The sequence below is a fragment of the Hyalella azteca genome, unplaced genomic scaffold (assembly GCF_000764305.2).
Source record: "Hyalella azteca isolate HAZT.00-mixed unplaced genomic scaffold, Hazt_2.0.2 contig3334, whole genome shotgun sequence".
NCBI lineage: Eukaryota > Metazoa > Arthropoda > Malacostraca > Amphipoda > Hyalellidae > Hyalella > Hyalella azteca.
Window position 1 is genome coordinate 17,316 of NW_025933586.1, and position 72,089 is coordinate 89,404.

The 72,089-nt window shown below is 39.8% G+C and overlaps 4 protein-coding genes across 4 annotated transcripts; 2 read left to right on the forward strand and 2 right to left on the reverse strand.

The window, feature by feature from the left end:
- Positions 1-16,623: 16,623 nt before the first annotated feature.
- On the forward strand, positions 16,624-35,257 carry LOC108664764 (dentin sialophosphoprotein). The gene is made up of 2 exons (XM_018151437.1): positions 16,624-16,817; positions 27,799-35,257. Exons 1-2 carry the CDS (start codon positions 16,800-16,802, stop codon positions 30,772-30,774), a joined length of 2,994 nt encoding a protein of 997 aa, XP_018006926.1. The 5' UTR covers positions 16,624-16,799; the 3' UTR covers positions 30,775-35,257.
- A 580-nt stretch (positions 35,258-35,837) lies between these two features.
- On the reverse strand, positions 35,838-41,922 carry LOC108664765 (N-fatty-acyl-amino acid synthase/hydrolase PM20D1.2). The gene is made up of 11 exons (XM_018151438.2): positions 41,476-41,922; positions 40,890-41,073; positions 40,471-40,544; positions 39,801-39,980; positions 39,375-39,461; positions 38,653-38,789; positions 38,156-38,351; positions 37,829-37,969; positions 37,320-37,436; positions 36,731-36,851; positions 35,838-36,436 (listed from the first exon to the last, which is right to left on the reverse strand). The coding sequence occupies exons 1-11, from the start codon at positions 41,659-41,661 to the stop codon at positions 36,195-36,197; spliced, it is 1,665 nt and encodes a 554-aa protein (XP_018006927.1). The 5' UTR covers positions 41,662-41,922; the 3' UTR covers positions 35,838-36,194.
- Positions 41,923-51,778: 9,856 nt separating this feature from the next.
- Positions 51,779-56,894, forward strand: LOC108664767 (abasic site processing protein HMCES). Its single transcript, XM_018151443.2, has 9 exons — positions 51,779-52,386; positions 53,030-53,170; positions 53,403-53,496; positions 53,859-53,959; positions 54,142-54,232; positions 54,324-54,455; positions 54,584-54,691; positions 54,967-55,106; positions 55,719-56,894. Exons 1-9 carry the CDS (start codon positions 52,367-52,369, stop codon positions 55,891-55,893), a joined length of 1,002 nt encoding a protein of 333 aa, XP_018006932.1. The 5' UTR covers positions 51,779-52,366; the 3' UTR covers positions 55,894-56,894.
- Positions 56,895-57,556: 662 nt separating this feature from the next.
- LOC108664768 (zinc finger protein 501-like) lies at positions 57,557-66,021 on the reverse strand. The gene is made up of 2 exons (XM_047879558.1): positions 66,007-66,021; positions 57,557-59,146 (listed from the first exon to the last, which is right to left on the reverse strand). The coding sequence occupies exon 2, from the start codon at positions 59,133-59,135 to the stop codon at positions 58,092-58,094; it is 1,044 nt and encodes a 347-aa protein (XP_047735514.1). The 5' UTR covers positions 59,136-59,146; positions 66,007-66,021; the 3' UTR covers positions 57,557-58,091.
- Between the last annotated feature and the right edge of the window lie 6,068 nt (positions 66,022-72,089).

Here is a 72,089-nt window from a genome sequence, read left to right on the forward strand (position 1 = left end):
GTTCAAACGAGGCCTAATATAAAACATTTTTAAGTTTATTCGAAATTCAGGTGGTAAAATCCGGGTAAATCGCAGAAAGGTAATTCAAGAGATAAAACTAAGTTGATGTAGATTGCTGCTTATGAACAATAACCGAATCCCAATAAATTTTAATTTTCGTCGCTGAATTCTCCACGTCATCGTTCAGCTAATGAGTGATGAACTTGAAGATATCATTCAGCAAATATGTGTTTAACTTTCATTTACTCCATAGACAAAAGGTATATAGTAACTCGAAGTTACAATTTAGCTAAAATGTGAGGAACTTGAAGTAACAATTTTGCTAAAATGTGAGTAACTTGAAATAATCATTTAGCTAATACGTCGTTAACTCCCATTAACCATTTAGATAAGTACTTATATCATTAGTCTGCTTATATCATTAGTCTGCTTATATCGCAAGTTCACAAGGAATTTAAAAGCAAAAGTCTTGTTTAGGTTTTATGTCTGTCTTTGAATTTTGACTTTTAAAGTGATTTTATTCATTTTTAGTTTAGTCGAACTGATGATGGAGCTGGACTTCGAAACGTTTTCAATATCGATATGGTGAATTTTCTTGGCGTTTTCTTTGCTTTTAAATTCCATTTAGATAAAATGTGAGTAGCTCGAAGTAACAATTTAGCTAAAACGTGAGTAACTCGAACTTATCATTTAGTTAATATGTGACTAAATCAAGTAACCATATATAGCTAACACATAATTAAATAGCTTGACCTTTTCTATCTCTCCTGCTGAAAATCCATTTCAAATAAACTAAAACTCATGGATACTTTTTCGGACCAAATTGCAATTATGTGACATCTTATTGATCGCACAAAAAGTTTAAATCCACTGTGCAAAAGTTCTGCAGAGATATCCTTGTAAATGGCGGAGAACCGACAATTTTTCTTTCTGAAAGTATTTTCCGTGCTTTCAGTTTTGAAGAATCTTATGGTTTGAAGAAATTTGAGACTATACAGTATATTTTTATGTATTTTATTACCTGGTGAAACTCGTTGCGTTTATAATGTGTCATCATAATGTGGTTTATGAAACATTCACTCATTTACGTGTGCGCCGCAGTCGAGAATTAGCAAACGTGAGCTCAACAAAGTTGCTTTACATGCCTGCACATGCCATGCAGAGGCTGCGTACGTACGGCCGCGTGCTGTTCATTTGGCCAATGTGTAGTGGTTTGGCCTCCAATATCTACACATTTACACGCCTTAATATGACACAACCATCGCTCACAATCGTATCAATTCAGCAATTATTTAATTGTCCGCCAAGGCACACCAATTCTATTCGAAAATCTCTTGATTCACAACTACCAAACACCAACGCACTTCAAACATTTTCTAATTCGCCAACATCACTCGCTAACGCACAACGAAAATTTTCTAATTGGGCACTAACTTGCTACCAAATACATCTTTTGCTTCGCTCCCAACGCCCACCAACGGACTACGAGTATTTATCATTTGAAGAGTCATGCTTCTACATTCTGCGTGTGCTCATGGCGAGCGCGAAAAACTTCGAACGTTCGTGACGCAAACGCGACCGAGCAGCCCGCGGCGCGCGTAGGTGCGCGATGCTCGGCGCACACGCGCGCGCTGCAAGAATAGCGCGGGTGTGTGGGCGTACCAACCTCTGAGTCTTTCCCTCGAAGACGGGGAGGGGCGCTCCCTTTACGCGGGCCCTCAAACTAAAATAGAACTGTATCAATTAATTAAAATGCAGACAACAAAAATTAACAATTGATGACGTGGTTTAGGGCGTATTAATATCTCGCGTCATCTGGACCATCACCGAACCTTTTTGAAGAATAAAAAATTAAAACAATAATTCCATACCCTCTATGAAACGTTCAGTATGGATTGCTTTCAATAAGAATTCGGACATAATTGTTGCTCAGGCTTAGCAATGAGATGACATCCCAAGCTTATTATCTCTGTCCATTCGTGGCGTCCCAGAGTCCCGATGATCTCGATAGCGACTGTCGAATGTTTTGCAGGTCCAACAAAGGCTGTTGACGTGGACCGAGCGATATTGTGCGATGTGAGTCGCAAATTCATGATATGCTTGCCTTGCGATTAGAAGAACGCTTGTGCAGTGCGTATAATTGTTACCGGCAAAGCTTTTATAAGAACCCTTTTGACACAGGGCTTCAGCTTTCCAAGGAATAGGCATAGCAGTTTCGACATCGACTAAGTTAAATTTTGCCTGTAGCTGATTGTAAACATTGCAAAATTTTGACAGCTTGCCCTTGTTTTAAACCTGCAACTTGCTGCTCCAATTTCGCAGTTCTTGAGCACCTGGTAACCGAGTTAATTCTAACAGGGATATTTTGCCCAAAAAGGAGACTCGAGGACCAGAAACGTTTGCCGAGTGGTCAACCAATAACCAAATATCTCAGTTAGCAGTAAATATTGTTTCTTTAACACTTATTTTAAAGTTTTTGAATGACCCCTATAATATATACGTCCGAAAATCCAACTTTTGGTACTCAATTTGGCTCGTCACGAATACGATAGAAAATTCTGACTTGACATTTGCTAAGTATGTAATGAACTAAATTAAAGCCATATATCATGTAGAAATATTACGGTTATGTTATATTATAAAAAAATTCTAGAGTTATGTGCTGCCTGAGTAACACCTTGCCAGGTGGTGTTCTCAGGGCATAGCCACTGCTCAGAACATGGTTGAATTAATGCATTAATTCAACCATGGCTCAGAAGGTGTCGCCTTCGTTCTGTCCGCAGAAATGTCGTGCTATAACAAGTAAGCCATGCAATCTTGGCTATCTCAGTAGGTAACTTAGAACTTTTCGTTTATTTACTTCGCTTGAACTTTTTTTATTCTCTTGTGTGTTGGTAATATTTCATTCCCTAACATATTTTTGTTACTGGCACGCGACGATGTGACGTGCGTGGTGCGTCTGTGGCGGCGCCCCGGGAGGATATTAGGAGTTATGACATTACTAGCGCCCCTCAGAGCACGCCGCAGCCACACGCCACCAGGATTACAAGTTACGGGCGCCGGGCCGCGACGAAACGCGCCGATGTTGGGTGCGCGGCCGGCGAATAGCGGCTGCGGCCGGCGGTGCTGTCATGGAGCTTACTTTAGCAGGGCTCCTGTGGTCATTTTGCATTATCAGTGTTGTGAAGTCATAAAAATTAATTTGCAGAAGGCAGTAAAGGTAGATTTTTGTCCAGGATTGTTTCTTTTTTGAATAATTATTCAGATTTGCTTCCATGCAGTCCTCACGTCAGAACTGTCCGTTTCGAGGTTACAATATTGACGTTTAGATCCGGATGGACGTCTGTACGATTTTTCTATAGTGAGTTACCGAAATATCGAAGAGATCTCGTATCTCTAAATTTAAACCAATTTCTGTCATCAACAGTTAACATAATTGTTTAAATAAATTGCCAATGAAATTGTCAACGACTTGATAATTCCTCATGCCCATCATAACCCATGCAGGTCAGACTACATTTTGTAGTTTATATGAGAAGTAAAAATTATGAAAAATAATCATGTAATCAAGAGGTAACGATCAGACAAGTACACAAATACAAACAAAATCTATATTTGTTTGCACTTGAGAAATTCGCAAAGAAGAGCCTGCACGTAGCGGATATGCATAAATATTTTAATATATTATTTCATGAGCAGCTTGTCGTATGGCTGTCATGATTCACGTGGATTATGAGTCATGATCCAAGTCGTTGACGAAATTCATACCCAAGCAATGAAAGGTTTAAGTGAGACAAAAGTAATATCAAGTGGCATGAAATGGCGCAGGGAGCAAAAGAAGGGGTGTATTTCAGACGGAATGTGAGGGGAAAACTCGTAAATTAAGCGAGGTAAGGAAAGAGGGACGGAAAGGAGGAACGTGAAGTGTGTGAGGGGAGCACGGCACCGGAGAAATGAGAGTAGTCAGGAAAAGAGGGAAATAAAAATTGAGGGAGGAGGGCGACATAGTTAAGGAAACGAAGAGTTCATTCAGAAAAAAATATCCAAATGAAGAGTAAACTCTGGTAAATCATACGCAAATTTGCGAATGAAATTTCTACAGTGCAATTCAGCAGCTCTTGTCATTATTAAGGGAAAAACTGAAGATAAATAGTAAACTTTTCCCTTCGGAATAACACAGGTATAGACAAAATTATGTACTCGTATAGAGTGCAAACAATCACTATTTGCCACCTTGTTTCAAACCTTGCAACTAATCGCAACCATGATTGAAAACTGCTACAAATTTAAACCAAGCAACAAACATGCAAACAAACGCAACTTTGATTCAAAATTCGCGACCAAAAGCAACCATGTTTCAAACTTTGACACACATTCCATCAATAGTTCAATTATGGAATAAATTGTAAACATGGTTCAAACATGCCACGAATTGAAACAATTAAAGCTTCTAAAATGCAATTAACCAAGCGCAACTTCAACATAATTAAGTATGCAACCAATTGAAACCATGCAAGATTGAAACTCTGGAATATTATTGCAGAACATCAACTACCAACGAAGGAACCTTTTGTTCAGCACAGGATCGTTCCTTGCTTGAACGTTCAAAACTTACGCTTTAAAATTACAGCTCACAATTAAACGTTCTGAAAATATTCATGTTCAGAAGTGGAAGATGCTAACCGGGATTTGCCGATCTGAAGTTTCAATAAAAACATTCTATGGTATAAATTCTAAAAGATGGAAAACGAATGTGAAAACTTCCGTTAATTATTGGTGGAATGGAGTTACTTGAAATTAGGAAGGTTATTTAGCAAGAGAAGAAGTTGATGTTGTGAAAGAATAAGCATGAAAAAATGAATGTATTAAATGAATGTATTATTAAAAAAATGAATGTATTAGAAGGAAAGGCCGATAATGAAAGAAACAGCAGAGGGAGGATGAGAACGTAATGAAGGACACAATAAAGACAAAGAATGGAATGGAAGGCCCAGAAATGGCTGAAAACAGAATGAAGGAAATAGCAATGGATGAAAACTTTATGGGACACACAATTAAAAAATGACAAGAAATGAATGAAGGAGCCAGTATAAAAATGAAGACACAATAGAGTACGCGAAATTTGCCGAGAACGGAATGAAAGCAACAGAAGTTGTCGAGAACGGCATACGGAGTACTCAAAAAGGCCTGAGAATGGAATGGACGGCACAGCAAATGCCGAGAATTTAATGTAGGACACAACAAAAGCAAAAAGCGGGATGAAAGAGACAGCACAACGCCAGAAGGAAATAGAACCACACAAGTAAATAGAAACAGAATGGACGATATAGAAATGACTGATAATTGAATGAATTACTCAACCAAAGGAAGAGAGCGGCATGGGAAAACAGCAAATACAGAAATGTGTACAGAGTACAAAGAAATGGTCAAGAACGGAACGTATATAGGAGGCGGCAGAGGCCAATAATATAATGAAAGAGAGAATTTAGACCAAGAACAGAATGGAAGAGGCCTAGAACAGAATAGAAGAGGCCAGGCCTAGAAGAAAATGTAGCAGAAAGCGAAGCAATGGAGGATAACGGGGGAGAAGAAGAGGTGGAAGTAGCGCGCCGCTCAAAGAGACTGGGAATAAAACAGCCACGGCAGAGAGGATGAAGGCCGCTGTCTGCTGCACCTACAGTAACACCCGCGGCTGTCACCCTTCAAAAAAATTACATCTAATTCATCCATAATATTGATTAGGCAATAATAAATGCATTGGCTTGAATACAATGTCAATTCTGCACATTATTGTGGAAGTCATCTGGTTTTCCCTATTTTTAGAACGAAAATGAGAGGTTTAGGCAGACTTTAAAACGAGGGACGAGATTTTAGACGCTCAGAAGCCGATCCTGAGGGGAGAGAGTGAGGGGGGTCGGATCTGATGAGGGGCAAAATTAAAGGAGGGGACCCCACGCCACACAGGGATGAGGGACATCAGAAAAACTGGGCACAATCTTTTGCAAAAGTTTGAGCTCAGATATCAAGTGAATGAGCGCCCTTGCAGTTCATATATGAACTTCCTAGGACTCGCAATCTAAATCCTTTGCTATTTCCCGTCTACATGATGCTTCAACTATTGAAAGTCTTCTTATGATTCTGGGTGTGTTCCTATCATCATCAAGTATCACTATGATAACGTGAATACTTTTCAGTTAAGGGCATTCCTTCATTTCTCCTGTTGATGCTTTACTTTCATCATGCCTCCACAAATCTGCCTTGGATAAGATCGGGTTAAAAGCAACTTGAGAAGCAAACCTTTGTGTTCTAAATGTAACCACAAATAATCAGTTCCACTTGAATTTCAATTATTTATTTTTGACCTTATTTCAGTTCTGTAGTAGCCTACGCATCGCCAATGTCTTATTAGTTTGGATCCTGCTTTTAATCCTCCGCTCTCAGGGCGAAAATCATCTATTATTCCGCCTGAATGTTTTGAATTCTCCAGGTTCCTTACGTGAAAATTTGAAGACTGGGGAACCATACATGCGCCATCTTACCTGTGACAGCTTCAACCAAAGATCATGGCGATACATTAATACCTAGAAAAATGCATTAAGTTTAAACTCCCGGTACACGGGGGTACACGGTGCTCGAAATTTATTTAACTCGCATACTTCTCCAGTTTAGGCTTAATTCCTCGAACAACAAAAAACATACCAGCCTGGCTCGGAAGAAGCCCTCGCGATGTTTCAAACTCGACCCTCGCCAACGCCTAAACCAACGCCGACCTCGCCACCAACGAACACGCATCAACCAACGCCGAAGCCGAAGCCGCGTAGACTTCGATGCCAAATCCGAAAAGAAAAGCCGACGCCAAAACCTACGCTAACGCCAAAACCAACACCGAAGCCTGAACTAAAACAGACGCCGAAACCAGCAACAATGCCGAAGCCATGTCGACGGCGAAACCAAAGCTTAACAAACGTAAATGCTGAAGTTGTGTTAACGTCAAAGCCGATGCGCCGCGGACTGCAGCACCAAACGATCACTTTTGGTAGCCGTGACCCTCGACGACGCCGCCGCCCTCGCCAACGATGCAACCCTCGTCCTCGCGGTAACCCTCACTAACACCAAGACTCCCACTGACGCCGTGACCGCAGCGCTTCCACAGAAAACGAACTCTTTAGGTGGCCGCGACGCGAGCTTCAAAGCCAAAAGCAGTAATGAGCGGCATTGGACCTTGAAACGAGCCTCGAATTTATCCCATTTTTCCCAGAAATACCCGCAAAATTCAAATAGAAATTCTTTGTCAGGTTAGTTGGCCAGCCGTGTACAAGTTAGCCAAATAAGTGCGGAAATTAATGCCACAAACATGGCTTGGCAAAGCATTAGGTTTCGGCAAATACTAACAAAACATTTAAGGTAGAAGAAGCACAATGTACGGTTATCTGAGTGAACTGGTATAGATATATTTTGTACGTGATTTTCGTCGTAGAAGATAGATCGCAAACAGCGTAGCTTGGCGACTTCGTAGTCAAGTTGCCGCTCAGTTTCACACGATATAGATTTTTGAGATACATTTCAATGAGAATCAATTAGGATCAATATATCAAGATCTGTATGTTGCGCTTTAGAGCAAGTGGCAAACACACTCCACTGAAACGCACCTTTCAGAACGCCGCCCATGGGACTGCCACAGCACCCGTTGCGCCGTATTATGCGGAGCAGAACTCCGCCACACATGGGACTGCCACAGCACCCGCTGCGCCGTATTATGCGGAGCAGAACTCCGCCACACATGGGACTGCCACAGTACCCGTTGCGCCGTATTATGCGGCGCACAACTCCGCCACACATAGGGCTGCCACAGCACCCGCTGCGCCGTATTATGCGGCGCTGATGCTTCACGCTCACACGGAAAAAGTGGAGAACCCAAAAATCCCTCCCTGCGTTATTTAAGATTTCGAGGCGACTGAGGGAGGGAATGTATGTCTGTAGGCGGCACAAAAATCCACCACAAGATACAAGTATCAACATAACGTCAGCATAACGTGGTTAGTGTCATTAGAGACATAATGAATTGAGTTAATGCGAGGTATGATGAAACCCATATAGCCGACAGATTATAATAATTTATATTAAATTGTGGCCTTATTGGGCAATGGTTTTTCAGCTCATCCTACTTTAATAACGGAGACATGCTTTAAAACGCATTTGCGCAGAAAAAAAATACATTAAGTTCTCACCAAAATTATGTGAAGGTTATCAGGCACGCACAGCAGGAAATAAATGCACTACATTATGTTTAATCTCAGGATGTTCGCGTGTATTTTGCTTTACGCTTCAAATTAAATATCTATCAAATGCTACTGGACTCCACACCCACTCATCCTGTTTCAAGTTATCCAACAATATTCGATGTAGATAATATATTGGAAGCCATCAAGAAAACGACAGTCATGGTTTTATCAAACTCGAGAACAAAGAAATTCGAGAAAATTATTTCACGTCAATCACTGGGTTGTTGTTGGATTTATACCATCATCAATGGTTTTACTCCGCGAAGCTGTCAATCAAATCCGCGTACTACGAAAATCGGAAGTAGTTGGTGCAATCACCACTCTTCGTTTGTATTTTTGTGAAGCCCAAGTATTAAAGATGAGAGGCAAAACTGAGGTCTCGAAGTCGTGTTAGAAAGTTTAGTGATCTGTTGTGAGGTGCAAGGAAAAGAACTTCTTCGTCGGCAGGTAACCCCCGTAAACTCTTCGGGTGCCCCTCCCTCCTCCTTATACTTTCAGTTTCCGAGTGCAACCTCCGGGACTTTCTACGCGCGTTCTGAACGGACGAGCTCTTGCGTGTGTGAGTGAGGTGGCGGTAGGAACGGCTAAGAAAGATTTCGCTCCGACACGCTTCGCTGCTTCAACCATCTCCATTAACATCTCGCTTACTACAGGCCATCGAAGGGCAGATTGATCAAAGCTAACCTGCACCGCTTACATCTCACCTACTGCAGGGCAGATTGATCAAAGCTAACCTGCACCGCTAACATCTCACCTATTGCAGGGCACATTGATCAAAGCTAACGTGCACCGCTTACATCTCACCTACTGCAGGGCACATTGATCAAAGCTAACGTGCACCGCTTACATCTCACCTACTGCAGGGCAGATTGATCAAAGCTAACCTGCCTCGCTTACATCTCACCTACTGCAGGGCACATTGATCAAAGCTAACGTGCACCGCTATAACATCTTGCCTACTGCAAGCCATTGCTATTGCAGGGGTGATTGATCACAACTAACCTGTGGCATTAGCACCTCATGCACCTAGTGCAGGCCAACGTAGGTCAGATGGGTCCAAGCTAACACAGCACCAGAGCCCACCATTAGACTTACCCATCATACGTAATACGTAGCTCTTGATCCAAAGGAGCAGGTGTCAATGCCTACATCGAAAACAACGTAAAGTAGAGGTGTAGAACGCAGGTTACCGTAGTCACTTTTCACTTAAGAAAAGTGCAATAAAATATATGTGCATATAAAAATCACACAATATCTTCCTGTGTCTTAAAGTATTAGGTATGACCTACTGGCAGAAGTAACTATAGTTGTTTCGTTTGATTACATGTGCCTGTACAAGTGACGATTTATGTATGGGTACTAAAGCCTTGCAATTTCATTCGAAAGCCACTCGTTGCGCAGCCCTTAAATTCATGTGAGCATTGGTTTGTCCAGTGGACTTGAAGGCGGGCATCGAGCTCTCCTTCCCCAGACGATGCCACAAGATTCTGCCCGAACCTCCCGCCGACAGTTGCTGAAAGTTCTTGTGTGGATCATAAAGCGACTCCTGTTATTGGAGGTTGTCTGTATCTTTGTTATTATTTCAAGTGTCCCATAGACAGGGTTTCCTGCTAGCTGTAGACCAAAGGCCTCGGCAGAATAACGACGTTTGTTGCTGTTACTTGCTCCAGTAATTTCGCTTTCTTTTCAGGTGGATAAATTTCTAGACCAGCAGAACCCTGACATTGCTGCCGACGCACTTGCGAGTGAGGTCAAACAATACTGACCTCACTCGCAAGTGACAATGTCTGACCTAGTGTCTGACATTGTCACTTTGCAATGTGACAATGTAGACATTGACAATGTAGACATTATCACTTTGCTAGTGACTATGTCTGGCCTACATGTATTTCACTAGCAAATCAATAAATTAGCCGATGAAAGACTAATGCCCGATAATTGCAGATGTCGATTGATAATCAGATCACATGACTTACAATTTTATAATGTAAAATAAAAGTCATCAAATCAATGGAGCCGAAAAATACCGCGAATCTATGGAGCGCGAAAATGCCAAACTATTGCAGCCAATATATGAAGCTGTCCCTGATAAGACCTAAGCATACACAACATGAATATAGGAAGTCATCTTCCTTACCCTAACATGAGCTGGAATCACTATGTATCATCACACCAAAAAGACAAAAATATGATTCACAAATAAATAAATTGTACTTGTGAGTATTTTGCGACAAAAATACTATAATAACCCGGTTATGGCATTTCATTCGGTATTGAAGCAATAAGAAGTCATCTTCAAACATTATATAATACACTGCATGGCTAGCTATAGGATGTATGTTATAAATTTTGCGACGTAGTTACATGAAACAAAAGTTCACTCAGAATGGTACCTGAAACGTGCACTGAACCGGAGATTGTATTATGAACAATATGCTTTAATGCACCAAATAAACTCAATACATGCACAGACATCATGGATTACAGAAATGTTAGTGATTCATTTCCATTAATTCTAGGTGGCGAACAATTGAACCTTGCGGAAACTGCATACATATCAAAACATAGCGTGCAGCAAACTGAAAATTTTTGCAAAATATACTGATACTTTCAGCTACTTGGTGCCCTCCTTCAAATTTTTTGCGGTTTACCTCCCCGCGAAAATTTGAAAGGAAATCTAAACCTTGCCCTGGTGATGAGTGATGACGTCGATTCCGACGACGAGGCTGTTCCCGAGGTGTTGGCTTTGATTGTAAAATTTTCTAACTAATTTCAATTCTCAGTTATTTATAAGGCCAACACACACAACGTCTGCTGTGTTGTATAGTCTAAGCCTCAGGGAAATCACATGGTCGGGGAGGTTACGCAGTGCGTGTAATGTGTATTGACACGGTTACGTAGTCCGAACATCGACTAGTCTCGAATTCTGTGCATCAACCCAGTCACGTATTCCAAGCATTGGTAAGTTCAGTTGCCCGAATATCGACGAGATCACTTAGTGCGCAAACTAGCACAGTCACAAAATGCTAACATCAGCCTAGTCAAGTAATAATTGTTCGGTCACATTGTATTCACATTTACCCGGTCATGAAATGTGAACACTGGCCTGATCAAGTGGTCCGAACATCGGCACAATTACGTAATCCCAACAGGAAAAGCCTGGGCGCGTAGTTCGAATATTGGCCTGGTCATGGGGCCTTCACATCAACCCAGTCATGATGTACGACACAGAGCCAGTCACGTCGTCCAAAGCATCGGTCTGATCATGTATCACAATATAATACGCTAAGTGTGCAGCGGTTAAGTCGCCTTTTATGAATATCAGTTTGGTCACGGAATGTGCACATCGGTTCGATCGCGAACTGAACGTGCATCAGACTGATTACGAAATGCGTACGTCAGCCCGCTCACGTAGTTCGAACACTCGCCCAGTCACGAAGTCTACATATCAGCTAGACCTACGTAGAACGTACATCGGGTGGGTCACGTAGTGTGAACCTAGGCTTGGTCGCGTAGTACGTCGACCGGCTAAGTTATATAATGCATACAGTACATTGGCCCGAACACGAAGTTTGAATATCGGCCATCCATGTAGTGAAACGCGCATATCGCCCCCAGTTACATTGTTGGGGTATCAGCCCTTTCACGATGAAAGCACATCGGCCTGGGTACAAAGTGCGAACATTTGTCCGGTTACGGATGTGCGAACATCGGCCCGGTCACGTAGTCTGAACACCGGCCCGGTCACGCGGTGCGCACATCGCTGCCGTGCTGAAGGTCGGACTACAGCAACTATCATGGACGATAGCGGAACCGAGATAAGATAGACGAACTCTAGGCTCCCTCGAGCCCACGCCGCTACCTCTTTATCAGAGATCGAATCACCCGAGTTAACGAGTTCGTAGACGCAACCACACAAAACACAACGAAGCTAAAAACTTCGAAAATAACTCTTCTGCTATAACTTCACATTTTTGACCCAAATATGTAAGCTTGAACGATTTTTCTAACTTCTGCAGAAATAAAAGTCAAATGAAATACCAAATCTGACTTCAGGTGATATTAGTTCACTATTAAATGACTCAAGAACGTACACATGTCGCTATACACCGCAGATCATTCGCAGTAAATAGCGCTGAAATTTAATCACTGAAGCCACAAATACTTGATCATAATAAATACGGTTCATGAATATACTTACGAATTCCGAACAGCGGTCTGCATGCGTAGCACCCATCGTAGACCACTGCATCGTAGACGGCTGCACTTTGTGAGGCTGTGAAATTCACCTGGAAATAGAAGTGTAATATAATCGTAGCGTTCGTTTAATCTGTCCGGCTGCATCGTGAGCAAAAGAGAAAAAATTTAATTTGTATTGCGAACATTAAAAAAATGTACAATTTTTTTATTATACTTTATTATGGTTCTTTAGACTAATGTCTACGCGATTATGAAGTTTGAAGAATGTGTCCAATTAAGTACCTTATACAACAATATTAACCTTACCAGCACACTGTAGAAAGTGTAGATCTTGAAATCTCTTCGACAAGATGTCATCTTTTCACGTGTTCGCATGAGGCACAGCACTCTATAAAATAAGTCAATGCACCAGACAGCCCACAAAACTTCACCCAGAATCTAAAACCAACTAAGCCCTCAAAGCTCTGTCCACGCAACAATAAAATTTAAGGCCTCATCAATGCTTGTTTGTCATCGTCTACGTGTAGTAAAAACCGTCACTACAGTGCACTTCAACCTCTTTTTTGACGCGACTAATCCTTGTCAACGCCTCTTAGTCATGACCGAGGCAGGATTCTGTACAGTAATGTAGGCAATTCATGTCATAGCAGGTAAATTTCATGTACAATAGGGCCAAGACGCACTTGGTTCATTAGATCTCATGCTCTTCGCGAGTCTATCAATTACACACAGAATTAAATTCATTCGAGTCTATTCTCTTCGAATTAGTTGCAGTTCAGAAAATCTGCCCCTACTTTTACACGTAATCTACTGTTGTCTAAAGTCTGGTCTGGGAACTGACAATGAGTCCATGACGAAGTCAAGCTTCAAAAGCGTCCAACTCTTTACTACGCGTGAATGCAAACTACTACAATGAAAACTCTTGAGTCTTTTGAAGACAATTACATACTCGGTGGTTGCTGACAATGAAGCGTGGAGGAGCGATAACTACAGTGCCGGATAAGGTCAAGTGGCAGACAACTAATCCATCGAAATTCATTGACGTGTTTAAATTAATAAGAGACGGATTTTTGAATAACGATATTAAGCATCACTCGCGTGGTATGGTGATCGGCTGATCGCCCAAGTCTTCGCAGAAATACTTAGTTTACACGTTAAAATTTTTGTCGAAACGTTGCTGGTTGAAGCACTTAGTTCGCTGTAATAAATGCACTGAAAATATTAGATTGAGGTTTTAATTGTGGATTTGCGTAAGCACAAACTCACATCTATGAAGAGAAATTTATCATCATATATCCTTGTCCACAAGGAACTTCACGGAGGGACGAAATAGCATCCAGCAGCAAAGCTACCCGTATCACGTAATCTGGAAACTCGAAGCTTTGGCGATGGTGCAATTTGAAACTAACCAATATACTTTGACTTTTATCATAAACCTACTGAAGTATTTTTGGACATCAATTCCTGATCCAGAGCTACAAATGAAAACTTCAGGTCAGGAACTTTCTCAGGGGAAAACTGGCATGTTTCCGAAAATTGGAATTCAGTAGCGCTAAGCGACTTTTCACCTCTATGTGGAATTCTTATCAGCACCAGAGCCCTCGATGACGTGTCTCATGATTTGGCAGAAGTTATTTATTTGGGTATTGATGAGTGACTGAGGTTAGAAGAATATCATGCATCTGGATCAGCAGTGGAAGGATAAGGATTATGCAGAGGGAATATCATGCCTCTGAAACAGCAGTACAGGGATGAGGAGTCTGCAGAGTGAATGTCCTGCCTCTGTAACAGCAGTACAGGGATGAAGAGTCTGCAGAGTGAATGTCATGCCTCTGCAACAGCAGTACAGGGATGAAGAGTCTGCAGAGTGAATGTCATGCCTCTGCAACAGCAGTACAGGGATGAAGAGTCTGCAGAGTGAATGTCATAATGTCATGCCTCTGCAACAGCAGTACAGGGATGAAGAGTCTGTAGAGTGAATGTCATAATGACATGCCTCTGCAACAGCAGTACAGGGATGAGGAGTCTGCATCGGGAATGTCATGCCTCTGCAATGGCAGGACGAGAAATGTAGCGCCACGTGATGTAGAGGATCGCCCTCGAGAGGCGAACGAGCATCTTCGGCAGCTATCAATAGCTCTGGCAAACGTTGCCTGCACGGCCCAATGGTTTCCTTCTGCGTAAACGTTCAAATGTGAGCGGCAGCGTGTGCATTTAAAGGGTCCGTCAGCTGATCCCTTCTTTGACACGGAACGACTGCAGCAGGAGTGCTCGCTTCTCTTGCTCCATACACTCAGGGGTCGGACACACCGTCTCGGTGTTCGCTGCTAACAAAACCCATCATGCTATTCCTTCACGCGCTTCTGGAATCTTAGGTCACTTGGTTTTAATATTATTTTGAATGCATATAATATCGTAAAATATATATATCGCATGTTAATGAACAGAATGATGATTAATACAAATAAGTACCAATTTGAAAGAGAACGGTGCAAGAGAAAAAGCTCTACATCATTTTAGACCGAACAAGGTCTTGCTCAGCAGTGAACGGTGTTGCCATACGCAGCGTACTGAACGAAAATAACTCAAAAACTGTCTATTTTTGACAATTTTTCCTCAAATATAAAGTTTTATTTCAGAAAATGTCTCAATTTTATAGGATTAATTAATTGTAGTATATGTTTTATCCAAATAAACCTACAAAAAACAGTGTGAGATGATATTTTCCTCAGGTTATTTAATGAATAAAGTACGAAGAAATATGGAAAGCACGAAATAATCTGCGTCCCTGTACATGATTCAGTTGGCGAACATCAGAACGTCTTGGGACGACGCCATCAGCTATCGACCAGCTTTCATACTTTGTTATTTTATACAAGTTACTAACAAGAAAATAGGGCTCGATTAATTTCTTCCAGTTTACAATAAATTTATAATTCACTTCAACGGAAATTATAAATTTGCCGTATGAAATGAAGCTTGACATCCTCCACAAATTTACAATTAGCAAATAAATAATAAAATTTACGCTAATTAAACCCCGTCGAAATTTGGTTTTCTATTCTCAAAACTATAAAATAATTCTTTTATATCACTAAAAGTGAATTTGATTCAAAACAAAAATATTTACAAATAACTTACGCATCCTTCTACTTTATTTAATAATAATGAAAAATTATATGATTCCATAATTACTGGTACTCATACATACTGAGAGATGAAGTTTTCAAAGTGCTTTAACAAAAGTCTCTCGTATTCATCATGTGGGGCTGTAGCCAAATTTTGAAAAATTTTCGGCGAAAAAATTTACAATTATATTATTTATTTTATGTATCCCTATTTTACCTCCAATTCCACCATCTTTGAAGCGAATGTTCTGTAGTCGGCTCGTTGAGAAGAGCTGGGGACTAGAACTCTTGGCGCAACTTCGTCCGACCTCTACAACGTCACCGTATGTCGTCATTGAGTTCCGTGCCTACGAACACACGTCTTCACACACACACATACACACCCGCACATGCACGTATTTCGCTCCGTCCCAGGCTCCCACATCTACCACATACTATAAAGTGGTTTAGTATCTCTGGTAAAATCACAAAGAGATTTTAAATATTCATAGAGTAGTTAAAAATAATTTATCTATTCGCAATATTTAAAGGTAGCAGCAAAATTATATTTATATAATAATTAAGCGACCCCAAAAGAAATCCCAAATTATCCGAAAATAAGGGTAACTTTTTTGCCTTGAATATTTCATTTTCTGTCGTAAATATTAGATCTAAAACGATTTCTTCCAAACAAATTCATAAATTTATCTTATATTTTATTTTAAGAACTTACAGAAAATGTTTTTTGAAAGATTTGCGTCCAAAAAATCAAAACCAGTGATAGCAAACTTGCCCAATGAATTAAGGAAAATTCCGGCAACATGAGACTTTTGTCTTCGATATTAATAAATTGTACGAGTTAATCATTGACTCTGTATAAGCAGGCACGAAGTGCAAGCAATTTTACGGAAAACTTCATCATTGCGCTTAAGTACACAGGGTATATTTGTAGTTTTGGGGTAAGACGGCTGCCAGCTTGCGCTATTTCATGGGTCTGATAGACTTCGCACAGAATTTGTAAGCAGAGCGCCCGATGCAGGCGTAGAGTGTAGAGGTGTAGTGTGTGCTGGTGTGAGCCACGTGTGTGTCCATTCACTTAAACTTACCTTAACCTGTGAAGTGTTGATCTGGACTGAAGTTTTGCACCACTGTTTTCAAATTGATATAATGACATCGTCAAAGATTACTCTCGACCACCATGTGAGCTGAAATGTCAGAGCTTGGAAAGGTAAGATGGATATCTATTGAGTATTGTAACGTAAACATATCAGGCTATCACTACACTATCCATAGGCCGCATGATCCAGTGTCTTGTTCCTGATACTGATACCTAGTAAACTAAATCATACCACTTGATGTTTCTCGTATACATTGTGTCGCTTCTGGACAGAAAGTTGTAGCGTGTCCACTGTTGAGTTTGCAACTTGTTTAAACTTTTTGTGCACGTTGTGGTCGAAGTTTTAGACCTATCCAGTCCTGAGAACAGTGGCCGTTCTCTGTAGCCCACCATCTGTGTTCAAGGCGTCTAGATTACTTATAGCTATAGGTAATTGAATCATCTAAGATGAATTCATCTATATTTTTTGTGCATGGATATTTATGTAAAACTTGGTCATAAGCTATCTGAATTGGAAAGTGTTCATCTTGGCAGACTTGGCTCAATATTTGACTTTGTTCTCAAAATTCAAGCCCTAATGATATCCAATTAGGCATTTAAAAGGCTATTTGGCCTATGCTGTATTATTCAATTTATTTAATCTTGTTTATTTTCTATTTTGTTTGAAAGTATTCAAGGCTAGCAAAAAGCCTCTCTTTGGTAATTTTTTTATCAAAAAATGATGTGATGTCTGATTTATTGATGGTCATTTATTTATTTGCCGCCACTCAGCGGAGTGTGTGGAGGTCACTTTACCTGGTACTTTTGTAGAATTTTATTATATAGCTATAACTACAAAGCTTATTGAAAATTGCTAGAAAATTGTTATTCTGTTCATGTTTTAAATTGATCAGATTCATATTAAAGGCTGATGACATATATATCTTCATTGATGTAAGTGCTGTGACAACTTGAGTGTCATGGTATTTGGCTGGATTGGTATTGCCCCAGGAAACTAACTTCAGTAACTTGCTCTTTTGAATTTATAAACAGATTATGGTAGATTGCATGTTGTGCTCTTGTTTATACAGGTTTTAAATCAATGGATTCTCTCAATGAAGGTACTCTGTTGTAATGTGTTTTGTCCAATATATGTTATCTGTGGAGGTGGGAGTCTGAGGTAAAATCTTATTACATGCAAGGTGGAATTAGGCTGGTAAGAATTGATCAGATGAAGATGTCATATGGGACAGCATGGCTGAAACTGGACCATTCCTTTTTATAACTTGGCTAATATCCTGTGATGAAGCCAGTAACCTAGCAGAACTAATGTTGAATTTACAACAAACCCTGTTATATATTATTTGTTAGAGCCTGAACCATTTCCTAATGAATGTGATCAATCATGATAACTTCGCCCAATGATATGTGGAGCAGCAGGAATTTTTTGATTGTCAGTTCACAATTTTCACATAGGCTATTCACTATTCATCTAGCCAAGTCTGTGCTTGATCCAAAACTATTTGCTCCTGCTGCCTATGAGGAGAAAACCAACATTTGGGTATTTTGATCCAATCTCCCATGTTTACCTGTTCATGTATAACCTAACCAAAAATGATGTCCTGTTATTGTAGCCAAAAGTTATGTTGGACTCATGTTATATATATCTGTTATATCTTGAATATATATCTGTTATATCTTGATGTCGTGTTGAATGCATGTTATTTGTTCTTGACTGATGTCATGTATGCAGCATATGATCTGTTGTAGCCTGTTGCATGTGATTCACATTTCTGTCATGTTGGATCCATGCTATTTGTTCTAGCCTGATGTAATAATGTTAGAAGTGAGGCATTTGAGCCTGATGCCATATCTGTTCCTTGCACTGTTGTTTCACACAACTAAAATCTATAACAAATGAGTTTCTATTTGTGCTCACTGCGGTACTGCACTTTATGCAGTGAAACATTGAGCCAATATTTGAACTTAATTTCTGTAAAAACACCATAAAGAAATGCACTCTGTTGGGTTTTAATAATATGTATATAATGTGTAATATCTTGAAGTACCGGTAGTAAAGCTTTTTAGATGTTCCTAGATGATAGGTGTTTTATTTTGTGGTGAAGCAAAGATGGCATCTTGTGGCAATTGTCAATGACAATTGCAATTGGATGTTGTTGAATGCATTATTCATCAGAAAAATCTAGTTCATGAACTACTAAGCAAGCAGCATCCTGTCTTCAAATAAAATTGTAACTTTCAGTCACAAATAATTTAAAAGAAATAAGTATTTTTCCCTTGGATAAACATGTCACAAAAAAAGGAACAGTTCCATATACAAATAAGTTTTTAATTTGAACATTTGTTAGGCTGAAGCTCACCTCAGCAAGCTTTTAATTAAATGAAGTGTATGTGATTGATGGGCATTCTGAGATTGGCATTCTTATGACCACTTATTTGATCATGGGTTACTTCTGAGAATTTCTTGATGTTGAGGCTACTAATTCATGCATTATATTATTTGTCCACATTTGCTGGGTCATCTTGTTTCTGATATGCTTTTCTAAATGTATAGAATTTTCTCTTCTCAAAATTTTGCTGCATGGCTCCTGGTACATATTATGTGTTCCCCAGAGCATATAAAACTTTATTTCAAGGTTATAATACCAACAAGCTACCAAATTTTGTGCCACATCAACATCATATATTTTATCAGACGAAGAAAGGATAGGGTCAAAGAGAGATCCTTAATTTATGTTTTTTGTTTTAACTCACAAGTTGTCGAATTTGTCACCATCTGCTAGGATAGTAAGGCAAATGAGCAATCATAGTGAAAGTATTAAAAAGAGTGCAATAATTTGAATATGGACTTTCTGACTTTTTCTCAGTTAATAATCACGCTTTAATGGTATTTATATAGGTGTTAGATAGTAATCTGCAAAGTGTGAATATATATATCTAGGTCATCCTGATAAACTTAATTACTTAACCAGAACCACTATTCTGATAACTACGTAAGATATTCTGCAAACATATCCATGTACATAACTTGCACTGGATCTTAGAAGTTTCCTTTCAGATAACAAGAGAAAACTTTCTATTGTGATTATTACTGCAGTAACTGATGTAAATGCGTGTGGGGGCAACCGAAAACGACACATTTCGGCCCACGTGAGCCTCGGTGCTCCGCCACCGTTTTCTGTTCGTGAAAATGTTGCCGTTCAATGCATTCAAAATTATTAGCTGAATGGTCGGGAACGTTGTCTTTGCTTATTCAATGGTTGCTTCGTTAATTCGATATTTTCGTGTTTAAGATGCAGAGAAATATATGATTTTTCGAATGTATCTCAGCATCAGTTACTCAGCGTACAGTTAAGTTAAAATGTTTCTTATTTAGTAGGTACCTAATTGTCAATTTGTGAGATATTAGAATATAATGGGCGAGGCAAATGATCGTGAATAATAATATTTGATGAAACAATTTTTTCAGAGTGCTCTGTCAGTCCCCTACGTTCAAATTGAATAATTAATCGTGAAGAGAAATATTAATATTAAATCTGTTTAGAAAATTCTAGATCGTGAATGTACTTAATAAGGTTCTATACTCCATGCCCTGTTTTCTAAATCAAGCCCAGCTGGAATTCAGGACAAATTTTGCAGTGAAACGTTTGTACGTTTACCGGAACACGCATGGGAGTTGAGAGCGTTTAGGGCTGTGGTAGAGAGCCTCTGCTCTGACGTGTTTTTGTGCAGTTTCCTTGCCTTATCCTTGCCCGCCTCTACCTCTCCATTGTCCGCCTGGTCGTCTCTACTACCTGCTTCTCAGGGCCTATTCCTCTCTTCTCGCTGCTCTGCTCTCTCAGGGAAAAGACGCTATCAACTTCAGGAAAGAAATACTGTTATGATTTTCTGAATTTTCATTTGCAATTACTCAATAATGAGAAAATTTTTAATTTTTCTTTGTAATTTCTGTTCTATTAGGGTTTCTTAATCTTTTTATATTGTATTGACTACAGCGATATCTTCGGGAGGACATTTTTAAGAGTCTGAGATTAGTCGTATAAACAAATTCGTTTTGCTATGCATGAATGTTCGCATCCTCTAAATACTGGAATGCAGTCCTAGCCGACCTCTGGAGTGATCGCTCTATTGCCTCTGCAGTTCGACATGGTATGCCACGGAAGTGGTCCAATAGATGCCCTAAAAGTATAGGCCTAAACAGCTGTAAAATTCTGCATGTGCCGAAGAAGAAATGTAGAAAACAATCGGAGGAGAGGAGGTTATCGGTTTGTTGGGGATGGTAAGGTTGTCTGTGGGTTGAGGATGAGTTGGTTGTCGGTGGGTTGAAGTGTGTAGGTTGTCGGTGGGTTGAGGGTGAATAGGTTGACGGCGGGTTGAAGATGTGGGGGGTTGACGGCGGGTTGAAGATGTGGGGGGTTGACGGCGGGTTGAAGATGTGGGGGGTTGACGGCGGGTTGAAGATGTGTGGGTTGACGGCGGGTTGAAGATGTGGGGGGTTGACGGCGGGTTGAAGATGTGGGGGGAGGGTTGAAGATGTCGGGGGTTGAAGTGGGGTCAGCGAAGGGAACGTACGAAGCCGAGTGTGGGAGGAACGTCTGAAGTCCTGAGACCTTCAAGCCTTGCATGCTACCTGACCATGATCTGTACATGTGCCTCTCTACCATCCTCACTGACCACTTGTCTGAATGCGGCAATTAGTTCCTAAATATAATTCAGTTGAAACATTGAGTACTAGTCTAGGGCATAAAATTTGTTGGTAAACTAACGTCAGTTTAATTGATTGCAAGATCTTCAATGAAAAGCAGCAATGCTTCTTTGACTGCGTCAGTTTTATCGTATAGTCACAGTGCAATTGTTATGTCTTGAAATATGTGAAGACCGGCGATTCAACCGGTGAGGGACAAAAGGATAACGTATAGCGTTCGTCGTATAAATCTTAATAATATGAATAATGACGATGGTTTCCGCCTTCTTGTTGGTTTATTTAATGTAGGTCCACTTTTCTGTAAACCAAAAAATGTAAGCGTATGAGCGAGCATATATGATTTCTGCTTCAAGTAGGTACCTTACTGTACCAACACTGATGTGTGTAGCTATTGAACAATTTGTTTCGAGTTGATTTGCAATTGCTCCCAATTTACTGATGATTCTCTAAGTGTTGTTAGTGTTTGTTGCTGTTATCGTTCGTGACGCGTTTGTTCCGAGAAGAGAACGTGGAGCGCATGGCATTTCCTGCAGGAGCTTCGACGGTCCGCGTATGCACGGCGGACGAATCCAATGTGTAGCTGCTTACGGCTCAACTTACAACTTATGAAGGATATTTATATTAAACTCTTCTATGTGGACCTAACATTAATTTATCTTTGAGCTCTGAATTCGAAGTTGGGTTGTATAATTTAGATTTATTTGAATTTCTTTGGCGAACGTTAAATTCGTCGTATTGAGGATCTAAATTCGTGTCAGAGTGTAAACGAGTTTCTCAGTGCGTTGTATCTACTACTATATAAGTACTTGCACAGCGTCGGCTATTAAGTGGTCGAATTGCAACTTTATTTGCAATTCAATTTATTTTTTAAGCTTGATATTGCCCGGCAAAAATTGAATCGCTAACATTTTTTGTCGCGAGGAAAGCTCAAGCTGATTGGCTTAGATGGGCCATTTTTTAATTTTCAAATGCATTGTCAAGCTCACAATTTGTTTCCTACTTTCGCCGCCAAAGTGTGGTCTGTCAATAAATTAATGTATGTATGGATATAAAGTAGAATATAAAGGGAGACATTGAGTATAGGCATCAGCTGGTGATGACGTTAGATGAGCAAGACTGCATCGAGGATGCGCGCTGAGACCGCGGCTGCTTGTTGCACAGAATCACGTCAGCCGCACGTGCTGCTCGCCAAGTTGTCGTCTGGTCGTCTGTAACATGTCATAACGCGCTCAACTCTTCCCTGGGCCCGGCGTTTTCATCTCTAGAGCTCCTTAATAGCTCGGACGGCTGCGTTTTAGGATCGTTCCATTGTTGAACGGCTGGTGGCTGTGGCTTACGCGTGTTGTGGAGGGCCGCCGCCGATGGTGTTTGCTGGCCGAAAGTAAGAAACGTTTGTAAGTGGCTGTCATTAGATGAGGAGCATGCAGGCAGGCAAGACACGGGACACAGAGCGCTGCGGCTCCTCGCATAGCTCCGGCTTTTAGAGAAGCTTGTCGGCGTCTTCTGTGTCACGCTGAATGCCAGCGTCACCATAGAATGGGAGTCGGTTGGGCCACAGCTGTGTAGCCTCGCCCGTCCCCTGAGCCGTTCTCGATTATGGCGCCTCTATGGCACCCTGACGAAAGGAGCTTTGAAGCGAACTGCGGCAGGCAAGTCTCAGCCTTATTTCGCCATGCACACGAACTTGAATCTCAATTCTGTGTTTGGGCTCTGGTCTTTTGGTGCCCTCTGATTCACAATTTTGAACCTTCGAGCCATGGCTGTAAGGATTATTCTCACGTAATTCTGCTTTCACCCTTGGCCAGTCACCGTTGTGTTGACTGTCGCCCTCTCCCCTGTTAGCTTCCCCTCTCTAATGATGGCTGGCTGGCGAATGTAGTCCTTACAGCCTCGTACGTTGAGCTGAAAATCAATTCTCTAGCTTTTGCCTTCTAGCCAGCTCTCGTGTAAAAGATGCTCAATTCCCTCTCTTATAGCCGAGCAACGTAAAGACTTTTATTTTGAAAACCGTTCGAAGTTAGCTGCGTTTTTGGAGTTTGTGCTGCAAGAATATCTTAAACACCTAACGCTGACGCGTTTCAAGGATCAAAATCGTTTGCTGAGGCCAACTCTAGGTCCACAGAGGTCGGACAAAGTTCGGCGCGTAGAGCGGTTCGACCGTACTGCCGAGTGCCGTAGAGATGAATGTACGTTGCTGCCGATGTGGAGTCCTGGGCGCTGTCTCTGTACCAAACATTGCTACCAGGTTGAAGAAAAAACTGCCGCCTTCAGCCACATAGGAAATAAAAAGACCTGAAAATAAGACCGCACTCTTAATATATTTCGGAGGGAATTCATTATGAATGGATTTTTTTTAGTCATGAAGCTATATCTTGCTTCTTGGGTCCGTGATCTTCTGATTACGAACTGTTAATGATAAATCGTTTTTTTTTGCGTAAGGGAATTTGACTATTGGGACAGTTGCGGAATGGATGCGCCATGCATGCATTGTGGACGGAATGGCTGCAGCTACTGCACACGCCACTAATGCTCCTCAAACTCCGCCTTTCCCACCTGTTGTTATGTCATCTTGAGGCTTAGGGCTCTTTAATTCTCTCTTTGCCTCATCTCCTTCATTTTTTGTGGCGCGTGCCAGATAAAGCGTTAATTTTGTTGCATTCGGTCATACACTATTGGCATCTACTATAGATCTATGCCTTCATTATTGTTCGTTGCCTTCGCAAATGTGTGGCTGGATTTTCATCTTGCACCGAGTTAGTCAAACGCGTTGCTATGTTGAATCATTTCTCGTTTTTAGATTCTGGTGTTGCGCTGGTCATACGTCTTAATTTATGGTTTGTTTAATCATTTTGAGAAAAGGAATTTTTTTAATTTGTTGGGGCACTCGCATAGAATTTTGTTAAATGACATTTAGGTGTTTGAGACGATTTTTAGCCGCAAGGCTGTGGCTAAGGGGATTAAGGCATGCTCGACTCCGTGACCTGTGGCAAGAGGTCCCATGACTTGCCAGGGCCGCCAACATGTGGCACAGTTCCTCATAAGCTGCCAATGCCTCGCGAGCTGTGGCAACTGCCCTTCTTTGGGAAGCTGTCACGAAATCATTTTTCGACGCACAGGGATGATTCTGGTACCGTTGAATGCGTTGAAAAGTGAGCTTTAAGATGAGCCCAAAAAGTGGAAAACGCCAAGATTGAAAATTTTAGGTTAGCCGGTCCCCTTAATGTTATCCGCAGATTATCGCGCTGGTTGGTTTAATGCTATTAGTGAAGTGTAAAGTTTCGTCAAATGCGTGCTAATACCCGACGATTGCTGACACTTAAGTTTCTAAACTGGTATGTGACATCTGATTGTTTTTAAATGTTCCAATTTAAGGATTTTCGCATCAGTGTGTCTTTCCCAGATAAATGCCAGTTTTTTGTCAAATTTGTGGCCTGAAACGTGTAGTTCAATATCAATATCTTGTTTTAGATTATTCAAAAATAGGAATCATATTTATTGTATTAGATTCGTGTCATCAGTGACCATTACTTGTCTTGTAGTGCTATGCGGCAAATATTATGGGGGTTTTATACGGCCGCTATTATAGTATGGGGAACTTTACGGCAGCTATGAAATTATGGGGAATTATTCGGCAGGTATGATGGTATTGGGAATTTTACGGCAGCTATGATAGTATGGGGAATTATTCGGCAGTTTTAACAGTATGAGGATTAATAAGGGTGCTATAATGCCTAGCATGCGGCAGCTGAGCGCCGGCTTGGCTCCAACGCCGACTATTTTGGTTCGGTGCGGCGTGGCGCGACGCCGTCGCCTCGGCCGTAATTCCAATCCCCGCGCTGACTCAGCGCTATTTCCCCTCAGCTCATTCCTCTCATATGCACCGTGATCCCCGTGCTCTGCTGCTTCCCCGCGCGCTTCCCCGGCGTTCTTTCATTAGCAATAATGTCATAACTGGGTCATTAGCTTAGATATTCACAAAGTACTTGGAATTTTAATTCTAAGTCGTCACTCGTTCATGAACAGTACTCAATTCTAATTAATGGCAAATAGTTCAACGTAATTAAGGTTGATATGCTCTGCATTGAGTGCTTTTATTCTCAACGTAATGCTCGAAATATCGTTGTAATGGACATGGCATGAAGCGTGTAGAATTGTTCAAGAGCATTTTGAATTCTACTCTAGTGCGTGTAATAAAGTAGAAACGGAGAGGCAGAACGATAAGCTGCGTAACTGAATATAGGAGAAATAAAGAGACCACGATAATCAGTGCATTGTCGACTTGGACCATGAGAAGGATTAGCGTCAACCATGACCATGAGAGCTAGAAGATGTCCTTGAGGGAGAGAACGAGAGAGAAATGCATAACTCACGTATAAGAGGCAGAGTACGAGGCGAGAGAGACAGAGGCCACGAAAAAGGGAGAGAGCGGTGTTGGTTGCGCAGGGTCCGCTTGGCCTCCCGCGCTGGAGAAAGCCGCGTGCTGTCTCTTGCGCAGGGCCTGGAGAGGGGGACTGGTGGTTGTGGGGAATTTGTGGCCGTAGCTAGATACTTGTGGCCGTAACTAGCCGAAGACTGGTGGCCGCAACTAGCTTAAGGCTGGTGGCAGCAACCAGCTGAAGGCTGTTGGCCGCAACTAGCTGAAGGCTGTTGGCCGCAACTAGCTGAAGGCTGGTGGCCGCAATTAGCTGAAGGCTGGTGGCCACAACTAGCTGAAGGCTGGTGGCCGCAACTGGCTGAAGACTGGTGGCCACAACTAGCTGGCGACTAAATGTCATAACAAGCTAGTGCGCGCTTGAATATAGGCTCATTTTGTAGTTTTTTGACGGTAGTGGTTGCATATATATTGTGACTATTCCGCAGTTGCCCTCTCTGGTACGAGCTTTTGCGTTCATGAAGATTTCACAAGCGGCTTCGACTAGGTTGTCAGGACCATCTTTTGTTATGCCTTGATTGCTCATTACTGGTGCCCTGTGCACATAGAAAACAAGTTTGTCTCTAATTTGGTTCGTTGCCTATCTAACCTATATGAATGGAAACGAAGAGGGAAGGAAAATCTGGGTCGTACGTTAGATGTTGTGTGGTGGCGTTGATGTTGGAAAGAAGTGGAAGCAACCAGTCCGTTTGGGCTCAGCTAGGTTGTTGGTGTAGGTGGCTTCAAGCCAGCCATCTGCGTTGTGGTGGCGGTGGTGAAGGAGAGGGTTGGGGTAGGCGGCCTGGGGAGTCAGTCAGTCGTTGTTGGGGTAATAATGAGGGTTACGAGGGGTGTGGGAGGGAGGTAACGGCTGTAAATCTTGGCTGGGCGGAGCAGGCGGACACATGGCTGCGAGTGGCTGGCTGGGTCGTGTAACTGGCTGTAAGTTGGCTGGGTGGCTTTCTGCTGATGCAAGATTGTCGCCTAACTACTACGAAAATCTTTACCTTTTAAATAATTCAGTTACGTTGGTTTGTCTCGTTCATTGGTATTCTATCCTCGCGTTGGATTAGAATCGTGTTCGCTGTACTAGGGTATACTCTGATGTTAGTTCAACGCATTCTTGAGCGCTTGTGCAAGGCATTGAATAAATTACTAATCTTTAAAGAAACCCTTATTTCGTGGCGTGTTGTAATTTTCGAGCTTCATTCTAATGACGTGGAATGTCGTCTGTCTTTACTGTGGCTTTTTTTAACGGCCGATGAAAAATGAACTCTGAAGAACTGTTATTGTTACGTTGGTGTATTCTCGGTAAACTTTGACCACGTACTTTTATGTAGCATGGTGGGGTCTGTATCTACCACCCAAGCGTATCGTGGCCTCTCGTAGTCCTTGATATTAGGTCGCTCAATGCTGTTGCTGTCGCTGCTGCTGCTGCTGCGCTCGATGCCTTGCGCTCGGTATTCTTGTTCGCCGTCGTCATGGCGAAGCGAGGAGCTGCACCGAAGCTTGCGCTGCTGCCGTTGCCAGCAGCCTAACCTACTACAGCTATATTGATGCCACCTTTATTATTGTACCACATATTACGATACCACCTTCAGTATTGCAGCTCCATTGAACGCCCCTGCGTTACAGTAGGTAGGAATCGGCTCATTTTCGCAAATTTGTTCGTTTGTTCATTGAGATAGAGAATATTGTATCCGTAATGTAGACTTCGTGATGAGGAGTTCACCAATAATGAATTACTACCAACGTACTGCCGTCTTTCCAGTTTTTTTTTCTGTTTCTGACGTCTTTTCTACTTGATTTTGTTTAATAAGATAGTTCGTCATCTTAAAGATGAGCAGTTAATAGTTATGAAAGTTTAATAAGGAACATATCAATATGAGTGATACGATGTTATCTTGGCATCGTTTAACGATATTTAATTTCGGAAAATAATTCGAGATGCCTAACATCGGTTATTTTTCTTTCAGGCCAACGAGACAAGCATGGGTCTTCCACGATCAGGAGGCAGCAGCTGCACCACCGTCACCTCCCAGAACATCACCTCGACCCCCCCTAACAGCAGTCCCCCTACCACAAACATCAACAACAATAACATCGAGGGTAACGACAAGAACGATAAGTGCAGCAGTGCTTGCCGGCGCAGTAACTCAACGGGGCCCCGTGGGGAGAAGCGCCCTTGGGACGGCATTTCTGCTGAGCAAGGCGCCACAGAAGGCGAGCCTCCCAGCAAACTGGTGTGCACTTCACCGCCTCACGCCCTTTGCGCAGAGGATGTTCCCCAACAACCACATCAGCCTATTGTTGAGCGTCTTGGCAAGAAACAGTATCGCAGCAGCAGCAACAATAGCGGTAACAACAGCAGTAGCAAGAGTAGCCTCATGGTGACGGACGACCTGTTACCTGTCGAAGCCACGTGTGGAGTGTCCGACGAGAGCGACACGGATGCTGAGATCGAAGACGAGAGAGACTTTCTAGACGAAGAGGATAAAGACTCCGGTTTTATTGACAGCCACTCGATAGATAATTCCTCTGACGACGATATGGACGTCAGACTAACGCCTGTTGTTGCCATCTCTAGTACAAACAACAATAATATTGTCGACTCCTGCTCTAGCGACCTAAGTGAAGTTCAAATCTATTGTACCCTTCAAACTTCCACCCGGACTCCTTGCGTGTCGTCAGACACTCAGGAAACTTCGGACTCCACCACTCGATCTAGCATCGAAAATCCGGCCGTTGCGTCGACCGTATCCAATTCTGCAACCATCTTGCCGTCTTGTTCCTCTGCCTTCTACGCCTACTCTTCTCTGTCCAGCAATTTTGTGCCCTCCAGCAGTCCCATTGGCAGTGTTGACCGTTCCTCGCATCACTCTTCGTTCAATCAGTCCTCCTGTAGCAGCTCTCCAGTTGCTGAAGTTCATGATACACCTGCCAACAATCAATGTGCATCAAATGTTGAATCTTCTATCGCACAATCTTCTTCACAAAATAGCATTGTTAGTAGTAGCAATTCAACATCTGTTAGTATTTCTGAAGTATTGTCAACGTCTATTGCTTTGTCTGTTGATGTTATGAGTAGTGCCGCTCTCCCTTCTTTAAATTGTTGTGGCATCGTTGACTCGGCTTCTGATAATCTAGTACAAAGTATATCGGCTGTAAGTGTTACGAATTCTCCGACACTGCCCTCATTGTTGCATCGCGACTACCATCCTTCGTCTGCAGACTTGAGCAACAACATGTCGACCATCGCATCTGCCAATGCGGACACGATCGTGACCAGTGCCTACTCGGGCACCGTGTCTTCTCCACTCTACGATCCGCACGCGTACCAGCTCTACTCTGCGGAGGTCTCCCCGAGAACCTCGTCTGCCGCCATGCAGAATGGATCATGGAGCTGTAACTTCTACGACGGCAATCAACCAACGATGACAAACAAGTACATGGAGATTCAAACGAGTAAGATTGGAGGAGTATGTGCCACTCCGCCACCTTCTCCGAGTCAAGCCATTCAGTGTGATGCAAACGGCAAGTCATACATGGATCTCGGTAGTGCTTCTCCATTCACCCAAACATACTCGGCAGATTGTGGCAATTATACCACGTCTCCTTCGAGCAACTTCTCTGGGGTCATTTATAACAATCAGACTTGTTCTAATTCGAACAACTACAGTCAACAGCAGCAAGCACCTCAGCAAACTCCTAACAATCAATTTTATCGGCCAGGTTACTCACAGTTTGGAGGCTTTCCTTCTGGAGAAGGCTGTTCAAATAACTATGATGGAGACGTTGGCTGTTCCTATGGTTATCCTCCAAACTATCCGCCATCCCGACCACTAAAGATGATGCCTCCTCGATGTGCTTCTCCTTTTTGTGACCCATCAAAACCTTCATCAATGCGCTCACCATGCTACCAGCAGCAACGATTAGCTGTTCTCAACATGTCCATGTGCAAACTAAACCGATTTAGTCGTTGTTCTGATCCGCGTCTGCACAAGTCAGTGCTCATTTGTAACACGCTCAGACTCATTGAAAAGGAGTTCGAATCGGAAGGTACCAGCATGAATGCCATCCTGCTGAGTCAGCAACATATGATGCACGCTGGCCTGCCACCACACTGTCCACCTCCACCACCTACGCCTCCTCCAATGGCCATGTCGGGAGGATCATCAGAAGGGCCTCTTCCTTCAATGCATCCACCTATCATCAGCTCCCCGATGCCGGGGCCATGCACCCCTCCACCCGTCTTGCCCCCTCCTATAATGCCACCTTATAATGGCTCTTCAATTCCCTACCGGGGACCTTTGTATCCTGATGGAGCCTACGAAGACCTGCGGGGATATTCCCCGTTGCTGGAATGTGAACCTTTACCAGCATCTGATAATCCGACCACACTGCATAACTTGAGGCCGAGCTCTTCAGCGGTATTGGAGCAATCTTCATTGTCAGTTTTAAGCAACGTTGGTGGTATATTACCGTGCAATAACAATAATAATAATAATAATAATTCTGGTAACCTTAGTAGTAATAATTTTACCAGTAGCAACGAGACGAGTTGCAGTAGTAGCATTAGTAGCCAAAGCAGCACAGAAGACCGAGCTGAGGGTGCTATCAATTGGTGCTCTGTTTTGAGTTTACCTTCGCAATCTGATCTGGACTCCCTTAACAGCTCTGACTTTTGCGAGTGGGGCAGCGAAAATAGCATGGAGATAGAATACAGTACTAACAGTAGCAGCAGTTGCAACAGCAGTCCTGCCAGGAGCAGTACCAGCGCAAGCTCGACAACCACCAGCGGTCTCACCGAAGTTTCTTCAGCATCTCAGTATAAACTTGATCTACCATCTTTAAGTGCGGACGATGTCTTAAAATCTTTTCCCGATCAGCCTAGGAGAATAGAACCTTCTGATGAATTAGATAACCTAATTGATGTATTGGTTGAATCCTAGCATAGATCAGCCCCCTAGCAATAGTAGTGTAAGCCGTACCAATGGTGAAGGCGAGGCTGTGAACTAGGCAATCATTTGTTCTGTACAATACGTTAAATTCCTCCTTGTCTGTAATCATTTAAAGTACAAACCGAATTATGATCTCTTTTGAATAGGCAATACTGTAGAATGTTTTTTCTACAACTGCTCGTTCTAGAGAACGTAGGAGATTGGCTGTGGAGTAAACTCTGCTCACGGCGCGTTTTTGCTATACTCGGCGGTGTATGAACGTGTTCACGATTGTTCATCCGCTTTCCCATTGAACGTTATTGTTTTAAAATCATGCTGTATACATTGTTACTTCATTGTCGGGCTCAAATCAGATGATAAAATTCTAATTAATGACACTTTTAATGTGCATTACTTCAAAAATCTTCTTCAGTCGTCGGTTTTTGCAATGCTCAATTTTTCGAGACGATGCTCGTTATTGCGTCAGAAAGACACCTGAGTGCGCTCCATGAACGAGCCGAATATTTGCTATTTTATTTATGTGTAACAATAGTGATGTCCTACGTCGAGGTTGGTCGCCATAGCTGCTGGTGCTGTTACTACTGCTACGACAAATGCTGCTACGGTTGTTCTGTTACTTATGTCTTTTCCCATGCATTTTGCCATCAATGCATGGCTGACATAGATGAATTATTGGTAAAATGAAAAATTTCCACAATTCAGTGTGCAACAGTTATTTTATTCGTCGTCAAATGTTTAACGAGACTCTCTTTATTGTACTTAACACAATTTTAGTGAAGAAACTCTTGCTGTTCTCAGTTGTGATCGTTGATGAAATTGTGTTGTGGCGTTACTGGCGCCACATTGGGTTTTTCAAGTTAATATTCAACCTTTCTATTTAACAGATATTTTGCAAGTCCCAACTTATTTAATTTCTTTCATTTACTTAACATGAATTGATCTCTACGCAAACCCAGTCATGGACTGAAATTTCGAAATGAAAACAAAATGAAAATTAAATTATGAGTTAATTTTAAAACAATTGACAATTTTTTAACAAAACGTGACAATCTCATTTGTGAGTAGATTTAATTTATCCAAGGTGACGTTTCTCATTGTTTTATTGCATCATAACGTTGACGATTTGAAGAGTTGTAGCTGCCCATACTTGCTCACGTGGTGCCGTTTCTGATGTGGATGCAGCTGCGGAATATCTTGCTAACGAAACTATCCGGATTATCTGTGTGAATTATGCGTGTCTTGGTTCAGGCCATAATATTGTTAGTAATTGATACAATGTGTACCCAACGCCCTTTGATGGCTCGAAGAACGTGCTGGTTGACGGCACATTTCGAGCCGCCAAAGCGGTGAACGGAAGATGTTACGTGCCTGTAGGTGACGTTATTACTGCGTTGATGAGTGGACGCCAACCCATATGTATTGTCTCCTGAGTGTAGAGGCGCATTATCTTGATAGTCGTTCAGTGATGCTGCCTGCAGTAACATCGTTGTAGTTGGTGTTGTGTTGATCATCTTAGGAAATCCCTCCCTTTTCATGCGGCCGTCATGGCCGCTCTACAGCACTTTGGACCAATTTATACAATAAGCTAAGATTTAAATGTTTTCACGTTTGGAGTTATGAATAATTAACCTAAATGATAATAATCTGCCTTACCGTTACAAGCGATGTCCAAATTTTTCTGTACCTACTAATGCAGTGGTGATCTAAATTTACGTGCTGGAGACAGAAAGATGGTTACGTAGTGAAATGTGATCAAGAAAACTGCCATTTTTGTCCAGTCATTGCTGGGATGATGCCGTATTGGTCACTGCTTTCGAGTGTCTGTTTGTTAATTGAACGCAATGAAGGCTGTGAGTACGAACAACTATTCTGTTCCACAAGTAAATTTAGGTCTATTTCGGCTTAGTAATTGATCCCCAAGAAGGTCTTTTGTAGGTCAAAAAGGGTTTTAACCCTTTCGCGGGCAAGCATAGAAATGTGCAGAAATTTGAAATTCTTAAGAAGCGACTATGAGAAAGTATGGATAATTACAAGATAATTTTACATCTGTGGATTTTTCAAATTATGTATGATATTGGAGTAAATCGCAGCTGCAAATTCTATGAAAAGCGGTCACAACACTAAAAGAATTGGATTTTTTCAATTTATGGATTCAAATGCAAAGGGAAACTATCGAGCTGCAATTTGATTTAATTTTCTCGAGCTACTTTAATTAGATTGATATTTTTTTATATTTTGCGGTTATAGCGTCAATTTTATGGTCAACGTCGAAACTTCCATTTAAATGCTCATATGTCAATTCCTGGGCATGGCATGGGGTGAAGCTACGTATGGATGGATGATTGGAGATTGGCAGAGACGTGATCACGTAGCCTCAAACAAAAACCTGGGAACAAGCTGGGCTCTTTTGGAAGTAGATGTTATGTGATTATATTTGTTAACTTGCCCGCTAAAGGTTAATCGGGTTTCAAAATATTCTGTTGATTACGTGTGCGATTAAAATATTTAACTCGTTTGAGTTAATGTAGAAGGGTTGATGATAACAAACTTGAACCTACATGATTATTCTTGCATGCAGGTAGGAAAAAAATGTTATCGAGAATTAACTGTTGCATCATGTTCCCTCCACGAAAGTTATATCTGTTACACGTCATCTGGTACGCGGAGCTCCGTTTGATAGGCGAACGATGAGGTTGTGAGGAGTACGTACAAGGCGTCGGTGTGATTTTAGCTTTACATTCATAATATATAATGTTGTTCGTGTCTCTGTTGTTTTATGAACTTCGGTGCAGGTTCTCGTTGTGACAATTATTGCCAGAATGTCTTGTGTGTTTGTCTGTTTTGATGTCTACGTCTGATCTCGAAGGTAATGAGTTTAACGTAATTTAAATTAAAGCGAGAGCTGGCCGATTTCTTGGAGGGAACCTATTTGGAACATTCTATTGTGTCGTATTGTTGTATTTCTATAAAATTCTCATAAATGTTTCATTCTTGATTCAAGCCGCCTCTGTCGCTTCCATAACTTGCGAATGCAAGTTACGAATAATTATATTGAAGCCAAAAATTAACTTGGCATGGAACGAAGCTAGAGGCTCAAGTTGAGGTATGGAGCGGCGGGGGTGAGTGGGTGAGGCGGAAGTGTAGGTGATGGGCGTGAGAGCTCAGGGCGGGTCGATTAAAACAGCCGCGCCAGGCATTAGCTGCGGCGCTGCTGATGCTCTGCATTTGTTGCACAATGAACGTTGTTGCAGGGCTACCTGAATGCTGCGCTCTGGAAACGCTGCAAGTTCTCCGCGTGGCCGAATACTGTAACTGCAGCGTCAGTGTCCAGTGCTCTGTGCGCCATTGCACAACTGCCTGGGCTGCTCCGTGCTCAGCCTGCTGGAGTTAGGTGTACTGTGCACTGCCTTGCACAAGCTTCCCTGGCTACCGCTCTCAAGACGTGCCGTGTTCCATGTATTTGTAGTGCCCTTTCTTTTATTCGTCAAAAAATAAGCAGTTTTACGGTTGCCATATTTTATATAGAGAATATTTCGAGTAACATGTCACGGACTCTTAATGATTCAACTTGATATAGTCTTGAAATCGTGTTTAATGTACCGTTGATAAACATGTTTGAGATGTTTAGCGTGACGTCTAGCGGAATGATTTGTTGTCATTTATATACCCTAGCACAAATTTTGCCAGTTGTCTGATAGCCCTAAATTGACTTTAATGTTTGGAGCTCTTCGAGTGCATTTCTTTAGTGCAGCGTTCAACTGCGATGCTCAAAATATGATCGATTTATTGGTTGTTGATGAATTTTACCGTCTATGTTTGTGCTCAAATATTGTTGTAAGTCGTAGCATGGATTTCGGTTTGAATTATTTATACATGAAATATTTGCAGTAGAAGTGGTACAATTGAGTTTTTGTTTTTTGCATTTTCTCTACAACTTTAGCCTGTCGAAGTTACAGCATATGAGGCAATTTAGAGTTCAGTTGGTACTTAAATCTTGGTACTAGTCATGTGTACCATATTCGGTGGCCAGCGGCACCGCAAGTCTTCATTTCAGCATCACAAGAATTAGACACGATATGTGAATCCAGTGTTATTGATCGAATCGGTTTCTTTTTGCTGACGACTAGTTTCTCCTAATGCGCATTAGTTGCCTAATTTTCTTTGAAATTGTAACGCCGATAAATGCATTCCTATTTTTAGAAATGGTTTGTTCAGTTTATCAAAGACTATATTTGCTATGTAAAGCTCATAAGCCGTGCTGCTGACCTGCTGCTCAAATGGTATTGAAGATACGGGCCTGGGAGCCTGTGTAGCGCTTCGAGCCCATAGCGTCTTTAGCTTTGTAACGAGAAAAAGATATATATGGCGTGTACATATATTTCGGAATAAGAGAGAAACTATTTGCGGTATTGTAAATAAAGTGTAAAATATTGTCGACGAGCAGCAATAAAGGAATATTCTATGTATCTTGAAACAATGTATTATTTAAACCTCCCACGAAATTGATACAACTTCCAAAATACCACATCACAGTCAATAAATAATACAGAACAGAACAATTCCCAAATCTGCCGTAAGGTGCATGAGCGTTGCATGGGGAGATGCACAATTTTGTAAGTAATATTAAAAGTAATATTTCAGAATACAAATCCAAAATATGCCACAAATATTCAATTTTTTCGATATTTAATGATGCAGCTACTTCCAAGCTTACATATTCACGAGGTAACCAAGTACCGAGACATTTGTAAAAGAATTGCCGCAAAACATCTCGCAAATAACGTTTTAGTATTCAAACACAATGTACATTACCCACAAATTTCTTATCAGAATTCATTCAGTCTTCGCGAAAACAGTTTAGAAAGAATATAAATAAGCATTTAGCATAAATTAATCGAATTTCGGCAAGCGACGTTATTGCTGACTTACAAGTATTCACAACCATTACTAGTAAGGCACGTACTAATCACAACCAGTATTATGCTTTTATAAGGGTTGTATAGATCTGAGTTAGATAACAAAGAATAAAATTGGGAATTAGAGAAAACTCGAAGTGATGAATTAATCTTATTACAGTTAGGTTAATACAGATGCCGACAAAAAGCATAAATAAAATCAAACCTTGAATTTTCAAATCTTGATGAATGACAGAATAAATTATTCGCTGACATTAGAGGTAAATAAATAAATTATTGTCACTGGTATCGTGGCGACATACATGGCATCGTCAGTTTAACTGGAAGATATAATTATCAGGAACAAGAGTTTCTCACAGTTGAGAACCTCCACAGCGACATAGTCACTTAGCAATCTTCATCCACCCTACAGTGATACTATCTCATTTTACAATACTCCTCTCCCACATTTACAGCAACATCACATCACAGTTTTCCTCCACCGTCTCGGACACATCACAATTCTCGTCCACCGCGACCAGCTTGACTATAGTGGGAGTTAGCGAGCCCCAGGTCGGCGGCCATGATGAGGGTGTGGTAGTACTGAGCAGCTCGCCAGACGTTCGCCGCAGAGATGCGCTCGTTGTTGCCGTGGATGCCGGCGAGATCCTGGGGCGTCAGCAGGTACGGCATCGCGCGGTACACGGAGCGCGAGAACTGCAGGTAGTGACGCGTGTCCGTGTTGGCCACGAGAACTCCTGCAAATAAAACTTTATTAGATGCTCATCATTATTTTATACCTGCACATCATGTACGATTCGATGCAATCTTTAGAGAAAATGTCATTTGAATGATAAATTTGAGCACAAAAAATGTTGACACAAATATTGATCCGAGTCATCAAGTTGCCGCTCGCCATGAAAGCAAACACAGAAAAATAAATCTATCGATATTTAGTGAACCAACGGATTTATATTCAAAATAATTCATTTATATCCAAAAACTGGATGAGTTACACATTATTCAAGTTGGCATTGATGACAGGCACTGACCAGGAGCCGGCACAGCCTCAGGACAAACTCTGAGGGCGACGCTGGCGAGCAGAGAGAAGGCAGGCGACGAGGCGCCGTACGGGGAGATTGGGTGCGGCGCTCGGGAGTCCAACACTGTCACCTAAAATAAGAGGAGTCAGTCACAATGACGCATATCTTAATTTATTTAACTCATGAAGGAAAGTCTACCTAAAACTTATACATCTATTAGTAAAAGAGGAGCAGCAGTAGCAGTGATCAAACAACATAGCTCTAATCATCTCAGATTGTAGCCTGCGTCGCATTAAAAGCACATTTCGAGGGGCAATTTGTAAGTAGCCGATATGATTAGGATGAACTTGATACATCCTTGCACCAGAACAACATACTTCTTTCAAGAATACGATATTTAATAAAGACAAGCAAAGAAACAATGCCAGCAACAAAAATAAGTATAATTGAGATACTATATCAGAATGTGGTAAACAAGTATTATCTGTAAAAAAATGCATTTATTTTAATGAGCAGCTTCACTACCAAAAAAAAAATGAATAACATTTATGGAATAGTAATTGAAATAAATGTGCAGAAATTTAAGCTATATTAATACATTGATGTTGTCATCATTGATGGCGCTGATGTCGTGCCTGACGACCTCCTCAAGAGACTCGGAGGGATGGACGCGGTGGTTGACAAGAGCCCAGGCTGTTCCAGGTACCACGTTGTCCTGTAACACGAATTGGCTTCACAACATGGTCAATGTAATGATCAGTAATCAAGGAAATTCAAATTTCTAAGCTTTGTGTTTAGTATTCGTGTTATATTGATAATTAGCATGGTTATTAATAAAATTGACATCACCATTGTAATTAACAAACACGAATAGTAGATTTACGCCTCAAATTATGGCAATCTGAAACTTTCTGCAGAAGTAAATGCTGTCAAAAAAATGTAACTCAGTACTCAATAGTGAGTGACAGAGAGCGCATTTTCTCATCGACGAAAACGTGAAGTCACAGACAGACAGACGGACGGACGGACGGACGGACATGACGAGTGCAATAGCGCCTTTCTTCCATAAATGAGAAAATGCGCCAGAAATAATGGAACTATTGGCACCTTAACACCCCCACTGATGATGGTGGTGGCGGTGGTTGTGCGCTGCATGGCGTCAGTCTCACGCTTGCGAGAGAACACGGCGCTGATCATGTTTCTGAAGAGCCACGGGTTGCTTAGGGCCAGACGCTGTGGCCACGAGCTCTACATAATAAAGTAAATTAATCAAATCAAAAACTTGCTAAGATCTAATAAAACGTTTCAGAGACACCTCACATGGTAAACTGAGCTATGATCATAAACGCTGCGCTATTCAAACTGCATGCATGATCCATTATTCAGTAAAAACTTGAGTCAAATACTAGGGTATTATTAGCAATATTTAAGAACCTTTGGCGCAACAGCAAGAAGCAGATGCTCCTCAGGCCCGTCATTAAGAAACACAGGATGAGGGGAGGAGTGTAGGTTGTGTATGGCAGTGGCTAGGGCGTGAGTGGCCTGTGACAGGGGAGGTATAGAGGAGTGTCCAGCAACTCCTGTGGCCTCCACTCGAATATCCATCCAACCTTTCTCTGTTACTCCGATGCTGGAAGAATACAACGTTATTATGCTTTACAGTTTACATAAATGGACAAAAACACACAGGATCAATTAACAAGACCAGAACAAAGAAACATTCACTTGATATTAGTCATATGTCAGAAATTTTTCAAAAAGCTTAGTTAAGTTTTATCCTTCAAAAAAAAAAAAAAAAACCATCAGTCTTGTTTTGCAAAACGATTAAGTCAGGCAGAGGGAAAATGTTCAAATTTAGATAGAAATTAAGATTGACTGATAAACAGTGTACTTCATTAGAAGATATAAAAATAAAACTAAAAACTACTTACATGGCTACTGGAACCTCTAAGCCAGCAATGGCTCCTTCAAGGATGGGCATCCCTTCATCAAGAATAAACAACAAATCTTTGACGCCCTTTGATTCCAGAAAGTTTGCCAGCCTCCGGGCACCATATTCTCCACCTACCTTATGACAATGAAGAGTCAAAATAAATATTTAACCTCATCACTGAAACAAGTCAAGCACCTGCACTAAAAATTGATGACAAATCTTTTGGCACAAAAAATTTGATTTTTTTCAATGTCAGGATACTATACTAAGCATACTTTTTTCAAGCAAATAATTACAATGCTATGCATGCTATGGGCACACCTAGGTGATAAATAATGAAACCACAATCAATTTATACAATGTACCCATTTTGAAATTTACTAGCTTTTTAAAAAAAAATATTCAGTGCATACACTAGAAAGCTATATGTGCAATACAGAGTAGGTATATTGCTACACCGGATGTAGTAGTACATATTTGCCAATTATTTCAACACTTTATTTCAAATAGATTTTACCATACAAGTTATGAACTTAGTGTCACATTATTTATTTTAGCAGAAATTTATAGGAAAGGGTAAATGAAAATTATTACAAATCTTATTGGTTTAAATTCGTGTATTTAAAATAAAACAAAAATGATTAAATTTGTCACCATCTTGACATATGAGCAATTGAAATCAAAGTATAAAAAAATAATATTATTTAAATATTTACATACCTCTTCATCATGCCCAAAAGCTATGTAGAAAGTGCTGTTTGGTGACCAGCCAGATGCAATTAGCTCATCCAGAGCACACAGAATGGCCTTAAAAAATATATGTTTCTGCTGTATACAAGTGAATTGAATAACGCTGCATAATTTATAACTTTGAAAAAATCACTGATATTTTGGACCTGCCAAGAAATATTTCTGAATTCAACATGAAAGCTGATAATAGTATACACATATTTAATAAAATCTAAAATTTAATCTAAAAAAATTCAGCAAATGATATTCATTGAATGAAAATTTGATTATACACTATTTAATAAAAAGCAAATTGATGTAATCATATTGTACTTTGAAAAAAATTTACAATTGAACATCAAATTGAAATTTTCAATTACTGACAACCAATTTTATATTTCACCCAGAAGCACTTACAACAACACTGAGCTTGTCATCTATGGCACCTCGGCCATAAACAAAGCCTCCTCCTTCCGTTTCCTTGTCAAGCCATTTGCCTGAGAAAGGGTCATCATCCCAAGCAGAAGCATCAACAGGAACCACATCCATATGACCCAGCAGGAGAAAGCTGTTGGCTGTTGCATTCTCCCCACTGCCCTGCCATTTGCAGTGTGTAGTTATAAATCAGGATTGTTTGAGATAAAACTAAGTGTTTCTTTGAATTTAGCAACATGTTTTAAGGAATAATTTTGCAAAGAATAAAAATGCATTCAAATTTCAATATTTGATGACTTGTGCAAATGCCCTCAAAGAAAATAATGATGAATAAATAAATGGCATCATTGTTCCCTTATGAGTATTGAGCTTTGAACTAATCAGAATGTAAATTTACCCATGACTAGCATCAATAAACAGTAAATTATATACACTACACCAAAAGATATTTCATACATTGATTTTAAATTGTATTTCCCATATAATATATACGGTATCCTTCAAGAAATTTTTAGAAGCAGCTTGGAAACTGCATGTGGAAATGAGGTAAGATTTTAGAATATTTTACATCCACATACAAACTCATCAGCAAAACTTAAAATAACGTTTACTTTTATGATGGGAAATTTTTCATTTAAACTCAAAAATTAACCTGCACTGTTAGCAGGAAGCTTGGAAAGCTGTCATGCACTTCAACATTGCTGGATGAAAAAACATTGGGAAAACCTGAATGAGAAAGAAACATTCAAGAGTGGATGAGAAATTCACTTGTTTCTGTTCATTCATGTTGAAAGCTTATATTATTTGTCTATTTGTCAGTAGTATTGACAAGTTTTTCATCCATCTATAGAAGACTGAATCATTCTGGCATCTGCATGTCCTTGCGCACTATCACTATGATGTACATATATGAAATTAATAGACTGTCAAATAAGGTTTAAAAATAATTTGAAAAGCCTACTAAACAATTAAACTTTGTACTCATACTTACACCATGTAAGCATATTAATTGTCTTCTTTGATCTAACCACATCTAATACTTTTAACTATATTTTTACATAGTTTACTCACTGTGCACAAGGAATTCTCTGAAGCCACGGAAGACAACTGGATCATAAGATCCAGAGGAGTTAGTGATGGTTGGAAATGTTAATGCCATACCAAGGATAGAGGGCAAATTAAGGAATGTGCTGCTGCTCATGTTGGGAAGCTGCATGATTTGTTCCATTGTTGAAGGATGTACATAAGAAGGAACCTTGATAAGAGAAAAAATATGAATAAATTAATGTGAAAACTGTTATGAATATTTGAACATGTACTATATTTGACACAATAAAAGTAAAATAGACATGACACTACACAAAATAGACATACACACAAGTATGATCTACTTTAAATGACACTTTAGTTTTGACTGAAAATAATCTTGCTACAATAGGTACATTAATAATAAAAAAAAAGCTATTTCCAAAACACTTGAACAGCTTTGAAACTAGTTTATGCCACTTAGACAGTAATAAGCGCAATTGTGTCCACCAAGACCAGCACTGTATTTGTTTTAGTAAAAGGGAATTCAGATGCTATAAAAAATTTAATGATAAATTAAAGATATACCGTAATACATTGGTATAAAAATATTTCAATGAGCCACACTTACCTCCAACATGAGGGCCCTAATTAAAGCTGCTACAAGTAATGCAGCAATAACTATCAGGATAATAGAAATGATTACACAAATGGAGTAAATGACATTCCTGCCACATTTCCTTTTTTCTTTTGAATAGCTATATGAAGTAGGATCATCAACTGAAGCAAGGGAATATCTAGTTGAGCCCCTCGTCATGATTTCAAATTGATTTAGATTACTATAGGTAATATGGTAATTAAATAAATTTATATCATAAGTATGGCAGCTATAGAAATCTGTAAAATGGAAGTTAGTAATCTCAGGGGCATCAGCAACAATGGGATGAGATCTGGAAAGTGAAACTTTCAGTTTAATTCAGAAAGTAATTCAAAACCACCTGTAAGAAATGGGTACACTATCATGGAACTATGGCAATTTTGAGAGTCAAGCTCACTAACCGTAGTGGCACACAATTCACTCATCACTAAGAAAACACATTAACTACACTGACAGGCAGCTATCTTAAATAGGTAAAAACAAATTGAACAAAGTCACTCTACACTCTATAGAATAGAAATAGCCTATGGCCAATTCTTGTACTTTTTATGACTTGATTTGCAAAGGATCCAGCCTGTTGAAACCGATCTTTCCATTGCTGACAATTGCTTGAGATAGCTGCTGGACTTATTGCAAGGTCCGTAAGGTGCTAGGCATCACTGGGAACCACTACTCTTGCTTTTGGGGAGGGAGCAGATAGGAATGTAAGCATATCTTGTCCAATAGTGTAGGAAGTTTCTTGTACAATGTATTCAAATTTTTGAATACATTGTAAACCACAAATAGTTAATCAAAGGGGGAAAAAATTATTATTTGAGAAAATATGAAGGGATGGAAATAGCAAATATCATTATTTATATTTTGTTTAAATCAGGGATTGAAACATCTTGCAAATGAGTTTTAAAACTATATATTCATTTCTAATTATCTTTTCATCAGTTCATTTCAATTTTTCTAAATATTATATATTTTTTATTTACTGTAATGTGCATTAAACATTGGTTTAGCATTGCAAAAAAACATTGCTATCATCAATTTAGAAGTCTTTCAAATAATTTATAATTATAATGATACAAATTGTTTCTGAAGTATACTGTGTAGTAAATATGAATAATGTTTTAATCCTAACACAATGAGACACTGATAAAAAGGTAAAACATAGAAATTATTAAGTGTTCGTTATCTTTTTACTCCAGGAAGTTAAAAATACATTTCAAAGGAATATACCATGTCATTACTGACTTATCTGTTTGCTTAACCTAATATACTGTTAAGCTGAGGCTAAACTCTTGGCTGGCTTAGGAATGGGCACAGCATAGGTTTCCAATATTTTGATAGCAGAATTCCAAGACAGCACAATGGGGACTTTGATTGAAGAAGCAGCAGAGCCATTTGATGTGGTCGAGACTCAAGAGGTAAATGAGAAAGGTGGGAATTAAATTATGAACACAGTCAAATCCTTGGAAGGGCTTTCTAAAATTAGTAGGGCTACATTTAAGCTCAAAAAGGGAAAAAAGACTCATTAATTAGAGAATGCTCAATGCTGTTACCATTACAGGCAAGAATGCATAGCAGGATGACATGCATGGCGGAATTCTAAAAAGTGGTTGGTCATTTAGCAACAGCAGGACAACCAGAGCGCTCTACACTTGAGGACAGGGGACCCAGGGGGGGGTTGCGATCAGAGGGCACTGCAAGGGTGCTAATTTCTAAGAGAATGGCAGTAGTGGGCACATCTAACCAAAAAGTTAACTTTACCATTACTAGCCATTAATCCGCGACAAGTTACATACACATTGCCACTGATTTGCATGCCAATGGAAGGCAAATCCTGTGTCAGGCTGTGTCACACTAGTTATTGAAGTTTGAAGACTCAAGGAGCTGATTCTATCTCAGATTTGTTAATGTAGACTCAGCATTTGGGCATTTCTTCATATCTGATTTCACTGTCAATCACTGAAGAGCTCACATCACTAGATCATTTCCACTCTTTGGCAGTGTTGACTGTTGCTGTAGGACAATGAATGAAAATCACTCATCTTAGGACTATTGAAATTGCTTCTGTAGAATTGCCTAGTTGAGAGTTGCTCAAGGGGGGATCTACCCTTAGGCAAAATTTCCACATTTACAAACAGATCTTTCTGAAACTTCACACATACTGTATACGGTACGTAAAACCAAAAAAAAACAGATTTTGTTCATTCGATTTTTTCGGAAAAATTAATAGAAAACGTGATTTTCATAGAAAGCGGGCAAAAAAGGGGGTACTGAAGAAATCTATCTCCTCCTAGGGTTTTCAATCTACAACATTGAGACGCATATCATTTGATGTGTAAATACCATACCAATCGAGTAACGAAGCCCGATTTTTTATTTTTGCCTTAGTTTTTCTACAGGCATTTTTCTGTTTTCTCTCATTTCCTTCAAATTTTCCCCCTTTCCCCCCCCCCCCCATTTTGAATCCAAACTATGCACAAATCTAAAAAAAGGGCTTCATTACTTGATCCTAGTCAATAGGTATGGTCTGTACAAATCGAATGGTATACGTCTCATTGCTGTAGCTTCAAAACTCTAGGAGGAGATAGGTTTGCCATGACAATAAGTGTGAATGTTGAGGAGAGCGCAGTAAAGTCCCGTGTGCATTGGAATAGGCACTCAATATAGCAAGGATACAAAATTAAATGTTACTGGAGCTTGATTACACTCCAGGATGGTAGGAGCAACTGCATGCACACCTCCTCTATCAAAGCCAGGTGGGTGACTGAGTTCCAGGGCCAGCAAACACTCTTTTCAAAGGGCTAGGGAGCTAATTACCACCTATGCTATTTCTTAAAGAACCCCCCTACCCTCTTCCATTTTATGATCTGTAGTGAGCGCATAAATCACCGTACCATGATGGTAATGGTACCGTTGGATAGCTGAGAATGTCAGCTTTAACAAGAGACTAAACAGATGACAGACACTCTATTTAAAAAACTAGGGAGCTAATTACCGTCTATGCTATTTGTTAAAGAACTCCACAACCCTCCCCCCTTCCACGACCTGTCGTGAATTCATAAATCAGCGTACAGAACAGAGATGGTAATGGTACTGTTGGATAGGGCAGAATGTCAGCTTTAAGATGAGATTAAAAACCGGAAAAGTAAAAAATCCAAAAATTTTAGGGTAGACCCCCCCCCCTTAACCCATGCCTTTGAGAAGTTTTTCTTTGGGAATGGTGCCTGGATCAATGAGATTGGCAGATTCTGCACACTGGACTGGTGCAACCATAACACATGCACTTATTTGAGAAAACAAGAATTTTAAGCACATCTTAACTCTTAATTTGTCAAATGCAAGCCAGGTTGAAGCAACATTAAAGAGAAGAGGCTAGAAGAGGTGTGAAAGTTTGTGTTAAGGGTGAGATCATCACTGAGATGTAATCAAGGGGAAGAGAAGTTCAAGGGGAAATTCATTGGTTTATTATTGCTATTTGTCAACAGTCAATTATTGCACTGGCCACTGTGTATTTGATAATTATATTAGCTATGGCCCTGAGTGACTATTTGATTACCTATATATCTTAGGCCCTGAGTGACTATTTGCGATATTATTATGGTTTGGTTATTTCAATTTTATTATTATTATTGCTTCTTTCTTACACCCTCCCAGCCTCCACTCTAGCAACCTCCTAGTCTCCCTCACGCCTCAGTCTATGCGCCTCACCCTCCAGGCACTCTCCAAAAATCGCTTTCCACTCTCAATCATATTATTCATAGCAGCAGTTACCCCCATTGACAGTCCCACAATCATTGCAATCCATTCATCTCCTGTTTGCTCATACATCACACAATCACCCTCATTCCTCTCATCCAGTATCACTCTCATCATTTCCAGTCTCTCCCGCTCATATGCATCACACTCCATCTCAGTAGGCGATTGGTGACTATTAAAAATTTGCCTGTTTTTCAGAAGCAACATGAATGCACTCCCCAACAGAAATGTTCTTGATCCCTGATATTAGCCTAATAGTAATAGTGCCCTTATAATGATAAATGATGTAATAAATAAATAATTCACAACTGGGTCCTATGACTGAATTCTTAATAGTCAGTATAATACAATCATTACAATGGAGGGAAAAATGATGAGAGTTTATTAAATTCTTAATTTGGCTTAATACTTATTTAGAGTTAGACACGGTCACGGCGTCACGGTGAGGTAGCTATATACAGATAGGCTCAAGGAGGTTAGATACCTGGAGGCGGCGCAGCCAGCACGAGATGAAGCCAGGCTGAAACTGGCTGAGCCGGCTGACCAGCCAGTTTGTGGGTCAACAAACAAAGCGCGGGAGATTACACTGCAGGAAGGAAGGGGTAAGACGTGCTAAAAAATGCCAGCTGTTTGCAGTGCATACGGCTGTTCAGCTCGTCGTACGAAGGGGTGCAATGTTACTTTTCATNAATAAATAATTCAGTAGGTCCGAGGAAGATAATAGCGAAAAGAGTGAATTACTCTCCGATCTCTCCGCTAGTCAACTGACCCTTGCACTGGCTGCCGCCATGTGGCTTACTGAGATGGCTCGGCTTCGCCCTCCCGCGTTAATAAAACTGGCTGCGCCGCCTCCAGTCATCTAACCTCCTTGAGATAGGCTAGGTGCTAGGAACTATAGCAGAGAAAATGCAGGTATCGGCTCGAAGGGATGACGTCACCGCACCGAATCGCCAGATGCATTGTCATGATTGTGGGATCACCCACCATATTTGCAGCAGGGTCTAACTTTCGCCATTCGCCAACGTGTTAAATCTACTGCGATCGTCTCTTTTTAAGTTTTGCTTGAAGATGGGACGCCACTGCACCGTTGTAGGATGTACCAGTTGTTCTCATAGAATAGAAGTGTTGGCGTTGAAGAAATAGGCCCATGGCCTGTTGCCGATTCTTGAACTTTTCATGACTTGATTCACAAGGGATCCGGCCTTTGGAACCCGATCTTTCCATAACTGACGATTGATTGAGATAGCTGCTGCCCTGCTGGACTTATTGCCTGCTCCATAATTTGCTAGGCATTTTAAGACTGAACATATGCTCCTGCATAGCTTTGTCTAGTCTGTTTTTGAAGATGTTCATACTCGGAGGTCGGAGCTTCAACAATGCTATCAGGGAGGCTGTTCCACATGTCGGTGACTCAAAGCGAGAAGAAATGTTGTCGCATGGATGTGTTCCAACGCTGTTTTTTTAGTTTATAGCCGTGGCCCCTGGTGTTGGTTCTTGTTTCAAATTCTAGTGATCCTTCTGGGACCTTGTATAAGCCATGAGTATATTTGTATACTTCAATGAGGTCCCCACGCTGCCACGCAGACGTTGATAATGGAGGCTTGGAAGCTTCATAATCTTTCCTCATAGGACTTGCCTTTCAAGCCCGGAACTATCCTTGTTGCGCATCATGGCCATTTAAACAAAAAACTATACAATAGAATGTGTTTATTCAGTTTACTAGCCGTGAATGCCGTGTATATCGTATCAATTTATGGCCCGTGCTGATATACGTATCGCATATCATGATATCAGTTTACCAGCCGTGAATATTTATTATATACGATACTATACATTTTCCAGGGGGCAAAATCTGTTACTTGCCTTTATATAAGCTACATTAGTAAGAATAAAACGTATTACAGATAATATTTACAGATCAGAAAACATTGTCCCGATTGTCATGATCCATTATCCTGCATTGAATTGATAGTGTTGTTGCAGTTTCCGTTGGCTTGCTTGTTGGAAAATCAAAATGATTCGCTTTGTTCTATAACATCAAATGTTTCGATTTATTTACATTGCCTTTCAATTTCAATATAAATTGGTTTTGCAAAACGTCGAGGTTTCTGGTTAATTGGTGTGTTGTTGGTCAGTTCATGACTATCATGAGGGGACAACTGAAATAGCCCAGCATTGCCCAATACCAGCATAATTTTCATACTTCACTCCATGCACAAACATGCTGCAGAGCAAATTAGCTGACATGATTACTTGCTGAAAGCCACAGGGACTAAATCCCTTCATGGATGCATAGTGGCAAACCAGTGATTTTTTAGAATCAGTTCATTTTTAATTTCCTCATTTACCCAAGATTTAAACAAATTTCTTATGTATGATGATGCTGGTATCCAGGATACTTTACTGGTCTACTTATAGGACTAAAAAATGAACTTGAGGGAGAGTCTAAAAAATTCTCTGCTTTACCACTATGCATGGATGTAAACCAGCGAGCCAATGACCTGCAAGCCGCCAAAATAATGGTTGTAACCCACGCTAAACCCAAAATTTTTCTATTCCTGCAGCCTAGCCCCTTCCCCACTTTCGACAAAGAATGCCCTGCACCACAGTGCTATCAGTTGAGTACACTGCTACCTCCTCTCCAGCCTGTCCGTTCTTCTGGAGGCTAAACCTCCACGCTTACCCCCTGCTCGTCCTCCTTTCGGTACCAGCTTGCGGAAGAATTCCAACCTAACCTAACCCTTTCGCGGAAAGGTGTACAGAAGGGGGTAAGTGTGGAGGAAGAAGATGCTGGTGAGCATCAGAGCTGGGCTTGCGCCTGCGAAGTGGGTAAGGTGATGCGATAGTCCGGTGCAGGGCCGTTCCCATTTACGGCAGTCTAGTGCGGTCTGCGGACACTGTGGCTTACGGCCTTTGTAAGAAGTGATGGTATGGGCTTAAATAGTTGGTGTAGGAGCTATTGGGTGTAATCTGTTTGGAGTATCAGACTATCAGCTTGCGGGCTGAGGCATTGCTTGTTTCAAGCTGGTGTGGTGAGATGAGGCAAGTAAGAACAGCTGCATAGGTGTTAGGCTGACTATTTCTATTGCATGTAGAGGGTTGGCATTGGCTCTTGGGCTGATTTAAGAGTCAAATTTTTGGGCTACGGCAGCGCTCCCTTCATGAGTGCATCCAATATCAGGATCGGTATTACTATGAGTCAAAAAAATTGCGCTGCAATTTCTCCACGCGACAAAATTTCTTCTCGCTTCGAATCACCGACATATTGAACAGCCTCCCCGATGACATCGTTGGCGCTCCAAGTATGAACGCGTTCAAGAACAGACTAGATAAAGCTATGGAAAAATATATGTTCAGATTTGAAATGCCTAGCTCCTTATCGAACCCAGTGGAAGTCTAGTAGCTTCTTCAAACTATCGCCAGTCATGAAAAGATCCGGTCAAATGACACGAGTTTAGATCTATAAACAAGGCACAAAATGGAAAAGAATCGGCAACAGGCCACATCAGGCCTACACTTCAGAGCCGACATCACTATGTTATGTTATGTTATGTTTATGAGCCATCCAAACCCTGGTTACCTGGTAAACATTGATAAAATTCTATCCTTTTCCTCTTCAAAAATGTGAAAAGGAATTTCATTTTCCATTCTTAGAAGGTTCCATTCATCAGCATCATTATCTTTGTCCAGTTATACTATACAAAACTAACTCTACCAAGTACATCGCCTTTCTTGATTCGTTGAAGTTTCATTTCTCCATTGCCTGTATCTATCAGGCTATCCATCCACTATCCACAAATTGTTTGTAAGCTTCAAGCATCTTGTATGCCTTGAATTCTTGCAAGGTGTATTGGCTGACCACCAAACACCAAATAGTTTAGTAACTCACCATGTTAAATGGGAGGCAGGCTTGCAAAATCTGCACATCACAGCAATTTATTTTACTTAGAAAGCATGTGAGGAAGACTTGTGTTGTTAGTACAGGCATATAAGTACCATCCAACGGGGTAATTAGGGATGGGCAGGGTAATTATGGACCGTCCTCTGACATTTCGTAGAAATGTTGGTAACAGCTAAACTAATTAAAATATTGCAAAACAAATAATATTGGCATAAAGTTCAACATTTTTACTATCTATGTTGTGTGAAGCAAGTTAAGAAATCATACATTTACTACCTCTAAAAAATCCTTGAAAAAGGTGTGAAAAGTGAGATTTTGGAAAAATACTTCTGCTAAGGTCTGTAGCAAAAAAAATATTCACTGCATTAAAAAATTTTGCTTACGTAAAAGTTGCACACAGGTGGCTTAAAAACGTGATTGACTGAATTAGCATATCTCATTCCAGAAAAAAATGGCTGCCGGGGTAATCAGTGACACCCCTAAAAGCACATTTGCAGCAGAGCTCTGGTTAGCAAAGGCTCCAGTTAACAAAAAAAATTAATCTACAACAAAGAATGTTGATTAGATTTACCTTGCTCAGCCCAAAATCTCACTAGACAAAAATGATTACATCATCAGTTATTGCCAAACTGTACATTGAATGTCATAGATAGAATTGTTTACCGAGCAATAGAGAATGAAAATAAACTGACCTAAACTATGTTTTTTTCCTAAAAAAATATGATTGTTGTCTCTAAAATATTCCTTTGTGTTTCAGGTATGTTTTTCCCAATCTTTTTTTTTGTTATAGTGAATTCACTTGACTCTATTAAAATGGTGCAAAATTACAAGCCATCCACTAAGCTTACCTACAGAAGAAATGCTACATGGCTGCTGATATGAAGCTTGCAGTGGACAAGGTTGTTGTTAATGCTCAATGGCATGTCCTTGGATTGGTAATATCTCATGAATAACACAGTAATGTATGGATAGGGTAATATCATACAAATAAAGGAAAAACAAGTAAAAATCACAGAAAATTTCACTTATTCTACAATTACATCATATACAAAGGAAGTGGAGGACTTCAGAGTACTGCTAGTAATGGATGAGTACACTCTGCATGCTTCCAACATTTAATAATTGAGTTTTATTTCATGTGTCCCTTATTACCCTATTTCCAGGGTTGGTTTAGGAGGCTTTTATTTTGCGTCTGGCTTCTTACGAATAGCATATGGAATTTTTTCAGAAATGCCATATAGCCCTAGCAAATACCTTTAAAATGAGCCCAAACTCATTTATGAAATTACTAAAAACTTAATAGCAAAGAAAACACCACAAAATTTCATAGTATCTTTAAAGAAAACGTTTTGGAGTCCAGCTCCATCGTCAGTTCGAAAATTCTAGAACACAGATAAATCAGTGATTAGTACAGTCAAGAATACAACGAAAATCCTAAGCTGCAAAACCTACCTATTCACAATTTCAAGCGGGTAAGAGCTAAAAGCTAAATTCAAACTAGGCCTCTGTTTAAAAATATACAATGATTCTAAAATGCGCAAATCAGAAACACCGGAACTGGAAGCTAAAACTTTGAAGTCGCTGTCAGAAACTGGAACATCGCACTGCTCGGCGTGAAATTTTCCACATCAAAAGAGGCCATAGTTAGGTCCTGAACGTTGGTAAAATCCTTTAAGCGGTCCACAAACGTATAAGAATTGTCTACAGTATACTTATTAGTCGTGAGACAGTTTAAAACAGGTACCAAAAACTTAGCAAGTTTAAAACTAGGCGTATTGTAAGTGGCAAAAATTGGCCGGAATTGGAACTTAGAGGCAAAATCGGATTTATGAATTTTGGGCAAACCATATAAAATACCAGGACATGAACCAGATGTGTAAAGTTTAGAATAAGTTTCCAGTGAAAAGGCAGAAGAATCTTTAAGTTTTCGCAAGAAGTTATTAATTTTGTCTTCAATTTTCAAAATTGTTTTAGAAATTGGGTCTGTAATTTCAACGAATTTAGAAGGATTGGTTATAAGTTCAGTAAGGCTACTGTTGTACCGACTACGATCGACCAATACAACACCCCTGCCTTTATCAGGTCTACAAATGATCAGGTCTATATTTTTGGCCAAATCTTTCAATAAAAGAGTGTCACGGGGTTTGAATACAGAAGAAAAAATTTTATATGACTTGAATCCATAAAAATGACGGTATGCTAAGCTTTGCAGCTCCCCAAGAAATTCAGGTCGGTTGGGGATTGAAACATTCTTTATACTCAAAGCAAGTCTTTCAAAGGCTAAAAAAAATTTATAATAGTCTAACTTAAAAATGGGCAAACAAAAATCAAGGCCAAAAGCTAACAACAATTTGGCGCGGGGTTCCAGGCTGAAGGAACTATAGTTAAAAACGACCTTATCTGGGTTGACAGGATGAATTTCGTTGTGGATTCCGAGGTTGTGAAGTTGACGATGGAACTGACGATGGAGCTGGACTCCGAAACGTTTTCTTTAAAGATACTATGAAATTTTGTGGTGTTTTCTTTGCTATTAAGTTTTTAGTGAATTTGCAATTCAAGCAAACGAGTGATATTATTACTCATTTATGAAATGTTTCATGGTAAGAAGTTATTAAGGAAAAAACGCTCAAAACCGTCCCTCATTACCCTGTTTGATGGATGTCTAATATCCCATTTCTTCTGGGTAGGACTGGGAGGATATATTGCCAGGAGTCCTACATAGCTTCAGAACTGTACTGTCATCTGTCACATCAGTTGCCTGTAGAGCTTTGGAAAACTTCAGCATTAAGCACAACCTGCCACTTCAATCATTAAGCTCTAACAGTTTGACAAATACTAGCAATTAATGCAATGAATTGTCTGAGGTGCAGCACTCCATCACCTCACTGAAGAATTGAACAGTAACTGGCAGTAAAGGGAACAGTGAAACAAGTTGTTTGAACAGCACATTTCCCATGATTAAGATGAAGAATCCTTTTTATGCAAAGATTCCTAATTAAATTTTATAATAAATTACATATAAATCTATTCTTCTTTTGAATAAGAATAGTGAAGAATGTAAAGTGATAATTTATTTGGCAGTAAACTGAAATTCAAATATTTAAGGTGGTAAAAAGTTTGAGTTTTTTCTCATTGTACGTTATAACTACCAGATAAAAATAATAAATTAGGTAGTTCACAGTCCTTATATTTGCATCCCAAACTATTATAATGTGTGGAAGAACTGCCTGGTGAGTAACATTGAGTTACATTATTTTGTGGCCCCTGAGTACTGCATTTTGTTGCTTGCAGCAGTGGGAGCTGATCCATATATTTTTGCATGGTATATGTTGAATATTTTTTAACGAGTGATTAAAGTCAAATTGACATAATTAATGTTTGTGTTTCAAACAGTTGGTTTCACACATGTAGTAGTTAGTTAGGTTAATTTGTTGTGTTGCCTTTATCCTAATAATCAAATGCCTACGTTTTGAATACACTCGTACTGTTATGAGTACAAAATATTCATTTATGATGCTTGTTAGAATTACCCTACATTATTTATCCTAGCAAAAATCCTTATTGCTCTAATTGAATTCTGACCAGTAATTTCTTGATTCTATTTGTAATATATATACCACATTTTGTGTGGTTATGTTTGTAGCTTTATTGATGTGATGTTAGCTCCATTAATTCAACAACTTTCTTACATGAAGTGATTGCTTAGTATTCTTATCAGCTCAAGTTATATGCTCCTAGTAGAGTAGAGTGGGAATCTATGCAGTGAGTAGCGTATTAAAGCTATTCTTAGCTTACTATTTTCATGTTTATAAATAAGTTGATGTTGCAATACAAATATCGAGTATACCAATTTTTCTTCCTTATTTTTCCCAGCACACTTGGACCTGAGGAATGGTGTGCAGCATGCCAAAAAGAAGGAGTGGACGTTGCCTGGAGGGATGCAAGCAACTCTAAACAAATATATTCTCCCAACTACAACCTCACGCCAACTATGAACTCTCCTGTAATTGTCAAGTTAGTCTGACTTTGTTTTTAATTTTGATGATTGTTGACTTAATGTTTATTGCAGGATATTATTCATGTAGAATGATTTAAAACATTGCTCTACTGTATCATGAAATCATGATGGTTTTTTATTTGTCTTCTTCATTTATAACCTGTTTAATTTTGCCATAAACTTCTGTAATGTAACTGTGATAAATATAAGTAATTTAGATAAGTCACTGATAACTTTTGTTTCTTTCAGTGGTGCACTAATTCAAAGCATGACAGATGAAAAGCAGTTCATGGACTATGTTATTCAGCCAATGATGTGGAACCTTGTACCCCATTTCTATAAGGTACCCCTTGTACCCCCAGTTAATGATTGGAATTTGAGTGCTTTAGCTAATTCTGATTGCTGTGTGATAATCATTCTATTCAATAATTATGTTGGATTGCTTATGCAAATTTTTCTTTCACTGTCGATAAAATTTTTTGTTTATCAATAAACTTTGTGTCAGTTGAAAAAATAAGCAATTTTATTATACTTTCCCATCATTTCCTTCCATGTCTGGCAAAAATTTCTGTTGATGTTATTTGTCACCGTCTCAAGCATGCATACTAGTCTTAACTTATTAGCGCATGATCTGCCCACATCTAATGTCTATGTCTAGCCACCAAGACTGTGTAATGGCTCAACTCTGTCATCTTCTTGTGTCAGGGTAGCACTCCAAAAAATCATGGATACAAAACCAATAACGCTCGTGTGGAAAGCATCCTCGAGAAACCAATGTTTTCTCAGGTTATGAAAAAGGGTCAAAGGTGAGAGATATTACAGTTGTACTTTGGTTCAATACACGATTAAATCAGTGAATTTCATAATTTCAGATATTTTTCCCATTGTACTGAACTTTTCTGTTTGTTATATTCAAGAACCATCCAGCTCACTCATTTTATGCCCCAAAACAAACGTGTAGTATTTTCTATCTCAATATATGTTACAGATGTGTGGTGCTCTGTGATGGATTTTATGAATGGCAGACGAAAAACGGAAACAAGACACCCTACTTCATTTACTCTCCTCAACCTGAAAACGTAATATTTGCTGATACGACTTATCAAATTTGGTTCTAGTAAAATGGATTTAGGCTATTTGCTTGCATTACTATTATTTTTTGTATTGCAGGTTAAGGTTTGGGACCATACTTCGTGGGGACTGGCTGAAGACCATTCAACAGAACCGGGGGTGAAAACTCCATGGCAAGGCTTGCGGCCTCTCATGCTTGCTGGTCTCTTCTCATGCTGGCACTCTCCTGAGGTGCCTTACCTTTACTCTGCAACCTAATTTTCAGTAAAATCGTGAAAAATCTAGATCATGGCAGCCAATTTTTGATGAATGTTTAATGTTACAATTATGCAATGTCTAAGCAATGTTGCTGTGTGCAGGGCGAAGAAGTGTGGAGCTACACTGTACTCACAACAGAAGCTGGCAAAAGTTTCAATTGGCTACACCACAGAGTCCCAGTTGTGTTACCAGACTCCGACTCTGTGAAGGTCACTTATATTGTCATAAGCATTACTCATGGTATTCACTGTTGCCTGATGACCTCTGAGGATTCCAATATGCTGGTTGTTGACGCATGTTACTTTTCAATACAACATCTGATAGGGTAATGAATTACCTATATATCTTACTTGCCAGACTAAGCTCATTATTGGCAAGTGCCTTCTTCATACCAGAGTTTTTATTTTTTTAATGCATCTAAGGTATGAAAAATATAGGTTTTTGTGTCTTACTCTCCTATCTTGTATCCTTGATCCAATCACAGACATGGCTCGATCCTTCCATCGAGCCCGCAATTGCCCTGAAGTTAGTGTGCAGTGATCCTGTTCTCAAGTGGCACAAAGTCTCCAGTCTTGTCAACAACTCCCGCAACAACTCCAAGCAGTGCCTGGCTCCTTTTGAGCAGTAAGTTGTCTGCTTCCTTTTGAGCAGTAGGTTGTCTGGTTCCTTTTGAGCAGTAAGTTGTCTGGTTCCTTCTGAGCAGTAAGTTGTCTGGTTCCTTTTGAGCAGTAAGTTGTCTGGTTCCTTTTGAGCAGTAAGTTGTCTGGCTCCTTTTGAGCAGTAAGTTGTCTGGCTCCTTTTGAGCAGTAAATTGTCTGGCTCCTTTTGAGCAGTAAGTTTTCTGGCTCCTCTTGAACAGTGAGTGTGGCAACAGGAAAGAACAAAACTTCAAAAGTTGCGTTAGCGACAGCAATTCTGCAGCAAGCCTCTTGGGTTATTGAATCCTTAATTGGTCAAGAATAACTGATTCTCGTGATTTGCGTATACTTCGAAACAAAATATTTCTAAGCTGTGCAATGTTGTCTATCTGTTAAATAGTAGTTCACTTTTTGATTTAACCAAATTTTATTGGATCGATCATTCTTGATGAATTTCTGTGTTCAAATGGGAATGTCGTATTTTCATTTTATCTTTTGAAGAAACGTACCGTTCATAACACCGTTCTCTGAACTAAGATTTATCATCTGATACAATTTGAACGTCACCATGATAGTATTTTTGTCTCCAATGTTGCAGAAAGAATTCGAGCAGCGGCCCAGGTAACCCCATCATGGCGCTGTGGCTCAAGAAGGCTGCCACTACCACCAGCCAGGGTGACGAGCTGCAAGGCAGCGCTGCCAAAAGAGAGGCTCGCTCCGATGACGATGAAGTAGAGGACACATCGCAATCAGAGAAAAAATTCAAAACTTAGTGCTTTTAATTGATTGTTGGTATCAGGCCGGACATTTTCCATGCCAAAATGAAACTGAACAATCTGACCTTCAAAACTTATTTCTACTCAGGTCTTGTGTACATTTCAATCGATTTTCATCTAATGGAACATTTATTTCCACATCCGGTCTTCATTTGACGTGTTTATTACTAATTCTAAAACATGTTGATCTGAGTGACCCTTGTCTACAAATGGTCAATTCATTGTTTCACATACATTATTTTGTATGTGAAACAAGAAACAATTTTTTGTACAAAATAAACAAAATTTGTGCAAAATAATACACAAGTTTTGTTCATTTCAAGTTCGTTTTTTATTTGGTTAGATAAAACTTATGGTTTTTCGACCAACGACTTTCACTGCTCATTCAGCTTTCATTTGAAACTACGCTTAATCTATCATTAAACGTGTTTTAAAATATACGTTTTAATGGACAAGTGGATTAATGCGCAATGAAATACGTTCGGAGTAGGAGCTTTGATTAAAATTTATCATTCCTGTTAACAATATGTGCGGCAAAGTGTTCAGTGTAAATGGCACGTCTCTGATTTTCTGCTGGTGCCCATGCCATGTTGAATAATTCATTTATCGTGTCATTCCATAATGCAGAGGCTCCTCCGTTTAAGATTTTCCGTAGCTGATATTTGACCTAGAGTTTTGTTAAAAATTTTGCTTGTGAAAGGAGTTTGAAAATTTAGGAATGAGAGAAAGTAAATTAACGTACTGCTCGTATAGTTGAGCGGTTCCGATAGTTAGCTTAGCACAAGTTACGAGGGTTAAATTGAACTTCTTTGTTATTCTACGTCCAAGAAAGAGGCATTGAAGCGACGTGGATAATTTTTCGTTTGAACATTTTGTTTTCTGCTGATGTAAAATGTGTTAATTTCTTTATCGAATATTTCCTAGGAACTAAGACAACAAATATAAATATCCTATTCATGTACCTGCAACGATACAAATAAATCTTTATTTTATTGTCATAATTCAATTTTTTCCATTCATTTGTTCATCGAGGAGCTGACTGCAGGCAAGAATTGGCATAGGACACCATTGAGTAATATCTAATATAAATTGCACGCTAGCAATTGACCATAGTCGCTGCATGCACATTGCCGGAGTACCGATTAGTGTCCCGTAATACACAATTTTCCATCGTTTACGTTACTACAAAAATCAACCATAGCTGACCTCTCGCTTGTCTTAGACTGCATTGTTTGAGCGTGCCATGGTGCAGCGGCTTGCACTTCATTAAGTTTGAAGTAAATTTAGCTCAAATTTTATCGTTTTTAATTCCTATCCTAAGTTCAAACTTAATTATTCTTCTACAACCACCCGCAAAAATTCTGAACCATGTGATAACATTGAATAATCGGATTCCATTGAAATTTCACATCTTTTATGAGAAGTCCTTCAATTGCAACATGTTCAACAGCGGCCCGAATACCAACAGAATAGTTTGAATATTTATCACTTTGCGAGCATTAAAAAATGTAACAACCTAAAGCAGGCTATTTCTAAACAGCAGCTCAAATTACAAGATTGACAATATTTACTTTCTTTCTCATTTAACCACATTATCGTTCAATTTATTTTCTTCGGAACTCCGGAGAACAAGAACTATTCACGTACTCAAAAAAGAATGAAAAAGTCGCAAAATTTTTTCATTGTATGGCTGCATCAGCCATGAAGAGATCTTTTGTTTGAGATGATAAAATCGGTTTATTAGAAGTTTTCTAGGACATTGACCTACTTGACATTCGTGTCGGCATAAATAGTTGGTATAAACAATACAGATTATTGAATTTTAATAATATAAAGTAACAATTATATCAAATTATTAACTAAAATGAATTATATCAAATTGAGTTCTAGTTGTCTGGCTTTTAATATAGAAATCAAATAATATACAAATGATTATGAAATAAAACCAACTATGAAAAGCAATTAAAAAAGCAATTCTAAATAATTTGTTTTCCCAGAATTAATTCAGTTAGTGCGCAGCAAATATAATTAATAAAAATAAATAATTGTAAGCACTTATTCTATTGGTCTTAATAATTTGTCTGGCACACAACTATACAACGCACTTATGCCAACACGGCAACACACAATTATACAACCCACTTGATCCAACATGCATCAAATAAGAGAAAGCATCGATATAAACGCGATTTATACTAGATTTTATACCCAGTTCTACGCAATACCCGGACAAAGGCGCCATCTAGGAACTCTTCATCACTGTCCTGCTGAACACTAAGCTGCTCATGAACGTCATCCTCCTCATCGCTGTCACTGTACTGGGGTAAAGCCTTCTCGTTAGCGGTCAACACGCGATATTTCAACTGAGTAGGTTCTTTAACACCGTTTTCAACCTTGATCTCTGGCAGCAGGGGGCGGTTACAACAAATGGTACTTTTGTGTTTCTTAAGATAATATTTTTGTTTAAACCTCTTGTTACATTGATCACATTCAAACATTTTGTTTTTACTGTGAAAAGTCATGTGTTCATAGAGGGCAGATCTCAAGACAAATTTACGCTTGCAAATGGAGCAGTAGTAGCGTGACTCGCGTCTGTGAGATTTCACATGAATTTTGAGAGATTCCTTATGAGCATAAGTTGCATTGCATATTTCACACTGAAATGGACGCTCACCTAAATGCAAGCGCATATGGTTTTTCTTCCCTTGAGAATTGGTAAACTGCTGGCCGCACGTGTCACACGAGTAAGGCTTGTCACCAGTATGACGGAGCATGTGACCTTTCAAATGTGACGATCGGCTGAAGGTTTTCCCACAAATCCCACACATAAATGGCCGCTCACCAGTGTGTATTCTTCTATGCATTTTAAGATTACATTTTTGTGCAAATGCCATACCACATTCATCACATACATGTGGTTTCTCTCCTGAATGCAATCGAATGTGCTGATGCAGGTACGCACGAGAACTGAAACTTTTGTGGCACAAATGACAAAGGAATCTCTCAGTCGTGGGAGATGCTGGAATTAAAACGTGGTTGCTGGGCTCTCTGGTGACCTGAGACATTTGGACCATCTGCCATTGGCCCTCCTGCATAGTCTCTTCAGTGCTGCAGTTGGACAGTCCACCTTCAATCTCGGTGTCAAATTCAGGGTCTTTGATGATGCAGAATGTGTTGGAATTATTTGCATCGCTCCCACTAGGAGCTATGCTCCAAGTTAACCAGGCTTCTTCACTCATTGTAGACGGATCTGCGGATATAAAAATTTAGTTTAGTACTAAATCTAATTCAAAAAGAAAAATGTTTATGATCAATGGAAGAACATCAAATAAAGCAAATGTATTATTCATGTAGTGATAAAATATTAAAAATGAAATAAAATACTCTCAATGCTGGATCTTAAGCCTTCAGGTCCCAATTTATTGGCATCAAATGACACACAAGGTAAATATGGCACACCAGCTTTGAAACTAAGACACATATGTACCTATATAAATATTAAAATATATGAAAGAGATGCCAGCTAATATCTATGAACTGTACTGAGCATGCCAGATTACAAAAGAAAAAGCTGCATAATGATAATGATCTATGACAGAGAGTGGAAAGCAATATTTGGAGGGTGCAAGGAGAATGTGGGAGAGGAAGAGGTTGGCAAGAATGAAGGCCAGAAGGGTCTAAGGAAAATAGGAATAATAAAATAACTATCAATAATACTTTAATAGAACACAAATAGTCATTCAGGGCCCAAGAGGTTCCTTATCTAATATGAATGTAAATTCTACAGCGCAATAAATGGGATATACTGTCAAAGGGGATAATAAGGGACACTTTTATTTTCATTTTTCATTGATACACCTTACCATGAAACATTTCATTAGCAAGTTTGAGCTCATTTTAAAGGTCTTTGTGAGGGCTATTGTGTGGTATCTCTGTGTGGTAAAAAATACCATATGCTATTTGTAAAGTGCCAGAAGCAAAAAAAGTGACCTGAATTACCTCTGGGAATGGGGTAATATGGGACACTTGAAATGAAAATTAATTTTAAAAAGTTTGAAGCATGCAGAGTGTACTCATCCAGCACTAACAGTACTCCAAAATCTGCCTCTTCATTTGTAGATGATGTAGACCTATAATAAATGACGTTTTCAGTGATTTGTATTCGTTTTCCATTTATTGACAATTTTACTGTATCCATTTTACATCACCAAAAACTTCCATGTCATTTACAACAACCTTTTTCACTGCAAGCTTCATATCATCAGCCCTATAGCATTTCCTCTGTAAGCTTATGGTACTGGGCTTGTAATTTTGCATTATTTTAACTGGGTCAACCAGCCAAGTGAAATAATTCATTATATATCGAATATCGCAATATTCGAATGGTGTTGTATATAGGGATAAAATAAATTACCACATTATCAAATAATCCTAAAGAACAATATCCATGAAATATTAGATCTGACCCAACGCCTTTTTGACTTTTGAATTTTTCGCCCCCAATTGTCCGTGATACTAATAAAATTCAGAGCAAGGAAAAGCCAGGGTGCGACAGCTACAACAGCGCTGTGGCTCCAGTGGAAGAGAGATTTTTTGGACGTACGGACGGATCTGGATCCTACTGTTGCTAAGGAGAACTTGAGCCTGTGTTCGTGTTGAGCTCGTGATGTTCACGTTGGATACCTCCTCCAAGTGATGTTCCCTGGCCCTGTGGACCGACGTCTAATGTCTCCTTAATCTATACCTGCACCAGCCGCCCCGGGATGATGGACCTCTCTTCGAAGACTCAGCTGGATCAAACTTACCATAGATGACAAGTCTTTATTCAATACACTGTAAGTCCGGCATTGACAGGGCGTGATTCATTGTCAAGGATGGTGTTGGGTTAAAGATCTAATAGCCGCTTCACGGCCTGATTTATAATAAAGATGTAGGGCCAACTGATCTAATCTTATGTTTTCAATAGAGCAAATGATATGAAATGATTTTTATAAATTGATCCAAATGATGTATAATTGAGTTAGTGATCGATAACTAATTCCAAATTGATTAAATGATTGTTAAACTCGCTAATTGATCTCAGAGAAACCAATGACAAATTCCAAGTACAACGATTGATCAATTAATCTCTTCTCGGTATATTGATGTGATCTTCATTATTTACTTAATAGATGCCGCATGATGACGTACGCATGACGTCATCCGCCTCAAGTTTTCTGCTGGCCCTTCATTGAACGAAACAGTGGCGGAATTCACGCAATCTTATTAACTCCTGCACACGGTTGATCGAATAAATTATTTCGTATATACAGTTTTTGTCTTTCCGCCATAAAGTTTTCGTTATTATAACAAAAAAAGATTGTAAAAAACATAGCTGAAATGAAAGGAATATTACATTGACAACCATCATATTTTTGGAGAAATAAATCATAGTTTTGGTTATTTGCTTTTCATTCTATGTTGCCCAAGTGCACAATTCTATCTGACATTCTACACACAATTTTGTGATGAACGCTGATGCATTCATTTTCCATGAATTGAAATTTTTGCTGAGAGAGATAAATTTGATCAAAATTCTTTGTTGCTAACCAATTTTTTTGTTAACCAAAGCTTTTGCAAGCCAAGGTTCTACAGTAAATGCATTTTTAGTGGTGTCCCGTATTACTCCGGGTGGGGGTTTCCCTTACTACCCCGTCATGTGGAAATGGCTATCATTTTGTCTTCGATTGAGATGCGCAAACTCAGTAAATAAAGTTTCAAAGCAGACCCTGGCTGCAAGTTTTTTTTCCAGCAAAATTCTTTTAATACAAGAAATATTTTTTCCTACAGACCTTAACAGAAGTACTTTTTTTACAAAATATATTTTAAAACATTTTTTTAGGTATTTTTAGTGCATTTTCTCTTTTATGGCAAAAATGCACTATTGTGCTCGCCATGTCTGTCTGTCTGTCTGTCTGTCTGTCTGTCCATCTGTCCATCCGTGACCTCAAGTTTTTGTTGATGAGAAAATGCGCTCTCTGTCACTCACTGCAGTGAGTACTGAGTTATATTTTAGAGCTAGTAAATGTACAATTTCATAACTTCCTTCATGCTACATGCTGTCAAATGGGGTAATTAGGGGCAGTTGTCCAACATTTCGTAGAAATGTTGTAGCTGCTCAACTAATTGAAATATTGCAAAACTTTAAATAGTGGAATAAAGTTCAATATTTTTACTATCTATAGCTTAAAGTAAGTCAATAAACCATACATTTACTACCTCTAAAAAATCCCTGAAAAAAGTGTGAAAAGCGATAGGTATTTTGGAAATGTACCTCTGCTAAGGTCTGTAGCAAAAAAATATTTGCTGTATCAAAAAATTTTACTTAAAAAGCTGCACACAGGGGTTGGCTTAAAAACGTGATTGACATAATTTGCATATCTCATTTCATAAAAAAATGGTGGCCATTTCTGCAGGACAGGGTAATAAGGGACATCCCCTGGGGTAATAAGGGACACCTCTAAAAATGCATTTTCAGTTGAACCTTGATTAGCAAAGGCCAGTTAATGAAAAATCAATTAACAACAAAAAAATATTTTTTATTATATATATACTTTGCTTAGCAAAAAACATTTTGCTTACCAAAAATTAATGCATCAGTGGTCATCACAAAATTGTGCCTTGGATGTCATTGATATAATTGTGCACTGGGCAACATAAAATGAAAAGTAATTAACCTAATCTATGATTTTTCCTCCAAAAAATATGATGGTTGTCACTAGAATATTCCTTTGATGTAGGACATTTTTATGATCTTTTTCGTCATAGTGAACTTGGGTCACTTGACCCAAATAAAATGGTGTGAAATTACAAGCCTTCCTGTAAGCTTACAGATACAGAAAAGTGCTTCATGGCTGCTGATATGATGCTTGCAGTGGACAAGGTTGTTGTAAATGCTCAACGGCATGTTCATGGATACAGTTACATCACATCAATAATATGGTAATGTATGGATATGGTAATATCATATCAATAAAGGAAAAAACAAGTAAAAATCACAGAAAATGTCATTTATTCTACATCTACATCATCTACAAAGGAAAAGGAGGACTTTAGATTAATGTTAGTAATAGATGAGTACACTCTGCATGTATCAAACATTTTAAAATCAAGTTTTATTCCAAGTGTCCCAGATTACCCCGTTATCAGGGGTAATTTGAGACGCTTTGACGGCACCTTACAAATAAGTCGGCAATATTACACTTGAGACGGCACCTTACAAATAAAATATGTAATTTTTTGAAGATGCCATACAATAGCCCTCGCAAAGAGAGCTATAAAATAATATACATTTAAAAACAACTTTTTAAAGACAACACTTCCAAAGAATCCAGTATCTCCAATCTTACAGATGTACAATGAATTTCTCATCTAATTTTCGAAAATTAAAATAATTACCTTTTCAATTTTTTAAATATATATAAATTTTTTTAATATATAAATTATTAATATATAAATTTTTTTTTCAAAATTATTTATTCTGTTAATTGATTCGTGCATTGCCTCTGATTTCACACCAGTGTGCAAAATTTCAGATCAATTAGACAGGTAAAAGAGTGTCAAATATCAGTTATAAGATTTGTAGCTGACAAAATTATTTTTTCAATTTTTTTTAATATTGGAATTTTTTTTTATTTCTAAAATCATTTATTTTGACATTTGATTCATGCATTGTCTACAACTTTACACAAGTGGGCAAAATTTCAGATCGATGGGATAAGTAGAAGTGTATTAAATTTTGATTACAAGATTTGTAGCAGACAGACAAACAAGAAGTGAAGTTAAAGAGAAGTGTTGTAATAATGAGCCCAAACTTGTTTATGTAATGTTTCATGGCAAGAAGTTATTAACAAAAAAACACTCAAAACCGTCCCTCATTACCATGTTTGATGGTAGATATGAGAAATCTTGAAGCTTATGCAACTATTTATAGTTTTGCTATATTTTTATTAGTTTTGCTGCTATAACATTTTTACGCCATGACAGAAGACTGTGCTGATTTATCCCGCCCATTCCCTTATTACCCCGTTTGATGGTAGCAATAATAAACCAAATAAATTTCCACTTGAATTTCTCTTACCCTTGTTTTCCATCTTACCATTATCCCAAACTTTCACACCCCCTCTGGTCTCTACTTTAATGTCAATTTGTCCTGGCATGGTCTCCCTTTTCTCTCCTACTAAAACTAAACATGTGATGCATGGCAGATAGCCATTGTAAAGACCTTATTCTGGAATGTTCTTTTCAGAGTCGCCATCCCCTAATCCAAATCTAAGCTCTAGTTGCGCCTTCAAAGGTTTTCCTCACTGGGGCTCAACCATATTGGCAAACAAGAGACTTTTTTTGTTGACCTTTCCTATTGTCAAGTGAGTTTTATATATAAGTAGACCAGTATATATATCTAGAATACAAGCATCATCATGCAGAGATATTGAATACAATTTTGAACTGTATTATGGAATTAAAAATGGACCGGTTTCTAAAAAAATGTTTTGCCACTATTCCCCCTCTGCCTGCACTACTGTGTGCATGGCTGACTGTGCAAATAGGTCAGATTGAAATTGTTCTTGGCTAACTGCATGTCATGGTGCATAGTGCAGTTCTATAGGTAATATAAAAGAGCATTGTCTTATGACAATTGAACCAATCAATGCTTCTTTATGGACCACTGCGCAACACACTAGCACTTGCCCGAACAAAAGATAACTATGTACTAAATGAATGAACATTAGTGTAGTTTGGCAGAAGCTGTTCTTTAATGCAGGTTTCGTTGAAGACCAGAGAGTATTTCTTATTGACAATTTTCTTATTATTTTTCTCGATTCGGCGAATTAGGCTCTTGATAGGAAGTGAAAATCCAAATATCAGGTTTCCAAGATCACTTGTTGCAAAACTCGTCCTCTACTTGATAATGAATGAAGTTGCATTCGAAACGTCGTAAAATTATAATAAAATGTCCCTTGGAAACCTGATATTTGGATTTTCACCTCCTATCAAGAGCCTAATTCGCCGAATCGAGAAAAATAATAAGAAAATTGTCAATAAGAAATACTCTCTGGTCTTCAACGAAACCTGCATTAAATGAATGAAAGGGACAGTCCAGCATCATGTTGGCAGCAAGTTGCGCCAGCAGCTGCAGCAACTTTGTTGAAAAATTTTAAAGTGAAAAGCCTCAACAAAGTGCTGTTTCAAGCCCTTAAAAGCCTAATTCTGCCTAAAAAATATTAAAAATTTTTGTTTCTGCATGGATTTTAATGCTTTCAACATTAAGAAGCTTCAAAGTATCTCTCCTGTTCTAAAATACTTGCTAAATAAATTTTAATTCAGCTATAGACGTCACTCCAAAACTGAACACTGCTAGGCTTGGAGTGATCAGTTTTCAAGTGACATTTATAAAAAAATTATAATTTATTTAGTGAGTAGGTATTTCTTGCATGAGAGATACTTTGAAGTTTCTCAATGTTAACAGCATTAAAATTCCTGCAGAAACAGAAATTTTAAACATTTTTTAGGCTGAATTAGGCACTTAAGGACTTGATATAAACTGCACTTTGTAGTGGTCTTTTATTTTAAAAATTTACAACCAAGCTGCCACAGCTTGCTGCCAATGCTGCCCTGTCCATTTTTTACCAATGCGATCCATTTTAATGTATGATTTATTATGTACAAAAGTACCTTGAATTATTGATTGCTAATGTTGTGCATTAGGTACATGTTCATGCTACAAATTTATCCTAAAAGTTTTATCTCCACATTTCCATGCTTTGTTACAAGTGAAATTTATCACCTGAAATGATAATTTAAAAGTAAACTGCAAAAACCTGTATCGTGAATTCTCCATTAATATTCTGTACTAACCAAGTCTTTGGTGAAAAGTTTCATATGAACAAAAGCCAAAAGAAAAAGAATACAAAAATTAATATTCATTCTACTAAAAGTAGAATGAATTTAGTAATATAGAATTAATTACATTTGTTTAATTGGTATTCAATAACAATAAGCATTTATTATTCAATTTTATAAAATTTAAACGAAGTGCAGCATATTTCAAGTATAGAATACCCAACATACAGATGGATGCAGCAGCAGTGGTGAGCAATTGAACTAATTTATTATTTAGTATGTTAGACTAATAAGATAATAATATCCTATTCCATTTAGGCATAGGGGAGCCTCTGGGTCCCAGAAAAACTTCTATTTACTGATAGATCACTTTGCAACTTGGTACAGATATGTAAAACATAAATCTAAGACTTTTTTGTTTGTGTAAATTTTTCAAAAAAATTAAAGAAAACCTGAAATTCTTAGTAAATGGTCAAAAAAGGGGGTACTATAGAAAACTATCTCCTTCTAGGATTTACAAGCTACAACAACATATCATTTGATGCGTAAGTACCATATCTATCGATTTGTAGTAGCTTTTTTTGAAATTCAAATTTTTGTTGGTGGGGCATATTTTTTGTAAAAGTTTTGAAAATTTTCAATTTCTCCCGTTTTTCAAAATATTTTCAAAACTATATAACAAAATGGAAAAAAGCTACAGCCAATCTATATTTATTTTATTTGCAAATCGAATGGTATATCTTGCATTGCTGTAGCTTAAAAACTCTAGAAGGAGATAGGATTGCAGTGACAATAAGTGTGAATGGTTAGTAGAGTGTGACTAAGAGGAGCATCTGGCAAAAAAATTTGGATTTTGGCTTTTCTGGTTTTCATTCTCATCTTGAAGCTGACATTCTGACTTATCCAACAGTACCAAAACCATCTCTGTACATTGATTTATACGTTCATGACAGATTGGGAAAGGGTGGGGAGTGGTGGAGTTTTTTCACATTTAAGATGGGCGGAAATTCCCAGTAGCACACTTAAATAGCTAGTCCAAACACAATGTGCTCCAGTTATCCACCTGCAGTCCTACAGGATGGTTCACAGGCCTTCACTCACACCATCCATAACAGGAATTGAGCTCCAGTATCACCCAGTCCTGCATTCTTGCCACCTTGAACACCTATTTTTTGAGGCACCCAGGACTTTTTCAGGCTCCACTGAACAGTTAACTTATTGTCACTGCAAAGATATCTCCTCCTAGAGTTTTTGAGCTACTGCAATGAGAGACATACCCCTTGATTTGCAAATAAAAGATCTTGAGATTGGTTGTAGCATTTTTCACTTTCAATATAGTTTCGGAAATATTTTGAAAAAAGGAGGTGGGAAATATCGGGAAATCAAAAAAATTTAAACAAATTCATGAAAAATGCTCCCCTCACCCAGAAAAATCCAAATTTTGAAAAACCTATGTCGAATCGATAGATATGGCCATTACGCATTGAATGATATGAGTCTCGATGTTGTAGCTTGAAAATCCTAGGAGGAGATAGACTTCTACAGTGCCCCCTTTTAGACTGCTGTTTTCTTTAATTTTTTTCTTGAAAAATTCACATGAACAAAAAAGTCTTACATTTTGGTTCTGCATATGTGTACCAAGTTTCAAAGTGATGTTTGTAAATAGCCAAGATAAAATTTTTGCCAGACGCTCCCCTTAAGATGTTAAAAAACTCCATACCCTGATCTCTGCCGCGTCTACGCTGTGAGGGGTACCCTGGCCTGGCCTGGCCTGTGAGGGGTACCTGGTACCCCCTATGCTGGGGGTACCCCTGCTCAGTCTGCTCCCTCCCAGTTACATGGTGACGATATTCCTTCTTGAGCTCCAGGTGCAATGTTTGGATCCACAAGCAATGCTCTGGACTGCATCCCATTAACCTCTACTCCAAAGACTGGATCTGCCCTATGTGCAGATGGTCTGACCCGATCCCAGCCAGGCCCTCCTCCCCCTCACCTCCCTGGCCTCCCCCCAAGCTGTCTCTCTCCCACCTCTGCATCCTCCAGCTTAACTGCAATGAGGTGCAATCTAGTGCAGTTGAACTGGCTGCCTACCTTGCCAAGAATGACATGGCAGTTGCTTGTCTCCAAGAGACCAAGCTATCAGCTGCATCCCACTCCCTCTCCTTACCCGGATATGTGCTGGAGCACAGGGACCACCCCAGAGGTCACGGTGGCAGACTCCTCATCCTGATCCACCACAATGTCCCGTACACCAGGTGAGACATCTCTCCCTTCCTTAGTGGCAACACCACCATGGAGGCTATAGCAATCTCCACCCCTCTCTTTGCATCATCAATGTTTACATCTCACCAGCCTCCTCCTGCCACCTGGGATATTCCCCAGAGCTTTCAGACATTGTCTCCATACCAGGCAACTGTCTAATAGTAGGCGATTTGAATGCCCATCATTCCTCCTGGTTCTCCCATATGTAAGACCAGAGAGCCACAGCACAAGGAGCTGTAGTGGACGATCTCGTCACTGGTTCCTCCCTCGCCTACCTCAATGAGGACTCCCATACCCACCTCTCCTCCCATGGCCTGCCCTCCTCACCGGACCTTGCCTTCATCAGTGGACACCTACTCCTCAACATCTCCCTCCTGGACTCCTCAAGTTGCTCTCAACTCGGACCACCTGCCCATCCTGATTCATCTCCCTTCTTCCATTGACTCCCCAACCCCCCAGGGGCACCCGCTCTTACGTCAACTATAAAAAAGCTGACTGACCTGCCTACACGGCAGCCATCAAAACAGCACTCAAAATGGTCCCTTCCCCCCTCGTGTGGCGGTGAGTCGACCTTGAGAGAAGTCTTGACGACTGCTGCCAGACAGCATATCCCTGCCGGATTCGGGAAGGACTTCTCCCCCTCTGCCAACCCTATCACCTGGCTGCTCATCAAGCAAAAGGATGACATCAGGGCGTGTAATCCAACTGACCCCCAGCTCCCAGAACTCAACCTGTAAATTAGCATTTCCATTCAGGTCCATGCTAGGAACACATGGCGAACACACCTTGTGTCATGCAGCAGGCGCAAAAACCAGTCTAAGCACTGGAATCTCCTTTGCTCCCTAGCCGGAAAGCGAAACCACACTCCACCCCATTCAGCCAATCCAATTTGGTCTGAATTTCCTCTCCTCCCAGCACAAGATCTCTTCCGCTTTCTGCAAGTTATTTACTTTGATCGCCCCTCACTTCCAGAGCCCCTCCACCCACTGCTTTATACATCAAATCTGGGGTATGCACTTCACTTTCTCCCCTCATGTAAGAGCCATAGCCATGAAAGCGACGGGCCCTCTTCGCATCTTTAAAGCCCTTGCTGGTGTTGCCACGTGTCTCCCGCAGGTGAGGCAAACACGTCACCTACTTCTACTTGATAGGTTGGCAACAACCTACTTGGGAAGTGGATAATGACAAGACTAAACTTGATCTCTTATTATGGACAAATAGAACAGAATTTAAATTACAGTTCAAGTAAATGGCTCTTGGTTATGAAATGAACATGTGTGGTGCATAAGTGACTGGAGAATGTTGGTATATACCTAAGCAGTTTAGGAGCATAGGAGCATGGACAAGATGCATATGTGATCTGCCATAAAAGAAAGTAAAACTTGTTACTTTCATGCATCACAGCCCTAGGACTATAAGAATAATAATAAGATAAAGAATTGGATTAAATATAAACAAGCATTAATTAACAAGCACTCAAGCAGAAAAACAGTAATAATCAAGAACCTTAATAATGACTTCTAAGAGCAACTGTGTTGCTTATGGATGCAGAAAAAGTAATCAAGCAAACATATATTGCAGCAAACAGCTTAATGAAGAATTAATGAACACTAAAATATATAGCTTGCAGAATTAAAACACACTGAACACAAATAATAGAGAATAAAAAACAAAGTGAAATCACAAAAATATAAACCATTTGTAATATAACAACAATTGAGCAATAAAATGAATGTATGCAATAAATAATCACTCACTTCCTCTCAAGTGGTGAGTTAGCTTAGGGTCCCATACTGGTGCAGGTATTAGTTATTTATTGGATTTTGCTTTAGGATTATGCTTGGTTTTGGAATTTACTTACATTAATGATTTAACTTCCTTGTCTGGACTAGAGAGAAAACAAAAAAATATATATAAAAGTTACATAATGAGAAAACACATTACACTGACATCAAGTAAATGAGCATGATAGCCAAAGGGTTGGGCTAAAAAGCAATACAGCTCCCCCTGCAACACTGGTACCAACTGGGGCTTCTCCAAGGTCATAATTGCCACCTACCGAACCATCACACACCAAATCCTCAATTGGTACCCTGTCACCTCACGCACAGCAATTGCCAGTCTGCAAACAATACAAAACACTGCATTGAGACTGGCCACCGGCTGTCTCAAAATGACCCCGATCGCCCATCTTCACCAGGAAACTGGCGTCCTCCCTTTGTCCACGCACCTGAACCTGGCTAGTGCCCAGTTCCTCGCCAGCACCCTCCAATACCTCATTCGGCATCATTTCTGCTCCACTCGGAAACCACCCCATGAAAGCCTCCATCCAGTCGAGGTTTGGTCATCTTGTCACACCACTCTTGGCAAATGGTATCTTGCCCGCCGGTGCCTACGTAGAGGCCAAGCGGTCTCTCCGCAGAGAGAACACCTCCCGCATTGCGGCCACTGATGCAATAAATGCCAACCTCGCTCGCTGCTCCACCACCGCCAATGTGGAGGCCTCACTCCCTTGTCCCTACCGTTTGGCGCTATCCCAGCTCCGCTCAGGATACGGCAGCTCCCTGGCGTCCTACTTTGCTAGTATCGGACGCTCCCTTTGCTCCGCCTGCCCGGAGTGCAGGGATCCCCTCCAGTCAGTACGGCATCTCTTTGCCTGCCCAGCCTTCCCCACATCCCTCAGCGTCTCCTCACTGTGGGACAGCCCAGTGGAGGCAGCGGCATTCCTGGTCACCCTCCCTCCTGGCATTCACCCATCTCTCCCCACATCCTGAGCCTCCCCCCCAGCAAGCGTGATAGACGCTATAAACAACAACAAAAAACTCCACCACCATAACTCTTTCGTGATCTATCATGAATGCATAAATCAATGTACAGAGATGGTTTTGGTACCAACGGTTGGATAGGTCAGAATGTCAGCTTTAAGGGGAGCATGTCGGTCAAAATCTATTTTCTATATTTAGGGAAGGATCATCTCCAAACTTGGTACACATCTGTAAAATCGAAAATGATGACTATTTTGTTCATGTGAATTTTCTGAAAAAATGAAAGAAAATGTGAAATTCACAGGAAATGGCCAAAACAGGGACACTTTAGAAAATCTATCTCCTCCTACAAATATTGTGCTACAACATCGAGATACATATCATTTGATGCATAAAGACCATATTGCGAACCAAGGTAAAATTGGAAAAAAAATTGTTGTGAGCCAAACATCACCGTTGGCGTTGGGAGGTTAGGTATTCATATACGAAGTTTTGTTCAAATCTGTTTAGTATTTTAGACGAAATTTCTTGCTCACCGCAAATTTTGGCACCTACCTATTAATAATAATAATAATAATAGCGGTTTCAGCGTTTATTAGGCCTTAGGCCTGTCGCTGTCTTGCCGATTCTTAACATTGCAGAACATTCACAGCATTTTTCAGTCTTGAACTCGCAACTCACTACTACAATTCTGCTGTGCTTAACTGCCCGGCCTCCTTGCCGATTCTGACCAGAAACTGGTGCGCAGAGCTGGGATCGAACCCACACCTGTAACTGTAACTACGATACACAAAAATGGTTGCAAATATCCAGTACATAGTTTCTTACGTATGGACTAAAAATAAGCTAAGCATTCCCTTACATTTCAATCCAATAGGCGCGAACTCCGGTGAGACAGGCGCAAATTTGGCCGGAAAGGCAAATTTTATCTGACAACGCACACTTGTTGCCTCTGAGTGTAAAGGAAATGGCTTGGATCAAACCACCTTATTTTTGCCTCCATGTTGCTTCGTTATTTTTTTCATATTTGAATTTTTATCTACATATCTACACTCATGCATATCGGCAGGGTGACCCAGTAGTTAAAGTTCTACCAGGATTGGCGCTGAGAGGCGGGGGTTCAATCCCATCTCTGTGTGCCAGTTTCTGGTCAGAATCGGCAAGGAGGCCGGGCAGTTAACTTACTGGGTTAAGCACGACAGAATTGTAGCAGCAAGGTTCGAGACCGCAAAATGCCGTGAATGTTCTGCAATGTTAAGAAGAATTGGCGACAGTCCTACGGCC

Excerpts from the sequence above, each read along its gene's own strand:
- LOC108664767 (XM_018151443.2), top strand. The coding sequence starts at position 52,367 with ATGTGTGGAAGAACTGCCTG. Across the intron at positions 53,171-53,402 it reads AACTCTCCTGTAATTGTCAA|TGGTGCACTAATTCAAAGCA; the intron begins GTTAGTCTGACT and ends TGTTTCTTTCAG. Across the intron at positions 53,497-53,858 it reads TTGTACCCCATTTCTATAAG|GGTAGCACTCCAAAAAATCA; the intron begins GTACCCCTTGTA and ends TTCTTGTGTCAG.
- LOC108664765 (XM_018151438.2), bottom strand. The coding sequence starts at position 41,661 with ATGACGAGGGGCTCAACTAGATATTCCCTTGCTTCAGTTGATGATCCT. Across the intron at positions 38,790-39,374 it reads CTTTTGGGCATGATGAAGAG|GTAGGTGGAGAATATGGTGC; the intron begins GTATGTAAATAT and ends CATTGTCATAAG. Across the intron at positions 36,437-36,730 it reads TGAGGCTGTGCCGGCTCCTG|GAGTTCTCGTGGCCAACACG; the intron begins GTCAGTGCCTGT and ends TTTTATTTGCAG.
- LOC108664768 (XM_047879558.1), bottom strand. The coding sequence starts at position 59,135 with ATGAGTGAAGAAGCCTGGTTAACTTGGAGCATAGCTCCTAGTGGGAGC.